This window comes from Solanum tuberosum, unplaced genomic scaffold, assembly GCF_000226075.1.
Source record: "Solanum tuberosum cultivar DM 1-3 516 R44 unplaced genomic scaffold, SolTub_3.0 scf00201, whole genome shotgun sequence".
In the NCBI taxonomy this organism is placed as follows: domain Eukaryota; kingdom Viridiplantae; phylum Streptophyta; class Magnoliopsida; order Solanales; family Solanaceae; genus Solanum; species Solanum tuberosum.
Genome location: NW_006239126.1, coordinates 882,829 through 954,672, shown reverse-complemented (window position 1 = coordinate 954,672; position 71,844 = coordinate 882,829). Strand labels below are relative to the sequence as shown.

Sequence of the window (71,844 nt, the reverse complement as noted above, 5' to 3'; positions counted from 1 at the left end):
ACAGATTAAAAGTATGTGATCACATGTACAATATCAAAAAAAAAAACCACTAAAGAAAATTGGTGAAATGTTCTCTAATTTCCTTACATTTGTATGTTCTTGAAACTTATAGTATGTGACATAATTATATATTATAATCTTTTTGTTTTTAATAACTAATGTTTTTGATAATTGGAATGCAGGTTTTGATTTTGTGGATCAACAAAAGACATGAATTCTTTTGCACATGTTCCTCCAGGTTTTAGATTCCACCCTACGGATGAAGAATTAGTTGATTATTACCTCAGAAAAAAGATTGCTTCAAAAAGAATTGACCTTGATGTCATTAAGGAAATTGATCTTTATAAAATTGAGCCATGGGATCTTCAAGGTACATAGCTTTGATTTATAACATCATTAATTATCAATGACATATGTTGTAGTATATGTTAATTCTAGATGTTAAAATATGCAAAATTTCAATACATCAACAAAGTATAATTTCATATGTACGATACCTTATCCTACTTTTTTGGGTAGAGAAGCTATATATTTCCGATTAGAGCCTATAACCCTCTTCTACTAATTACCATCTATAACAACATCATTTGTCCGACTATTTTTTGGTTGTTATAGCTAGATGTTGTTACATAAAGCATATAACAGAATACAACATGTAAAATCGGTTTAAAAAATCAAACTTTGATTGTTATAGTGAAATATTGTTATAGATGATGACTGTTATAGAGAGATGTGACTGTACTGATTTTTTGTTTGTTTATATTTTTCAGAATTGTGCAGGATTGGAAGTGAGGAGCAAAATGAATGGTACTTTTTTAGTCATAAAGACAAGAAGTATCCAACAGGGACTAGAACAAATAGAGCTACAAAAGCAGGATTTTGGAAAGCAACTGGAAGAGATAAGGCTATTTATCGTAAGCAATGTTTAGTTGGAATGAGAAAGACATTGGTATTTTATAAAGGTCGAGCACCAAATGGACAAAAATCAGATTATATAATGCATGAGTACAGACTTGAAACCAATGAGAATGCCACTACTATTCAGGCAAGTCTTCTAAACTTAAATAGTAGTACTTGTTATAATTAATAATCTCAAAAATAAGACGAGTTATCTGTTATAGTTGATTGAGCTATCTTGTTATCGTAAGGATTGTAGTTATAATCGATAATTAAGAACTATCTCAAATTAAAGCATTCTTTTTCATGTGAAGATTTCTATACCTTGATATGTTTTGCTAGAGTAGTTATAGAAATGTGTAGTTATCAATTACAATTGCATAGAAAAAAAAATCTAACTTTATCCAAGTCTGATAAACCTAGCTCCTAATTATCTTGATTTGTTGATATATAGTAGATAATTGTTGAGTAAGTTACGTGTTTAGATAGAAGTTCTGGAACGGATTATAACTAGTTAGTATGTTTTATAAGAATGTGTTGACAAACACGTTTTCTATCGAAATAACTGAATTATCCGTAGAGCTTTTTTTAGAAATAAGAATATTACAAATGATGAAAATATAATAGATAGATAATTAAAATTTATAGTAAGGGATAAAATTGTTAGAAGATTGGTCAAATTAAAAGTGTTTATAAGCTGCAAAATTATAAGTTATGATTGACCAGTTTATTACTTTTGACTGATTCTGACTTATAAAAGGATGCTTGACCAACTGATTTTGTTCTTGACAAGCCAAAAAGCGATTACAAAATAGTTCGACCAACGTATAAGTTTAGTCAAATGCTCTTTTATTATTTGCAATTTGATGAGGTTATTACCATATCAATGTTGATACGGAAAAATTACTTAGGTTGATATTTTAGATCGACTTAACCTAATAGTACATACATTACGTTATTTATACCGTCAATGCATAAAACATTATAAATTTTATGTATATTCTAACATTATTCAAATTGATCTAGCAGGAAGAAGGTTGGGCAGTGTGTAGAGTATTCAAGAAAAAACTAGCAACAACAATAAGGAGAGAAGGAGACCAATTATACCAACATGAGTCACTATGTTGGTACAACGATGACCAATTAGTCTCCAATTTCACGCCTAATTTTGACTCTCCACAACGTAACAATTTTCCAAATCCCTATAATGTTACACCTTCATACCATCATCAATTACCCTACAACAATATGCATCAACAGTACCCTCATAATAATGATGCATTATTTCTTCAACTCCCTCAATTAGAGTCTCCAAAAATCCCTCTACCCTATGGATCAATCAACAACTCAATTTACAATAACAACAACAACAACTATGATCAAGTGACCGATTGGCGAGTACTCGATAAACTTGTTGCATCTCAATTAAGTACTCAACAAGATGGCTACAATGTTGCTTGCTCTAGTTCCCCAGCATCTGAAAAAATGAACATGCAGCTTCAAAGTGATACTAAGGGACAAGAAATGAGTTCAGAAATTGCCTCATTATCTGCTTCAAGTTCACAATTTGACAATATATGGAAGTAATCTTTAATGCTCTATATATAATCATAGAAAATATATGATAATGATTGGATTTGATATATGTACTTATAAATTGTCTCAGTTTATGTACATAATAAAACTCAAATATGGTACGTGATGTATTAGAGGTTTAAAAATTTGTATTCATCTATAAGAATGACTGAAACTAGTATTTAAGAAAAAAGGACCCAAATTTTTTTTTACATATAGTGGAGCTCTAATATACGTATATAGTATTATTTCAAGGCTAAAGATCTAACATTTTAAAAACAATTATTTGGATCATTTCTCGATTTGTGCACGACGTTTTATTTTTTTTATATTTTTCCAATTTTATTGGATGTTCTAAGAGACCACTGCGATCTAAAGAAATAATAGGGTGATACTATAGTTTCCAGATTAATTGTATTTATATTAACTAATTTTCTCCAGCTGATAGTATTGAAGTGTTTTTCCGACATTATTTCAAAAATTTAGATGAATATTTCCAGCAGATGGAAGTAGAGAATTTGTATTGAAATGATTATGCTGACCAATAAAACTTCTCATAATTTGGTCTAATCCAAAAAAAAAATGATCCTGAAGACATTAATTTCTAAGTAATTAGCTAAATCTGTCTTCTCGATCTCTAATTACAAAATATTTTTATAACTTGACTTACTATATTTTTTTTGAACTGAATGTCGAAACTTATTTAACCAAAAGAAACTAATTAATTAGACCAAAAAGAAGTGTAAAATTTATTAAACTAATTGCGAAAAAAAACTAATAGGAAGCTAGGAGTTAGGCCTATACTCCTACAATTCAAATTAGGTTCAGCAATAATATAATTGAATTTATAGAATTTAAATTATGTATCCACCTCTTATATGCGCTTAAGTCTCATAATTACATCTAAATTTTATATCCAAACTTGTAAATTTAACAATGCAAAACTATCGTTAGTGTCAACTAAAGAGAAGCATTTCATTTGACATATACTAGTATGTGTGCATATTAATTACCCTTGTGCTAGCTAGTCATATACTATAATACACCACAAACAGTAAAGTGTACGCCAATCTTATTTCTATCTCATAAAGATAGAAAAATTGGTTTTTGAGAACTTTTCGACTTAATTAGTATAATAAATCAAAGTAATTATGAAAAGGAAAAACGGCAGAAAATAAAACATGACAACTAATAAGAAAATTATATAGTATAATAATAAAGTAAATAAATCATAAATGTAATGGAGTTGCAAACGTGATTATTATGCAAAGAATAGCCTTCTCATGGAAGATATCAATAATGCGCGGTTAATTCCACTTTAATAAGAAGCAAAACTGCTTAACACTTCCAAATTACGATAAAGACAATTTATTTAAATATACTTTCTAACATTTTAAAAAAAATTATTTGTACATCAGATGATCACACAATTCAATATATTATCAAAGCAGACAATATTTTAGACTACGACATATTATAAAAAAGAAATTTACACACCAAGTAAAAGAGTAGTGCACCATTGCTATTGTTTTTAATTACCAGGATCGTGAATTAATAAGAAAGTTTCCAACTGCAAGCATAATTAAAACTAAGTAGTTAAAACAAATCCACTAGATTAACCAAAACCACTCAAATTCTTGTTTGCCCTACCTTGAAGTTCAAGAATACCTCATATTAAATAAATTAATTAATACAAATGAATAATGAATCTAAATAACTATATTTAAAACTTAAATTCCCAGTAAGTCATCGCTTCAAGATTCATAATTCAGCTCACCTTAATTTATCTTCGAATATTGAAAGCCATTTTGTTGCTCTGAGGTAGAGGTAAGGTCTAGCCTACACTCCACCCTCCTCAGACCTCAGTATGTGGGACTACACTGGATATATGTTGTTGTCGTGTACGTAGAAGCTCAATACCTAGAGGAGTTTTAATTTGTATATTCTATAGGCTATATATAAGATGGAAGAAGATGGTAGTTGTATATAAAGTGATATATATGTAGGAGTTTTTATATGTAGAAATTCAAATTTTAGTTGGTGTCAAATACTCAAAGAACTTAGCGGATAAGTGAGGGAAAAAAGGACGGAACAATTTGATAACATAATTATGCAATAACAATAAGAAGAAACTAAAAAGTGTTTTTTTTTCTTGTTTACTTTTTGAGGCAGTTAATTATTATAGAACTTAGTAGTAATAATCATGGTTTTTTACTTTGATGTGGTTGAAATTGAACTCAAACTTGACAGTCCCTTTCAAGCAATGCTCAATTTTAGAGTAGACATCATTATTGAGCGTGCTTTGTTGCTCATAATTAACCATTCTAAAGCACTCCGATAGAGAGAGTTACAGGACACGATGATAAAATTAGCTCATAAAAATATAACTCATGTTTAATTTTAGGAGGGGGGGTGATGACCCATGCTTGATTAGTAACAACAAAGGCATGTGATAACGAAAACACAAGACACAAATGGTAGCAACATAAATCACAATACATGAAATTTTGCAAAAATTACTATGTCCTTTTTTGTTTCAATTTATGTAGTTTGATTCATCAATATTACGACCTATAGTACTTTTTATGTAGTTTCAAATTTATAAATTATATTTCAGAAATCTTGAAGATTCCATATCCCAAATTTACGGTCAAACTTAAACTATTTGACTTTCAAAATTCGAATTGTACTATATAAATTGTGGCAGAAGGAATAATATTACTACTGATCCTAAAAGAGAAACATTTACGAGCATGATATACTACCCCAAGCCTAACCCGTTGGAAAGTGAGACAACACTCTCCTACACCCTAACTACTAACATTCTACCATATATAATTTGTGACCTCCAAAATCTTCCTATCTAAAGTCATATACTCGGTGACCTTAGTCCTTTTTTTTTCTTTTTTTTCTTCTTTCTTGAATGGGTAGGGATGGAAAATAAACTAATTCACCATTTGTTTAGTACTAGAAATTAGAAGGGCATTCATGCAAGTCATGTGTGAATCTATTATTAGGATTATTTTTGCACTCTACTTGTGTTGTTTTGAGGACTAAGGAATATTAATAGTAAAATTAGCATTGACCCAATTATTAAAATTCCATGTGATGTCCCATCATTGGTCTTCATCTTTTCACACCCTAGATCCCAGACCATCACTGTCCCAATAAAAACAAATTTGGCCCTCATTCTATCTATTGTCTTAATTAATTAACAACAACTAACATTTTATTTCTGTTAATTAATTATACTAATTTATAATACAATTAGTGCTTATCCTCTGTTTATTTGATGCATTCATAGGATCTTGGAACATGCTTTCTTTGATTCCTCGTATTTCTTTTCTTGAATCCCATATACTTTAAATCTTGTCCTATATAAAGTGTAGAGTTCTGAATAATATTTCTTATTTATTAACTCAGTTTATTTTAATTTGTCGAAGAATACATAACTTAATTACAATTCATCTATTGACTATTATACTATTCATTGGTATTGTTGTAAGCCTTTTGTATTCATTCAACCTTGATTGTAGAGAATGGACCATTCATTTTGCCTCATTATTAAGACAAGAAATAGAGGCAGTCAAAATGATGAGCAAGTGATGCCCAAAAAGGAAACATCAATTTTCTACTTGGTGATTAATGTTCCACTTTAACATTCCTTTAATTTGACAAAAGGCATGCTAATGCACTAATCAAACAAGGAATTAAGTAAAAAACAAGCAAGTCATTTGATCTTTTCTCAATCATTGAACAAGACTTGACCAACAACTTGAAAATTAAGACCACTCGGAGAATCTTAGTAGCTCAATTAAAAAGACCACTGATGTCGGATCCTCCAAAATGCACTACTTTCAAAAAATTCAAAACGTACCTGTGGATATTTTTAAAAAGTTCGAACAAAATATACAGCCTTCTATAACAACTTTCAAAAGACTCAAAATGTGAAGAGTGCAAGATGAACAATCATACTTCCTTCAATGTTATCATTAGTGTCACATTGTATCTTTTTTGTAATATTTCATGTTCATTTTCATCCAAACAATTGGGACCACATCTACATAATCAAGGTAACATGTTTTAATATTGTTCCAATTCCTCTGCCCTAACACAAAAAAACAATTAACAATAACAAACCGATGGCTACAAGAAAAACTAATAAGATTGTTCAAAACAAATATATCATCAAGACATCAACAAATATTGATGTTTCAAGAATTTGTATTCAGATTTTTGCACACATGAAACATAATTGAACCAACAATGCTCAAGATGTAGCTTATGTTTTCTGCCTGAGTAAACTATGCGCACATAATTTGAAGGAGATGCCAGAACTCTTTGCTTTCTTCATATATTTATGTACATGGATGCTTTTTTCAGCTTGCTTCACAGAGGCCAGTGGCTGGATCACAAAATCCATCACGATCGAGCAACTGCTGAGGTGGAGCGCTAAGCAGAGGAGACGATGGACTTCCATATGCATTTCGTCTGCTATTCCCACAGCCTAGACTCTTTCTGGTGCTAACCCCTGTCACAGGGTTAGTCCCACTAGCATACTTGCAAAGTGCCTGAAAATAAGCATGACATATACATAACATGTGGGATTGAGATAATTATAACTAATAGCGAGACGTTGTGGAAGTAAATAACAAAAGAAACTCCTGTTTATCACAATATATAAGACACAAGATCGAGTTAGACTATCTAGCAACATGCTCGGTGTATTTTTAGAGAATTTAGCTCACCAAATGCGATTTCCTCTGTCTAGGAAATTGTAAAACTCTTAAATATTAGCCGATGTCCCAACAGTCGCAAAAGCTATCAATGGGCAACTATTAACCAGGGATTTTCCTTGGTGTGAACTTTCAGCTAACTCTTGGCTTTTCGTTAGTATTGAGTGGTTTAATATGGAACTGAGAATCTCTGCTCGTTAATTAAGACACATTTCTCCGAGACAAGTTACATCTGAAGCGGCTACTAGGATTACCTGTTTCTGCAGGAGGTCTATAACAGCATCACTGAAATCAGCACCTTCAACGATGGCACCCCCAAGGTCACTCCGAGTCAAAACAGATCGAACAAGAACAGCATTAGTGAGATTAGCTTCATTAAGTACCTGCATTAAATGAAAAAACAAAGTTATCTTCACATTCTGAAAGTGAACTCATCATTTCGCAAGAATCTTTAGCCGATGTAATTGTCATGATTAAAAATCGACTTGGATTTAAATCATACGCTACAATGTGCATACCATCCGATCCATCAATGTGTCACTCAAATCTGCACCTATAAAAACCAAAGCAAATAGGAATTAGCAATATCTACGGTCTGAACCACCCTTCATTTTTTTATCAAAAACAGAAAATTTTGCAAGTAATAGTAACAGATCTGCATCAATTGAATCGGATTCAGCATTCAATCATCAAGGAGAAAATATAGTATATTAAACCTCCCAAAATGTTGGTTCAAATGAATGAATTTAATGAACATGAGAGTCTTTGCACACTATGTTGTTTAGACTCTTCAAAAACATTGTCGCACCTGTGTAGAAGTATACTTCTGGAGGATCCGACATGGACCTGTCGACATTTATTTAGAGTCCGGGTAGCATGGCTTGCACTTTAAAGGCTCATGTTTTTGTAGATTTTTCGCTAAGGGTAAATCCCTATAAGTGTAATTAAGTGGGGCACCTCCTAGAAGATTCTTGTTAGTTTTCTAACATCGATCTCTTTTTTCACTCACTATTATTCGCCGAGTTCAAGGATGTTAGTCGTAAATTGTAATCTTCTCTTCATCATGGAGGTTTTGGTTTTGGTTCATGTCCCCGTGACATTGTACTTCTGTATTTTATAATAAACATTGCAGGAGCATATGCCAAATTCCCATCTCCACAGAAATTGAAAGCTTGGGTGGACGGATTTGGTGTAACAGGTGGGAGACGAGGCAGCATTGCACAAAATAATATTTGTACCCCAATAGATTTTCAATTAGATTAAAAAATATCTACTTTTTCAATTCAAATTTACTATCACAATGTGAATATTACAAAAACGTACCCCAATAGTAGCTAAATTATGTGCAATTTGGAGCTACTAAAATACTATTTGTATTAAATAAAATATTAGTAAATAATTAAAATTGAAGAGTTTTATTCAGGATATAGTGATACCTCAGAAAAAATCGGTGAGGTCACCATAAAATCCTCAATGCTACAAAATCCCAAGTAACAATTTCCACAAAACCTTCTAAGAACAGGTAACACTCTTTTCTTTAATTTAAAAAAACAATTGGTACTATTGTTTAATTAATTTGATTTTTTTTAGGTTTCAGATTAAAATTCTAATTTGCTTTGGACTAATTACTTTGCATCTCTTTTTCCCTCTTTAATTTACTATTTTTTCTGAGTGTTTTCTAGGGTTCCCCTTTGTTGATTATTGTTCTCCTCTAGACTCATGGATTACGCTGATGATTTTGTCTTGCTGTTTTTTTTTTATTGTAGTAATAATATTTTGCATTAATTCTGACATTGAGTTTTGAAATAAGCAGTTGAAGATGGAGAATTTGAAATCAGTAGTAGGAGATGCTAAAATTTCTCCTAATTGTTTAATGTCCAAGTTTAAGAGATCAAAGATAGCCGCGGTACGCAGTTTTCCAGAGAGTTTTACGCGATTTGATAATGTTGCGGTTGGAGAAAAGTTAGTATATGGTGAGCCTGTTGTCGTTTGTGAACGAAATGCGGATTCGACATTAGGTTATGAGATTTCAGGGGATAAGAAGGATGGTGAACAAATTGTTCAGATAGGAAGTGTTGATGAGTGTGGAAGTACTGAGCATATAGATATGATGAATGTTGTAGTTACGCTTAAACGGAATTTTCAGGTGGGTGATGGAGATTGTATTGATATGGTGAATGAGTTAAAAACAAGAGAATGTGAGAGGATTAAGCCGAAGAGGCGTATGGTTTCCTCACTTCGTGATTTTCCAAAGGATCTTAGGAGTTATGCAATAGTTGACAAGAAATACCAAGAGCATTGCTTGGGGAAATCTGGTGATGTAGAAACAAATGATGAATGTCACGAACATTTGAAGGTTGATTTTATGTCTCAAGGAGGTTTAGTTGATCCCGTGGTAGGTGCATTCTCGAGTGGAGAAGAATTTGAGAAACAAGAGCCTGTGGTGACGGTCAAACTAGTGGCAGTATTACAATCTGATGTAGATTTGGAGTTCCATGATGAGGCTATCAAGCATAAAGAAGCCATTGGCGAGTTTGAATGTGGGGAGTATGATAATAACAGTTTTCCAATGGTTGAAAATGTTCCAATTGTAGAGAATGCATTAGAAGATGCGGAAAATCCTCATTTGCTAAACAAGCTATGTTCGTTGGTGTACCCTTGTCGGTTTCCAAAAAGACGTAAAGTGTCTGCAGTTCGTGATTTTCCGGATGCATTTAAGATCTTGAAAGCACATAACAAGGCATCAGAGAAAAACCTGAAACACAGAGAAGCGAACAAATTGGCCGGGGCAAACGAAACAACATGTGATTCCCAAGATGATGTAGAACACATTGAAACTGAGATTGAGTCTCAAGAAAGTTCAGCTCCTAATGAGAAGGGCTTATCTCACAGTTTGAGGACATTACTCACTCCTAAGGAAGACACTCTAAATTTTGGTGCAAATACTGTTCACAAACTGACAAGCGTAGGGCATGATGGTACTGGTGCAGATAAACAAGAACTGTCAAATTGTGGAGCTAATTCTACACCGTTAAGCACACAGAGTAGTTCAGAAGTTACTAACTCTAACAAGCGGATTGGAGGAAAGAAAATAGGAGTAAAATGCGAAAACAAAACTATTGTCGAGGATTCAATAGCTACACCAAGATGTCCCAGCATGCCAACCCAACATTACCGATCAGACAGTAAAACTAATCAAGGCAAAGGCAAAGTTCTAAAGAGAAAACAGAATAAAGGATCAGCGCCAATAACTGTTATTCTGGCATTGATGGCTCCTACTAGAGTAAAACCTACAGCAACTAATGTGTAATCTTGGCACAGTTTTCTGATGGAGCGGAAGAGGTAAAGCAGCTAAAGGGAATTTATCAGTATCTTCATATGACATTCTTTGACAATGAATAAAACGTTTGTCCATCAACAAATAACACTTGTTTGTTCATGTATCTAGAGTTCTATCTTGTATATTGTGATGTTTTAGCTATGGAAAAGTACCTGAGAAGTTCGCTTTATACGCAACTGCTTTCTCTAGGTATGCACCATTGAACGTTGAACCACTGAAATCCGATTCCCTCATATCAGCAGATGTGAAATTGGCTCTTCTGTATCAGCAAGTCCAATGGGAACATGAATACTAGTCTGCACTGACAAAACTTCTTGTTCTACAGTTCTTGTTGAATGACTTTACAATTTACATTTTCTGGTTTCAATATTTCAAGCTAAACTACTGGTTATGTAAAACCGACTCCAACAAAATAGAAAAAATGCTCCCTCCATTCCAACTTATAGGTTATTTGACAAAATACTATTACATTTACCATGTCAATTTACTTATTTGGGAATTCAAAATCATTAGTAATGAAATTATGTTCTTTATCAGAGTAATTCACCCTATCGGAAACAGTCTCTCTATCTCTACGAGGTAGGGGTAAGGTCTATGCACACTCTACCCTCTCCAGACTACACTCGTGGGATTACATTAGGTATGTTGTTGTTATCGAATAAACATCTTATCTACACAAGAAAAAAACAGTATCATGCTAGAGCAGAGGAAAGGTTACCTGAAGTTCTCATTTGTATGAACTGTCTTCCTGCAAATCAAAAGAAACAAACAAAAATACTGTTTCAGACACCTCACAAAAACATAAAAATTAAAGCTTGCAATTGAAAAAAAGAACTAACTTTAGGTCAGCAGAACCAAATTGAGCAGCAGAACCAATACCAAATTCACCCCTTGTTTCTGCCTCAAACTTATTCAAGTCAGCCATAGCAGTCATGTTTGAGCTAAATGTAATCACTGCAGCTGCTAATGCAGTGGAAACTATGGCTTTCCACTTCTTTACTTCTCTATTTGAATTTGACTTTTCCACTTGACAAACAATTTTGGAAGATTTTTGAGGAATAAAAACTTTATAATAACAAGTAGATGAGGAAGAGATGTTAATGGATTTTATGGGAAGTAATGAGATGGAATTGAGTGCCATTTTTATTTTTTTTGATTTGTTTCTGTCAAGAACAAAGAGATTTCTAGATGGATTTTTTTTTTTTTCCTTTTGTCCACTTCTTTCAACCACAATTCTTTGAACAAATTGGATAGGCTTTGTAAAGTGTACACATGTACTCTCTCCTGTTTTTTTTTGTTTTTTTTTACATTTCTATTTTGTGAGGAATAGTTAGCTGCTGTGAATCCAATGACAGGTGGTCATTGTTGTTACTCAAATTTTAGACATTAAATAGTGTAGGGGAGGTTCACATAAGAGATTTTTGGACCCGCATGAGATGTGGTGCAGTGGATGAAGTTGTTCCTTCTTTAATCAGAAGTTTTAGGTTCGAGTTTTGGATATGAAAAATGCTTTCCTTCGAATAGGGCCCTATGCAGTGCAAATCCAAAATAGTGAGCTCTAATGTTCGGACACTAGATGGAAAATAAAAAAATATACTTATTTTTGGGATCTTTTACCCAAATAACAATCAGAATCCACTATTTATTATTTCTAGTTATTAAACACAAATTATAAACAAGATGAATTGTTTAGTTTAAGAAGTGGATATACAATTATTTGAGTTAGTTTCGATAGAAGAAAATTGATTTATTACTCTCTCGTAGAATGACATGATATTTTTTAAAATCCTAAGATTTAAATTACATTTTATACTATCCTAGTAAGCAATATTTAATTATTTGAGAGCATCTTCATCCTAAATTATCAAAAGTACCTTACTATTTCACAATTTCTCAACAAATAGATAAAATATCACACTCAAGTAGGCTATTGTGATTCTAAATTTAATTTAAGATGTCTAAATTAAGAGGAGGGAGTACAAATAAAATTGACTTTAAAACAAGGGATAATTGTACAAATGGCAAACTTATAATCTAAAATAAATGGAGTAGCTACTGTTTGATTTAATTGCATCCCGTAGCAAACGTTTGCCAGTCGCCTCTCTCCCTCCAAATTCTCGCTCGTCACTCTCCCTTTCTCGCTCGCTCCCTCTGTGCTCGCCTCTCTCGCTTTATACAACAGAATTGTATAAATTGTGTTTCTGTTTGTATAAAGCGAAAGAAAATTGTATATACACATGCAAATACATATATATTCGTCCTATACACTTATAATTATACAATACAAATATTCCCCTGCCCAGTTTTTTTTTGCCTTTCTCTCTTTCTCGTTTTATACAAACACAGATTATACAAATATATTGTATAATGTATAATTTATGTTTGTATTAAGCGAAAGAGAGAGCGATTTTTTATATACAAATATTTTTGTCAACGATTTATACAAACGAGAGGCTAACAACAATTTATACAAATGGCCTGCCAGTGAAATTATACAAATCTGAAGAGGAGCCAACGAATTATACAATTGTTTCTTTTTGTATATGTGTATAGCGAAATAGACATAGCTATCAATTGTATATGTATAGCGAATTATACATATATATGTTTGCTATGGAGCGCAATTATGCAAACTTTGCTATAGCATACAAATATGATTTTTTTGTTTGCTATATGTGAAAGTTGCTCTTAAAACAAACATAAAGATGGGCCTGTTTTTCACATTTAGCAGTTGAAATGGGCCGATATCGGACAACATAAATAGGCCAATGGGCCAATCTTATTCCTAACAGGCAGGCCCATATAACATAATCTGCTGGACTTGCTTCCAGACCTAAAAATCCATTTTGTTACTTCATGGATCCTAATATACATTGAGAGATATTGATTCAATTTCCCCTTTTGACCAAAGTTTATACTGATCTACTCTAAAAACAAGAAAAAGGGTTATATTATCAAGTGTAATCGATACAATTAAAAGTTGATTGAAAGATTTTCTTCTACGTACCGAAAATTGATAGGAGTGAGCGGAGTTAGAAGGGGATTGAGGAGTTCATATAAATCTTCTTCATAAAAAAATTACAATATGTAAAGAAGTTTTTTTTAAGTACATATATAATGGCTGTTGAACTGTGGACGAAATTCGTATTTGAATCGGAGAGAGAGCATTTATTTTTGCACAAGCTAACTAGGTATACTCATTAATGAAATGGATCATTTATGTGATGTGCAAGGGAGAATGTAGTATTTGCACAACGGGCTAAGCCTTGTGGTGTCATTCTTGCATATATAATGATTGTTCAATTAGTCGAATGTTGGAATTTTTATTAAAAGTTAAAGCAATATTAACTTAATTATTGCCCTTCATAAAATGAGTCTGAATCACTTCATGTATTGATGTGGACTGACAGTATTATAGATTTTTATTAAGGACCTAATAAAGCTTTTGTTGGAGAATCTTAATAGCTTAGTTGGTTGGTTATCTGAACTTTCACCTTATTGGTGAGGGTTTGATTCCCCACATTGTAATCCCTTCCCCATTTCCCTTTATTTAAAAAAAAAATAAAGCTTTTGTATTGCATTAGATTAAATCTTGCCACCTTACATAAGGTTAAATCCATCATACCACACCCACACCGTCTCAATTGTCATCCTTAGGAACTACATAAAAACCTCGTTTTGAAACGAGCTTCAAAGATGTTAGGCTGACAGGCTAAGCCCATATTAACGGCTCTACAATACGGGCTATAGAATTTAATTACTATCCATATAAAGTAATCTTGAAATGATGGTTTTACTAATAGCCCACAGAGGCACAGTAACTTATATAAAGATTCTGAAACATAAAAGAGAGGTGTTTTACTGTTTAAAAAGGACGAATCAATGTAAAGAGAAATGGACCCTAGCTGTGTACAACAAATAATTAGTACACTACCACCATACTTTAGTCCTCTCACCAGCCTAACCTTTGTCTCATTAATTCATCCTTCAAATATCTCATTAAGAGGTCGTTTGGTAGGGTCTAGCGTTTGGTGTATTAAAAACTAATGAAGATATATATGTTTTTTAACTTGACTTTAGCTGATATCTATATTTTTTAGTTTTGGATATGTACAAGTAGACACAAATGTTATATGTGACATAATATATACAGGACACCACATAGGACACAAAATTGTCAAGTAAGACAAATGTGTCTATTCGTTCAATTTTATACAAGTTTAAGGGTCTAGTTATGCACACTCAGCGTTGGAGGGTGTAGATACCAACTACAACAAAGTCAAAGAGTATATTTATGTATTGTGCTTAAAATTAATACATATTGCATAATTTTTATTATTTTTATTTTTACAGATGTACCCTTCGCAAGTCGGTGGAAAAGGTTTTGAGAGGTGGTTGTGACTTTGACTATGCTAATGCATGCGCTAATCAAAACTCCTCGCATTCCTAATATTATGATTTTTTATGTATTAATTATATTTATATCTTAATATCAAATTAAATATATTGTATAACTAATACATAGGTTGAAAAAGTATGTCAAACAAGATATTGATATAATATACAAAGTTAATGAGTGCATTATTTTATGGACAAATTGCTTAACTACACTCTTTTACTTACCTTAATATCCATTTATCCCTACTTATTTCAAAATTTTCAAAAATCCCTTATTTCCCCCAATTAATAAAATCTGTAAGATACATAAAGATTTTCCACCTTTTTTACAGCCAATACCTGTGTATCCCGTGTACAACGCTATGTATCCCGTGCACAACGCTATGTATCCTGCTATGTGGAATGTATCAAACGCTATGTATCCCGTGCACAACGCTATGTATCCTGCTATGTGGAATGTATCAAACGCTATGTATCCCGTGCACAACGCTATGTATCCTGCTATGTGGAATGTATCAAACGCTATGTATCCCGTGCACAACGCTATGTATCCTGCTATGTGGAATGTATCAAACGCTATGTATCCCGTGCACAACGCTATGTATCCTGCTATGTGGAATGTATCAAACGCTATGTATCCCGTGCACAACGCTATGTATTCCGCTATGTGGAATGTATCAAACCTAATGTATCCCGTGCACAATGTTATGTATCCCGCAAACATCATTTTTAAGGGATTTTTGGTAAATAAAAAACTAGAAGGGATAGGATGTTATTTAGTACTTATAATATGTGGTTTCTATAATTTATACTTATTTTATTTTAATGAACTTTACAAAACGACCCCTAAGAGGTCAATATATTTTTCTAATACACGTTATAAGATAAAATGTAAAATCTACATACATTTTATCTATTTAAATTATATTTAATTCTAATACACATTATAAAAAATAAAGATAAAATATGAGTACATTTCATCTATTTGTGTCATATTTATTATTCGGAGTATGTTAATCGTTGAAGAAGTCAATTTATAGCTTATGATTTTAAGGCATAGGCCAACAATCAAGTGCCATCTTTATATAAGAAAAAAAAACGTACCTTTTGTGGGGCTCTCCAATGTCTCTTTGTATTTGTCCACACAAACACAACTCAATGGATATCCTTTGTGGGGTTTTCTCTTTTTTATAACACTTCTAATTTTTAAACACAATCTATCCAGTGGTGTAGCTATGTATAACGTAGTTAATTGGATATTCTTCGTCGAAAAACGATAAATATGTATATAGAAAATCATACAAAATATATAGGTTAGAAATTTATAGATATATATATTCAAATTTAGATATCTTTAACAACATTTCTCACTTCGCCACTAAATCAATCACCTCAAAAACAGTATATAGAGCGATATTTATGGATGTGGAAAGCAAAAAAGAATGGGAAGAGAAGCCTCACTTTTTTTTCTGAACTTAATTACATATAAACATGAAAAAAGGATCGTCAAATAAACGGGTCACTTGCATTTTTGCCCTAAGTTTGTCTTGCTAATATATTTATGCTCTTAATAACCAATAATTTTTTCATGTAGCATAAATTTATATTTTAATATTATAATATCTCATAAATTATGTCCAAATACAACTTCGGTTAATAAATAGGGCCATATCCACCAAAATTTAGTTGAGTCAAGATAAGATAAAATGATGAGTAATAGTCCAATTTGTAAGAACTGTTATTAAATTTAATTTTTTTTGTGTAATTTTCAAACAAAACTAGTTCATATAAAAGAAATTATTATGATATATAACACATCAAATAGTAAAATACAACAAATATTTTAATAAAAAAATTTGAATTAATTTAAACTATATATTTGACTAAACTTTAGATGAACTGAATTTGAAAATATCACACTTTTATGTATTAATATATGCATTAATTCTTTCAACCTCTAGACTAGTCCCCTACACATTCTTGCAATTGTCTTTTGTGTTAGGCTCGAATATCGACAGCCCCTCCTCTATTTATGCTATGGTTATTCATAAAATTCTACTTACTCTAAGGGCACTAACCAAAAAATAAATAAAAAATAGTCACGCATTCAAGAAAAAAATAAGAGTAGGATATTAGTTTTTTTAGAAAAATACCCGTTTTAATTAGAATTTTCTTTACATCCTTAAATTTTATAACCAACTAAACTAACGCCAAATAATATACTCCATTCATTTTAAAAAGAATGATATTTTTTTAACAATATTTTCATTTCAATTTTTCACATAACATGTTAAAAGCTATAAAATTAAATAATATTTTAATAAATTTAACATAACTTTAGTTTAAAATTACGATACTAAAAAATCTTCTGCCACATTAAATTAAATGAAATTATTCTTTTTTAAAATGGAGAAAGTATATCTATGATCGATCACATGGATGATTTGATGGATCTTGGGAGCTACTATAATAGATATTGTAGAGTGGAGGAAGCTAGTCGGTGATACCTCTAGAATCTTCTCTTTTTGGGTTATATGATCAATTCAATATATTTAATTTGAGTCGAGAGTCGGTTAGAAATAGAGTTATAAAATTTACGCATATTTTATTTTTTTAAAATATTATTTATAAAATTACAATACTAGATATGTTATTGTTATTGTATCATCAATTTTATGACGTAGAGCACGTGTTAATTTGTTGATGACATATAGTGAATAAGCTTTAAGTGGTGATTTTTTTAATTATAGATATAAACATTTGCAAGTCGGTTTCAATTCGAATATTAGATATTAAGTGAAAAAATAAAAATTAAATACAGTAAAATCTCACTAAATTAATATTCAATAAAATAATAATTTATTTAAGATAATATTTTTCTCCGGTCTCAACTTGGATCAATGGAAAAAATCATTTATTTTGATAATATAATAAGATAATATAATTTTAGAATATCCCTACATAAATATATGGTCCTATTAATATTATAAATTAATAATTCTTTAAAATTACAAATATATCTAAGACAATTTAGTGAAATGTGATTCTATTGTTTTTGTTTGTTGTTAAAATTTAAATCTAATTAAAGTTCATCTCTAACTTTTTTACTGCATCCTAAAGTTCTGGTGTTGTCTTTTCGAACTACACCATAAAATTGCAAAGAGATCGAGCACGTAACTGGTTTCAAAGGTATTGTATTGTCTTCAACTTCATCATCAACATTGATTTTTCGGTGTTATCTACAATTTCTTCTAAACTCTGGACCTCTGAACATGAATCTCAAAATATTATTTTAATTAATTTGATATTAATTTATCCATTAAATAATACCTCTACAGAATAATAATATTTCATTGTCCTACTTATATTAATTTAGTGAGGTTATATTGTAGTTATCTATTTGAATAAAAGTATTGAAATTGCTTAATAAATAGTTGATGTTCAGTGAAATATATCTGATAAGTTTTTCATTTGTTAAAATGACTAATTGCCCTTAAATTTTGTGATTTTTTTTGTATAAATTTGTAATATCCGTGTAAGCAAGAGAGGAAATGATGATTATGGATTTAGGAAGTTAGAAGTTTTTAAAAAAAATGATACTTAATGTTAGAAAAAAAAATTAAAGATAGAATAGTACGTAAAATAGTTGATCAAATTTTGAATGATATGAGTTTTAACTGATTTTGACTTCAATTTACTTATAAACAATTTGATGTTTACCAAACATTTAAAATGCTTCTACATCAGATTGTCCAACTAATAAATTTAGCTAACACTGTCTAACTCTTTAGCAAATAACCACTCTAATGATTATTGTTTTCCACTTAAATAAGAGTTGTTTTGACTCAAAATAAAAAACGTTACACCTAATTCCTAACCAGTTGATTGTATTTAGACTTCTTTTATTTTCACTTAATTAATAAGCATTTAATAATTCCTAACAATGATTGAAGAAAACTTAAAAATAAGAGTGATGGAAATGGATGATCCTTAAAATGGGAAAATCAGTCAACAATGCAAGAAATAGCAAGTATCTTTTCGAAGCAACATTAGGGTTCTTCTAAGTGAATATAAATAAGTAGGAAAAATTATTTCCCTAGCAAATATATGTCTTGTATTTATTCAAATTAGAATTTTATGTCGATTTGCTTTGTATCCGTATATCAATTCACTTTGTGTCTATTCTCTCGGATACATTGACCCGGTCATACTTTAGTATCACATTGTAGACCCCTATTCCAACGCTATCTTCCTTATTAGTGAACCGGAACATAGTACATAGGTACTCTTCGATGTAGCGAGGATGTGATACATTGACACAGACCGAACAAATATAAAGTGAATCAATACACTAATATAGAGCTAGCAAATCAATACAATGTGGCACGAGTTTTTGTAATTAAACTATTATAACGTTTGGTTATCGATCAATCTATCGATGTGATTGTTAATTAGAACTCAAAGTATCGCTATTTCTAAAATTTCATGTAATAATAGGGAAAATATGTGAAAAAGAAGTGTGTGGGGATTTGTGCAAAATAAGTGAATGGATCTAAAAGAAGTTTAGACAAAAAAGAAAGTAAAAAAAATAAAGGAAAGGACAAAATAGGACGGTAAAAGTATTGACACAACTGAGATGTTTTAATTTTTCACTGACTTGAATTCATTTTTTCTGCAAAGTGAGAAGAGAATGAATGGTCAAATCATCAAAAGTAATGTTTTAGCTAGTCCTTTGTACTGTTTACATATTATCACATAATCATGGCTATATAATTAGTATGTTTATTAGAGTAATTAAAAAAACACCATCATTATTCAATTATTTATATTTTCAAAACCCTAGGGAGGCGGAGACGAAAGGGGGATAGTAGGGTTCTTGGATGGATATATTAATATTTGGAATTTGGAATTAATGTGGATATGGCTTATTGTCCTGGGGTCACAAGAAAGTTCTTCAAAAGGCTTTTTCTAGGGTTTTGTGTTTTTCTATTTTTATCTTTTCAATAGTTATTACTTGTATAAGGTTATGGGTGGTAAAGTATTACAACATGAATGTATTTTGACATGTTTTAGTTGTTAGATCAAACATATTCTTATTTATTTAATTATGCATTTGATACGATCTGATAACATGTGAGTCTTATTTATCTTTATTCATATCTAAAATTCATTTTTGATGATAGGTGGAGAGATCGAGTCAAACTTGGGATCTCTATATGCTCTAATGTTACATTGAAATGTATTATTATTGCATCTAATAGCTAGTTTAAGTGGTAAGAGATAGTACCCTTTATCTCTTGTTGAATGTATAATAAGTAAATAAAAGTATACATTTGCTTTCGAATTATAGTGTAAGTTTTTAGATGAGACAATGATATCATAATAATCATTATTTCGGTTCAATGTTAAGCTTCGATATTTTGTTGTTCGTGCTTCAGTTGGCAAACTTAAGCGTATGGGGTGTTTAATTGTTTCATACCGGTGGGATATGCAATATTTGGCCTCTCTACATATTCCTAGTCAATCTCCATATCATGAGCTAGTTTTCGGCAACACATTATAATAAAAATTTTAAAATAAAATGATCATACACTTCAACATTACTTTTACTCATTTACTTGCTATTATGTGTTGAGTGTTTCTAAGAATATATATACTACTCTCTTCATCTCAATTTATCTGTCACCATTAAATTTAACACTATTTTTTAGAAAGAAAGAAGTGTGCCTATAAATCATTTCGTTAAGAATAAAATAAAATTTTAATATTCTTTTTTAAACCAGACTAAAAAAAAAAAAGTATCACATAAACTGAGAGTAATTGCGATGAAAAAGGTTAAAGCATACAATCTAAAACTACAAACAATGAAAATAACAAGTGAATGGGTGTATTTGGGAGCTTTATAACGCCCCATGCAAAGGTCGTTTTCTAGCTCCTCTCCCCCACATCTGCCGCATTCTGCCTTTCAATTCACACACAACATTGGGAATGCCAACCACACAACATATGTTTCATCTTTTCTCTCTTGATTAATTCATAAACTTTTAAAATCATATTATAAAAATAAAATAAAATATACATACACATTCATGCATGTGCATTGTCCACTATGCATAACATCCATACATACATAACATCCATCACCAATCTATAATAAACAAGACCAAGACATTAAGTAGAGTGCTAATAGTGAGGGAGAAAAAAAAAAGGGGGTTTTGCCTTCTCTGACTCTATCTTCTTTCCTCAAACTCATATCATCATAAGATACAAGGAAGTGTCAAAAGACATCAATCAATCAAATCAAATCAATCACAAAAGCAGCAGGAACCAATCAAGTTTGGAAAAGAATAAGAGAAATAATATAATGTCCTCTTCAAATAGCTTGTCATTGGACCACCTTCCTCCTCCTCCTCCGCCTCCACCTCCTTCCGAGCAGCTCTGCTATGTCCATTGCAACGTTTGTGACACCGTCCTCGCGGTATATATATATATATATATACTAGTTTTTGAATCAAGAATTACATATGTATATATTATGTTTTCTTATTAGGGTTTCTTGTGATTTTCAACTTGAGTTTTTTCTTTTAGGTCGTTTGGTTCAAAACAAGGTTATCCCAAGATTATAATCTTGATTTAATCTCATCTTCTATATAATAATAATCCCATCACGGATTTTGTGTAAGCTTTATTATAGTTTTTATTTACTATTAGTTAATATCCTTAATCAAATACTCAAATAATTTCCTAATCCTCTAATTTACTAGAGTGGTTTTTTCACTCTTTTTTTTTTCAAAGAAATTTTTTTCCCGATTATTAAAGGAGTTAAATTCCAAAAGAAAGAATACAAGAGGGGGGTTTGACCTTATCTCGAAATACAACAAGAGGATAAATAACTCGATAAAAGGAGGGTTAGGAGATTAATATCTACAAACTAAACCCCTCAAATATCAAATTAATCTATATTAGCCAACAAAAAAGTTGTGGTTCTAACAATTTGTGTTTTTTTTTTTTGTTTATGATTGTATTTTAGGTAAGTGTACCGTGCACAAGTTTGTTCAAAACTGTGACGGTTCGATGTGGACACTGCACTAATCTTTTGCCTGGATGGCTTTTGCCTTCCACTAATCATCATCATCATTTTGGTCACACTTACTTCTCTCCTTCCCACAATCTTCTGGTATGTACTAACTCTCTCGCTATATATATACATCTCTCTCGTTTGGCTACAACTTTTGAAGTTATAATTTGAAAATGTAAGTTTTTAAAGTTGTGTGAGTAGAAGTCCCAAAAACTGGCTCACAGTTGATTTACTGTGAGCGAGTTTTTGAGAACTTGAAAATATTTGAAGAATACATTTTCAAAATCTATGGTCAAACCCTAGAAAAGAGTATACTTTTTTTGAATTTGTCAGAAAAATTTGATAAATTACAATTGTTTTTAATTTGCAGGAAGAAATAAGCAATGCAACCCCAAATTTCTTGATGAATCAGAGTAACTCAGCTCATGAATTTGTGCAGCTGCCTGCTCGACCTGGATTTGATGATCTTCCTAGACCGCCACCCGTTATTAACAGACGTGAGAAATCTTAACAAATTATCTTATATTAAGAGTTTAAGTTATATGTACTGACACGATAAAATGCTAAAATTTTACCCTAAATTCAAAGAAAGACTGATTTTTTGCGATGCTTCTTATTAAATAAAGTACATCTTTTTTTTTTCTTTAACATATACCAACTCTGAGTTTTTTTTCTAAATTTCCCTGACTTTACTTTGTGATGAAAGATGAAACTAAAAGATATCAAGTATTTTGTGTATGTAAGTAGAAAGACTGTTTGCGATAAATGTAACTGAAGTTATTTTTAAATTTTGGCTCTCTTGTATGTACAGCTCCTGAGAAGAGACAGCGAGTCCCTTCTGCTTACAACCGATTCATCAAGTAAGACTCATAAGTTACTGTCTTTCAATTTGTTTGTCTTATTCTGATTTGATACGAATTTAAGAAAGTGAAGAAAACTTTGAAATTTTGTGGTCATATATTAAAGATATATCAAATGTACTAAAATGCACTTTAACTTTTAAACATGTCATGTAAAAAAATTAGAACTAAAGAGTTGCTAAAAAGGAAAAAAAAAATCTTTTTGATACGAATTAAAAAGAAAAGTTGGACAAACAAATTAAAAATCTTGAAATGAAGGGAGTATAGTGCACACATTCAGACATCTTTTTCTATAATTAAAATACAATTACAAATATCTTATGAAGGTATTTATTAAGTATATATTTATATTTTCATATGAAATTAGACTATATATTAGTGTTTACAATTTTGTGCAGGGAAGAAATCCAACGCATAAAAGCAGGGAATCCTGATATTAGCCACAGAGAAGCCTTCAGCGCCGCTGCAAAAAATGTATGAGTATGATCTTAATTAGGGTTTCTTTTAACTTTCATTTACAAACGTGTAGGGGTCATTTGGTTCGCAGACTAAATTTTCTCGAACTTATAGTTATGAAATTATAATCTTTGGACTAATTTATTCCACTTGAATGGTACGATAAAATAACACCTAAATTTGATGGGATAAGCTGGAATGGTCATGGTTAAGTTTGGAATTAAATTATAGTACTTTATTTAGTTGAAGATATAAATTTAACTTAAATTTAATCATGAGATATTTCATCTTATCCCACGAACCAAACGACTAAAATATTTCCGTGTGCGACAACAAAATCTTGATAACTGAGAACTAATAGGGTTTATACCATATGTTTTTATTTAAAGCTAAGTTTCGTACGTGATACTTTTTTTCTTTTTGTTGATGACACAGTGGGCCCACTTTCCACACATTCAATTTGGTCTCATGCCTGATCAGACTGTTAAGAGGACTAATGTGCGTCAGCAGGTACATTCGAGTCTCACTGTTATCCATTATTAAAAAAGAAAATCATGTGTTAAACCGTTGAATAGAAATCAAGTCGGCATGCATGTGAGGGACATTTTGATGTGTGCTCTTTATAACAGTTTAAATTTTTTGATAAGATGATCACACGTTTAAGATGTTTTTGTTTTGTTGGTAGGATGGAGAAGATGTTCTTATGAAAGATGGTTTGTTTAATACATCAGCCAATGTTAGTGTGTCTCCTTACTGATGATGGGATGAGAATCAAAAGTGAACAAGTTTTGAGATGGATGCAGAAGCTATATTAGTAGCTAAATGTCTAAGTGTCTAACCAATTAATGTGACTCTTTCTAGCATGTTGAATGTGTAATTTTCTTTCTTTTTATCTTTGTGTTGAAGTGTACTTTTGGCCTCAATGTTTCAACTTTTGCTTGAACAATATTCACTTTTTGCTTTTTAGCACTACATTTTCATGGCCTATAATTTGTAGTTTTGTACTACTACTACTACTACTATATTGTGTTGTATTAAAAGTTAACCACAGATGAAACAATAAAGATAGGTAAATACTAGTGGTTATATAGAATTACCCTTAGCGTCAATATATATGTTGTTGGTGGGAGGTAACAAGAATTCTGTAGAATTAATCGAGGTGGGTGCGTGTAAGGTTCACCTTGACACCATGATTATTTGAAACCCTATCTATAGGTTGATATCTTAAGTTAATTACAACAATATTACAAAAACTCTTCAATTTAAGTAAAAGACTTTGCAATTGAAACTCTAAGACGAATAGACAATGTACTAGATCAGTTCGAGACTTCACAAGTACTATCCTACTGGCAAGGTACGCCCAAGGTTTCATTCAAATCTTCTTTGGCGGAAAATTAATTATAATATTTATATATAGTAATATTGTTTTTTATGTATATATATATACATTAAATGTTAAACCTTTTTTTTAACTTTTTCGTGTGTTTGCTTCTTCATATTTTAAATCCCTAAATGAAAATTTTGGCTCCACCACTACTGACCACAAGTCAACTTTTATCAGTAAGATTCCAAGACAATGTCATAGAATTTGAAATATCTACATTTAAAATTTCAGCACAATGTCTGAAGTTGTACTATTTGACAGAGGTAAAAACACTAAGGCAAAATTAAACATTGCATTTTGGATTTGGTGTGTACTTGTGCGTGTGTGGGGTGGGTGGGGTGGGGGGGCTATAAAATTATAATAGCATTTAAAAACAATATGAATTTCCTAATCCGATAAATTTCCGCTATACAATTAAATCATGATATCAATATGCAAATACAACTCAAAAATTGAGAGGAAGTGATTATTTTTATCAAAGGGAAGAATATTGAACTTTGTTATTATCTCATCTAAAAGCTTAAGTAGTTAGAAAGAACACACTTTATTAGTTAATTGTATTCCCAACGCGCCTCGACACGTGCTTAAACTAGAGAAAGCACACTTAATTTGTTAATCGTATTCTCAACAAAGAAAAGTCCTTTTAAGCTTAAATTAATGTGATGTTAAAGTCATAATTTTTCAAGTATATTCAATTAGTGGTTATAAATTAAAGGGGAAATTACACGGATAAATAAACATATACTAGTTAATAAGCTAGCATAGCTACAGTTTGAATTGATTGTTACTTACAACCTCTTTTTAGCTATAATTACGCGTGCCTCTCTTCCTTTCTCTCGCCTCTCTCATCTCTCATACATATACAAATACAAATTATACATATACATATACAATTATATGACAAATATACAAATACAATTTGCCTCTCTGCCCTTTCTCCTCCCTCTCCCAATCTCGCTCGCCTCTCTCCTCCCTCTCCCATTCTCGCTTGCCTCTCTCCTCCCTCTCCCATTCTCGCTTGCCAGATATACAAATACATATATATATATATATATATATATATATATCAATTACTTATATACAATTATCTAACAGATATTCATATACAATTCGATAGATATACAAATACAATTCACTTCTCTCAACTCTTTGCCCTCTCTCGCTCGCCTCTCTCCTCCCTCTAACATGTAGTTACGAATCATAATTAGCAAACTATAGATATGGAGTCTAATTAAGTTATTTTTAGTGGCTATTTGTGAAATTTCCTCTAAATTAAATATTGGCCCAAGTGTTTGGCAGGCCCAAGTCAATCTTTTACCAAATTTTGAGTAAATCGACTACATTGTAGGACCAAATCTCTGGGCCCAAAGCAGTCTAAGAGCCTGTTTAGTGTTTGGACATCAAATCATGAATTGAAACTAGGCGTTATTTGAAATTGAAATTTTGTTTGAACATGTCATTAGAGTTTTTAAAATTATAAGTTTTCTCCTAAACATGAAGTATTTAATGCCTCTTTTACATTTTCCTTTCATTAGTTAGTTTCATAATGACATTCAGGAGACATGAAGAAGAAGAAGAAAAGAAATGTGGACCATTTATATGATTGTGTTATACATTTCAACAATTAATATAATATAATGTTCAAACAAAAGTCATGTGATTTGCTATTAATTAGTTCAACTTATTCTCTTTACTGTTCAATATATCTTTTCATTGTGTCATAGAAGTGACTGGTTTATGATTCTATTGGTTGTTGCCTTAACAGAAATGGAAAAAGAAGGAGCTGATCCCCACAACAAAATAATGTGCCATAAGTAAAACAAATCCTAAGAATAATAATAATAATAATAGTAATAATATTATACCAAATTTATCTTTATAGTAAGGAATGAAGTTTGAACTTTTAATCATGCCACATTGTATTCGACAGTGAAGTCAATATACATATAACAAAATATATAAATAAGCCAAGACAATTCAACGTATAATTAACGGTCTTTGATAAATGTGGCTCTTGATTTTACTCTCTCTGGTTTTAAAATATTCGATGTTTCGAAAAAGCTTCGTGTTCGTTGAGTGTTAATTAAGTGACAATGTTTGGAGAAGGAAAAGGTAATTTAGATAAATATTAGTATTTAATTAAAATTATTGAATATTAAGTCTTATTGAGAGTACAAATACATTTATGAACCAAAGAGAGTAGTAACTAGTAAGTTCTTTAAATTATTTTATTTTAGTTTGCAATTATATCAAAAATAGATATTTTTATTTTACTTATCTATTTTAGATTATTATTTTTTATCCTAGCCTTAGACCTTAATATTGAATTACATAGTTAAATTTAGAATTTCAAAACACTATTTATAAAGTTAATTTGATAAAATGGATGGAGTACTATATTATTTGTATTTCATTTATGAGTTATGACAACCTAGGCACCTCACGTGAATTCATGTGACGGTTTTGGCCCAAAGTTTGACTACGATTAGACAAAGAGTATTATTATTATTATTATTATTTTTCCTTTTTTTGGCAAAAATTCAAAGGCTAATATAACTCTTTTTCGATGTTATAAAATTGTGACGGGATGGATAAAATTTATCAAAATAAACTAGTAGGAACTTTTTCTTTTTGAACGAACCTTTTGCGGCACGGGTGAATATCCTCCATCGAGTGGAAGACCAAAAAATATAGTTTTGAGTAAAATGTAAGTAGAAAAAACAGAAAAAATTATAATCATATATCATTCGAAAATCTACTTTACAAAATATGTACATAGTTTATACACTACATATACAATCAAAATATATCTGATGATGTATATTTCATCCATGTTGATAAACTAGATGACCGAAGAGTACATTTATCAACCCAAAGTAATCAGCAGGGTTATAGGAGTAAAAATAACAAGAAAGGAGATGCATTTTATATTTGCTTAATTAGCTGTAAAGAATCAATGCAAATTTGATTTGATTCGTGACTGCAAAATAAGTCCAGGCTGGTACTTTGAAATCAAATATTCTGAATTTCGGACCACTTATTATTATCCAGAGAAGCATATATGCTACCTTATAATAAATCCAAACTTTTTATTAAATTTTAGTCTCAAGACAAAATTTCTCAACTATTTGGCTGGTTTTGTTTCCCCAATATCTTTTCTTGTGAAAGTAATTTAGCTCAATTCAGAATATAATTGGCAAAATGTTTTAAATGTAACCCTGCTAAGTATGGATTAACAATTGCCAAACCTTTTTAAAAGGAAATTTTGAAGAAAAAAAAACAAGCACCTTTCTTAGTTAGGTAGCTTCTTTGTTTCTACAACGCGATAACTTTGTTTATCATTTCATGGTTTGACACAAAAATACCTTCGAGTAGCTCAAAAATACCCTCTTTAGTCTCCACTAACGTTTACTCCAACTCAAATGAAAAATAACCAATTTTATCTTGTGTGTGGCCATCTCAACAAACTTATATTCTCATGTGCAGGTCTGATTCTTTTTTCATGGATCAAGCACGTGAAAAATCTTTTTGATATAGGTGGCAAAGAAATTCGATCTCAAGACTCTACCCGTTCTGATATCATATTGAAGTGTGCAACCATATCATCTAAAAGTTATTAAAAAGAACACATTTTATTATTTAATTGCATTCTCAACCTCCATTATTGTTCAATCAATAACATTCCCAAAAATGCGAAACCGATGAAATTAGACCTCTTAAGTAGATTATAAATCATTCTTAACAACAAAAACAATCATTTATTTTGTAATTAAGTAATGAAAGGTACAAAATGGAATGTAGAAATAAAATGAATGAATAGTAGCCATTACATAAGATTATAGAAAGAATGTGTAGAATTACCAATAAATTAAACAAGCAACATATCCGGGGGAGCATTTATAACACAACCGGAAATAATAATGAAAATTACAAGTCAAAAACAAGGGAGTAATAATAATAATGGCCTTCTTCTTCTTGATATCAACATAACTACAACTAAGACAACCTACATCTTACAAATTAAATCAACAGACAGACCTCACAAAGTCAGGCTCCCGCAATTTTTAACACAAAAACAAAGCATTCACTGGAAAAGGTTTCTACTGGAACACAACGAATATCGCGGATACCAGCATGATAATCATGAAGGAGAATTTCGATCCGTTGCCTCTCATGGATGTTGCATATGATATATCTTGTGGCCTGAATAGTAATGAACTATGTTAGACAAATAACAATTTTTAAACAGTTAGGTGTGAAGATATTTGTTGTCTACTTACTTTTGTAGTTTGCCAAGTTGACCACAGAAGAGAGTATTGTCTGGCATTGGCAACTCTGTCTTGTTAGTAGGCTCGGAGTTAACAACCCTGATGTATGTTTCTTGTCCTAGAAACCACGAGTCGAGGTTTTCTGTCCTCAGGTTCCAAACTCCAACATTGTCAAGGGAGACCAAGATTGCTGTCCATGCCCCGGGGAAAACCTGCGAGCAGCATAGGAAATATTAGGCAACAGCAAATGTTTCTCAATCATCATTTCGAATAAAGTTGGTAAAAGGAATTTGTTCATTGGCATATATAACATGTTGAACAAGCTTAGTATGCGTTCAATAGTTTACATTTGAGAGGCAAACTACAAGCAAACTGAGTTTTGAGTTCTTGTTTAAGGTAAACAGTGATATTAAGTAAGGCAAACAACTTATGACTGACATATACAAGTAAGAACAGAATTGAACTCATCGAGTTGTAAGTGGTGTCATTGATACATACTTCATATATTTACTATCAACCTTATTTCACCGTTCTAATAGACTTCTCATTACTTTCTTGGCACAAAAATGAAAGTGCATGCTGGCCTGGTTCTGGAGCAATATCAGGGTTGTAAACAGATATCGCAGACTAATGGCTATATTAAATTAAGGATTGTAAGTATGTACTAGTCACGAATCTTGAGAAATTCACAAGATAAACAGATATCGCAGACTAATTGGCTATATTAAATTAAGGATTGTAAGCATGTACTAGTCACGAATCTTGAGAAATTCACAAGATATAACAAGGATTACCTGTGTTGTGGTGCGAGCTATTCCATCCCATTTGTTGTAAGTACCCCTACTATTATTTGACCACACGCCAAAATCCATCCTGCAAGTTTGCATTAGTGAAAAAGTCAGGTTCAGAGAAATGAGTTTTCAGTTTCATGTTTGAATATGATGAACATTGAGACTTGAGAGGACACCAGATCATACCCGACCACAAAAACGGCATATCCACTCATATGGTATGTGTGCATTTTGGTATCATTATTCTGTAATATTATTTCCATAAATCCCCTGTAGGTACCATTGATAATAGAGGTTTCCATCTTAGGAGGTCCGGTTAGTGGTGCCGTAGGGAAATCTAGTTTATATACACCCTTTAATTTGTACTGGTCAGCAAGTCTGATTGGTGTTTTAGGATTAACAAATGAAATCCCATTAAGTGTTGTTCTCCTTTTTCCATCTACCATCTGTGGCGGCGTATTTTGGACCACGTATATCTCTGTCACATTAATTGAGCCATATCTGAAAGAACCTTGAGGATTTGGGCGAGCTCCGCTGGCAGTTACATTCCACCTACATAGCATACACCATAACACCAAATGATAAGAGGCAGAAAAACTTTACAGTCTGATAAATTTGTTCCCAACTACCTACATCTTTCAGATACAATTTGATAAGTGCATAGGGGAGAGAAACAAACCTAATAGATCTCGCCTGGTTCATGGAGAAAGTTTTGTCGAATTCATCTTGTGGTGGTTCAGGAAGAGGGCCGTGTGCCTTTCCTTTCGAGTTTGTATATTTCAAAATGCCTACACCAGTGACTCTTTGCCATTGTGATTGGTTCACAAATCTGGCACTTGCCACAATGTAGTAATCAGAACTTGCATTCTGATCCATGGATACCAAAAAAGAGTAAGATTGTCCAACATGTATATCTAAGCTAGTATAATTTTGCTGCACAGTGTATGATCCCTCTGCTTCTGCCAAAAGTAAGTTATGATTCTGAATTCTGAAGTTCAAGCTGGTTGATATTCCTACATTGCTTACACGAATTCGATAGGTTTTGCCTGCAGAATCATAATTTTAACATTATAAAACAACCAAGAAGAGAAGTGTATCACATTTTAGATAATTAGCAAGACAAAGTAACAGCCTTAATGAGAACTTTGGATGCATTATTTCGGAGAACCTTTTTCCTTCTTGATACTAATGAAACACAAAAGCATAAACATTCACAAGAAGGTGGAATCAAACTCTAAAGTTTCTAGAGAAAGTTTTATAGATGTCTAAACAGCAATAATGGGAATTTTCATAAGATTTGTGTTGTTTGATTAGAGAAAGTGCAACAAATAGCATGAATTAATCCAATCGCTAACGACTACATAAATCTTACTCCTTTCAAACAATGAGTCCACTTCTAGCACAATGTAGTTTACCTGGATGGACAGTGATTGTTTCATAGTCAATGCCATCAGGCACAATAGTATCATTATATCTGTAAGGACCTTTTCCATTAATTAAAACACCATCTGGTTTTCCTAGATCTTTGCCAGCAAGAAGAGTGCTCCTCAAAGACTACATCCAACAACAAGCAAGCAAAGGTACACATTACACACTTATACTACAACAAAAGCTTTAAACAATATACTTATCATGTCATCGAGCATAGAGACTAACCGTGTGATTTCTGGTGTACCAATCACCAATCATAATAGTTATATCATCATATGGTAAATCAAAAGGAATTGGGATTTCCTCCCTGTTATTAATAGTAATTCCACCAAAACCCCCTGATGCTCTCTGAAAATGCAGAGAAGGGAAATAAAAGAAACTTCCAATTTGGTCCTTGACCTGAAATTGGTAAGTCCAGTTCCACTTTGGAGGAATAGGACAGTTTGTTCCTGGTAGACCATCTTGCCAGGTACTCCTCTTCTGCTGAACCCCAGACCTATATTACCACAAAAATCAGCTCAAATGCACCAAAAATAGAAAGAACAAAAACCCATTATGTACTCAGCAGCTATGTTGCTCAGACTCTTCAAAAATGTCAGATTTCTAGTAGTGTGACATCGAAAGTGAAGAGTCTGCACAACTTAGCTCAACAGGAAGTATCTTACCAATGTAAGAGAAGTTCTTCATCTAATTTGTTCCTCACATTAACAACAACATTGTCATTAGTAGTTACATTCATAGTTGGTCCAGGAAACTTTCCATTAATAGCAATAACCTGAAAAAAGATTTATAAGCTAAAAATGTAACTCAAGAAACCACAAATACACTAACACTATAAGCTTAAAGTTCAAAACTTTAACATCAATATCCCATAGATCTGAAACCAAACACTATACAAAACATCAAACACTTGCCCTGCTACTTAGGAAGCAACAATGTAAGGTAAAAAACAAAGAGATCTGAAGAAACATACCTGTTGAGACACCCCAAGTGGAGAAGCATCAATGTAAGAGACCTCAAAGTTAAAAAACTTAAATGGATCTCCAGCAAAACTTAACCCCATAAACAAGAAAATGCAGATAAGGGTAATTAAGAAAGACCAAGTAGAAGTAGAAGAAGAAGAAGAAGAAGCCATTGAAGTACAAAGTAAGTAAAGATCAAAACTTTGAAGATGTTTTTACAATAAAGATTCAAGAAAATGTTCTTTTTTTGTGTGCAATTACATTATATGGATAGAACAAAGAAAAAAATGAGGTGAAAAGAGAGCAAGAAAGCAAAAAACAGAGAAAGCAGCTAAGAGAGAAAGATGCAAGTAGTAGTTCTAGTAGTTTATTTTACATATTAATAGTATAATAGGAAAGTGGGCAACGGTTCAATTTACTTTATTTGGGGTACAGATTTGTTGGCCATAGGCTTATAGTGGTGAGAGAGAAAGAAGAGGAATGGTGGTGCTAGCTTGGAATTTAGAGGGTGCTTAGCTCAAAGTTTTGTCGGTCCAAATGGTTATCACACACTATTTCGTAGAGACAGAGAAGTTATTTTTGAAATATTAGATGACTTATACTAATAAAAAAGGTAATATAATAAATTACTATTATTTTTAATGAATATGTCGAGTCAAATATTGGCAAACGAAATAATAAATATAAAAGCTAGCATAATTATTAGGGTGCACATGAACAAGAGTAATGCATGGAGAGCTTTGGATTGAGGGAAAAACAGAGTGTATTCAAGAAAAAGGAAAGCGTGTATTCGTGTGTAATGTGTGTGTGAGAGAGAGATGATAGACCAGAAATTAGCCAATGACAGATAAGATATATTGGAGAAAAATATTAAAATATATATATATATATATATAAAAAAACTTTCACAAGGGAATGAAATTACAAAAATGAAACTATAGGGTACATGTGCATCGGTCAAAAACTTTTTTTATTTTGTACGAATATTTGTAACGGTTACAACAAAATATGTTATAAAACCTGTAATATAATATAATATGAAAATTAGTTTCAAAAATTTTATGATCATTATAATAAATTTATTATTAGAAAAAAGTTTAAACATATATATCATAGGTTATATTTGAAGAAAGTAAGGATTTTATAACCTTGTTTGATTTATACGTGGAATGCACCATAATGAATTTTTTTCAACTAGTGGCTGAGCCTCCTCGGTTCGACAATCGAAGGGTATTAATTTTAAATTTTTATTAGAAAATTATTTTGTTATATATAAGTAAAAGAATCATATATTATATATTTCGTATTATATGTTAAATTTCTCTAATTTTTTGCTAATGTTTATTTATTTTATGTATTTTGGATCCTATGAAAGCTCTAGCTCAGTCATTAATTTCAGCTTGATATACTTGTTAGTGTACCTCAACAAATACAACATACGTACCAATCAATAATACAAATAGATTATTTTTTTTATTCTCATTCTCATTCGATATTCGATATTCGATATTCGTATTAGAGCCCCAATTATTTCAGATTCGCATCGTGTAGGACCCCGAAAGAAAGTGTTTCCTACCAAAGATTTTTTCATATACAAAATTCGAACTCGAAACCTTTAGGCTTAAGAGTAGCTCCGTCCAACACAAACACTTGTAAACGATGACTTGTGATTTTTCCTCCTATAAATGAAAATATTAAAACAATACAAAAAGTTGTCTTTAGAAGAGAAAGAAATACGGATTAAAGTTTGGACCCAAAAAAAATATGGACCAAAAAGAAAAACAATACGGATTAAAGGTACTAGCTAGAACCCCACAATTTCCAGTAATATGGATGTACCACAAATTATTTAAACATTTCCTTAATAATATCATCACTTTTGTGAGTTTTGTCTAATAACGTATATATATTTTTCAAAAAGGAGGAAAGGTCTAATTGATTAGCATTAAATTAAATATTTTCAGTTTAGTTAACATTTTAGTGTCTACTGTCTAGGATGTCCTATTGGAAATAAAAGTTATTTCATAAAGAGAGTTCTAAAAATTATTAGGGTAAATATAATACTTTTTGTTTTTACGGTCAACTCTACTTTATATTTATTGTATGTATATATAGTATACGATTTGGAAAGATAATGTTACAAAGTGTGATGGATTAGGTTAAAGTGAGGAGCTTGATGTCGAGATAGGTTATTTTTTGTTTGTGAACTGAATATCTCACCTGATGACTATGAACTTGAGCTTCAGAACCACAATCATTCAACTGGATCCGAAATGTCATGGCTTGAAGACATTTAGAATATGAAACACTACTTTAATTTTAAGTTGCTCGTGGTATTAAAGTTACTCGATAGAAACAAGCATACTCTATGGAGATACAAAGAATATTTGAAAGTACTTTTAAACTTTCACACGGATTCAGAAAACAAAATGAAAAGGAGAAAAACGATTCAACCATTATTCATATTTTTTTCTCAACTTCATTAAAATTTAGCTCGTGGTATAAAAGGCTCAACCGATACACCATAAAGACCGTTGTAAATTAGTGATTATTGTCGTGCTTCGATCAATTTCAATCTTCTACAAACACAAAAACCTTGTAAATTTTTTCGTTTTACCATTTACGCGCTATCTATTTAGTATATCTAGATTCATGTGCCCCAACATATTCTATTTGCAAAAAGTTGTACCCTATTGAGTAATTTTTCAAAAACATAATAAAAAAATGTGATTTTTTATTTTTTTTTGAGGTGGGGTAAGGGGGTGGGTATGACAGCCAATGGACAGTTCAGAGTGAGGCATATAGTAGCATACAAAATAACCCACACGCCTACTCATCCTTTAAAATTGAGAACCAATTTTTGTCCTCCACCAACCTCAATTATTCTTCTTTCACCCTTTTTTTTCCTTTGATTTGGTGTTCAATAGTCGTATTAGAACTTAATTAATTGAATTTGTGTTGTATAGAGCTCCATTCAGGGAAAGTGATCCCTACTAAGAATTTTTGCATATTCAAGGCTCAAATTTGAGACCTTTAATTAAGGAATGAGCCGCCAATCCATCTGTTATACTTCATCTGTATCATGTCTTGTGTTATTATTTTTACCAAGGAAAGAAATTATAGATCCTTCTAGAGCCTACTATTAATTAGTACTACATTTATGATTAATCTACTTCTAAATATGCACTTATTTTTGTTGTTAATTCTAAGTGAATCCAAAATAACATCTCTTAATTGCTTGCATCTATTTGTAGGAGAGTTGTAATAAATTACAACTATAGCTTAACTTCAAATTATCGCATCTCAAACTATAAATTTGGTCAGAAAAAGCTCACATTGCGCTTTGTCTACTAGCAATAATATAAATACTTCGAAGCCAAAAATTTACAAGTTTATGAGTTTTGAATCATAATTTATATATATTTTTTATATATATTAAATAAAATATTTGATCAAATTTATAAAATCTGAACGAAAATTGTAATTTACATGATTCTGTTGAATTTGTAATTATCATTATGGCTCCGCGCCTAAATTCCTTCGATATCAAGTAAATGAAATGCTAGCAACTTCTTATATTTTTCATTAGTATTGAAATTAATTTTAGTAATTAGCTAGCTAGTACCTTTTCCCTTTTTATTTTCTTCTATATACAATTAGATTGCGTCTTTAATTAGTTGATTCTTTATTACTTCTCCTGATAATCAAACATTACTTAATTTCACTAAAAACAAAAGTTTTTAGAACAATCGTAAAGTATACTCTTTCTGTTTTAATTTGTATTAATACTATTTTCTATTCTAACTCTCCAGATGATTAACCCCATTTAAATATTCTAACCAGCTTTATTTCTTTCAAATTTTAGGATTAAATTAATTAACTATTTAGGTATTTTATATATCATACTAATATAATATAATACAGTACAAATAAAATTGGTATTTTCAAGTTTGTATTCAATCGAAAACATTATATATACCAACATGAATGACAACTTGTAGAGAAGCAATACTATTATTTTATTTTCTTGAAAAACTACGGCTCTATTTTAAATAAGATTACTAAAAATGATTATTGGAGTAGATTGAATCAAATTAATAAATTTCAATTTGTGAAAAATAAAATAATTTAAAAAAGGAAAAAAATGTCAATATAATAAAAATGTCCACATGATTGCCAGCAGTTTATCAAGGCAACGTGTGGGGCTTTTTTCGGTGGATTCAGCCATTAATGACTATAGTTGGTCCTATTTGCGGCTCTTTCTATTTTCTACTTTCTCAACCGTATGTAAAGTCTGTATCGAGATTAGTTAATTGATATTAGATTTAATATTTTAATGGTATTTAAAGTCTATAGCTTACGTAAATGATCAAATCAAATAGTTTTTTCTTCAATTTCTTTTATGGAATTTAAAAAGAAGTTACTATAACAAATAAAACTTTTAACGACTGATTAATTATTGCTAAAAATTATTTTCTAGAATGTAATCTTCAGCTCTTAGTCATACCCCATGTGATCTTTTTTTTTTTTTAAAAAGGAAGTCACAGCCCATTGTTCCCGCGAAATGATTTATGTCTTATTTGGAAAGTTCTTTTTCTTTTTTCTTATAATTATTATTTAAAGACAAGGTTTTTTGTGACAAAACGACAGTACAATATGGTATTCCATTAAATTGTTATTAAAAAATGAGGAAGTCATTTTAACTTGAACGGCTCATCATCATTAAGAAACAAGTTACTACTATGTTAATGTGTATAAGAAATGATTACTTAGTTGATCTAATGACACATTTGCCAACATAGCTTTTACTACTGAAAACTAGGAATTTAGAGTACTCTGTTCGTTCACTTTGACTTGTTATATTTTAACTTGACACATCCATTAAGAAAATAATTATTGATATAAATATTTTATCAAACTATCTACTATTAAATGATGTCTTGGAAAGTAAGTAAGAATTTAATGCTGAGGGTAAAACATGGAAAAAAATTATTATCTCTTCTTAATATATAAAAAATTACAAGAAAAAATGAAAATTTATTTTATAAATAAATGACAAATAAAAATGAACGTCGAAAGTATCTTTTATTTATTTTACGTAGACTCAGAAATTTCTGGTGAATTAAAGTGAGGACATTTTATTAGTTAATGAAAAAGAGACAAAGAAAAAGTAGAAGCTATTACTACTGTAATAAACAAGTCTCTAGACAGTCCAATAATGTTATACTAAATGGCTAGTTACGGTAATTGTGCCGCTCAATTCTATTTTAGGTTACACGTAAAATAAAAAGGACTTACCAACTAGAAGTGCTTTATAAATTAAAAATTCAACTTTCGTTCTCCTATATTTTAACTAAATTCCAACACTCTCTTGTCCATTTTCTTTATTCAAAATGCTATAATCGATGTTAATTTTACTTATTCGACTTAATACTTAAGAGATAATTTATTAATTTATATATATTTTATTCTTATTATTAAGTATTACTCTGTTCATTCACTTTTACTTAATATTACTACACTAATTTCAATCATTTATTATTTTCAAATATCTACATGACCACTTATGAAAAGTCATACGTATACCACTAACTATAGTAGATGAAATTACACTAATAACTTATATTATTAGCTTAACAATCCAATAGTGATTTGTGCATGTGAGGGCATGCAGAAGATAATAGTCAAAGTCAATGAACTTGTGGGAACATGCTTCAAACAAACAGTTTCATCCTCAAGAAAAACACTAATTTATGTTTAACTCCTCCACCCCATGATTAGGTGAAGGGACGTGGTTTAATGCACATTCTTCGCTAAAAAATTATGTAATGTATTAATGTTAAACAATAACTATTGCAAGTGTATTTTAATTTTGTATATTCTTTTAACACAATTTAAAAAGAGATTTTAACGTCCTTTGCTTGAATTTCTGACTCCGTCAATCCTCCAACCCACCACACAGCGTCCAAAAATAGAAAAAAAAACAAAAGGATTATAGTAGTAAAAAGTTGGATAGTGGGATTTAAAACACTGTATTGTAATGCAAGCAGCAGTGCAGAAATTGACCATACATGAAACCCAACGGATAAAAGTTAGACCATGATGCACATTGTATAGTGTAGTGGTCCATTGTTAACCTGGGATTTTAATTTTGTTTATATTAGGGGTGACAAAATGAGCTGACGAAAATTTGATATGTTCAACTCGTTTAAATTTGAGTCGACTATTGATCCACTTATTTATAAGTTCAATCTATAAAAGTTAAGTTGATATATTATTCAGATTGACACACGAGAAATTTTGTCAAAAAATATTTTTAATTTTTTTTTTTTTCATATGTAATATTTATGTGTAGTAAAAAAATAATTTTACTAGATACTAAAAAAAAATTATATGATCCAACCACTCATATTACATACGAGTCCAAAGTATATGGTTGGTTACATTTTGTTATGGAGTAATTTGTCATTAATTGCACAATGCAATATATCCAGCTACATTTTGTTATGGAGTAATTATTTTCACAACAATATTATTAATTATTACTATAAATTTCACTGACCTTTGTTTGCACAAAATAAAAAAATAGACGAATAGAGAAAACATACTCTTCACTGATTTCTTCATTATTTCCATTACATAAATGGAGAGAAGAATAGGAAAATTGGGAAAAAATAAAAATTACAAAAAATAAAAGAATGACACAAAACAATACATGCTTATAAATCAAAAAATGTAATCTAGGTACATTAAATTTAATTAGATTTTATATTTGCAGAATTCATTTGCCAAATCTTGATTGTTGCAGTAACGCTAATATCTGTTGCATTATTGAATAAATAGATCTTAGCATTTTCATATATTGCTTTTGTCGGATATACCCTTGATGTTATTGCTGTCCTTCCATTTTGTGCAAAACTTTCTACTATCGAATGATCAACCTGTTAATTACGCAATTAATTAATTATTCTTTACAAAAAAATAATTAAGAAAATGATTAAGGAAAATTAATATTAATTACCAGTGTCCTTAGAGAAAGTTTTTCTCCTTGGAGAACTGGAACTGTGCTTCCATAGATTAATTTGCGTACATCTGTTGCTTCAGATGACCTATAAACATTAAAAAAAAAAATCTTAGAATCGCCATTATTTTACTTACTTAACAATAATTTCACCGTCTCAGTTTTTATGACATAATTTGACACGGCACAAGTTAAAGAAAAACATATTATTGGAGTTAGAAAGGGGTATTTGCGGACCTTAACATTTATAGGAAGTTCAAGTACTCTCTTCGTTTAAAAAAGAGTGACCTAGTTTGACTTGACACAGAGTTTTAGAAATTAAAGAAGACTTTTAAATCTTGTGGTTCTAAATTAAAGTTATGTCAAATGTACTAAACTGTCATTTAATTTTTAACATGTCACGTGGAAAGTTGAAATTAAAATGTTACCAAAAAAGGAAAGAGATCATTCTTTTTGTAACAGACTAAAAAGAATAGGAGTAATTTTTTTTTAAAAAAAGGGACTAATAAGAAAATAACACGATTTTTTTTTAGATGATGAAGCAAGAGGGAGAGAAAATAAGTAGTACCTTGTGAGATCATTGCAGAAAAAAGTGTTGAAATTGCCAGTAAGATCTTTAGCAATGTAGAAATAAATTGGAGTTTGTTCTGATAAGCTATTATCTGTTAGAACTAATAAACCAAATGGTCCTAATGCACCACGTTCACCAGATCCACCACTCTTTATACAATCATATGTAGCATTACTTCCATCTACTTTCTTCAACACATTTTGGTCTATTTCAAATTCAGCCATTATGTCCAACTGTAACAATAATTCAACGATATAAGTATATATATTGTCAATGTATATAAGTTGAATTTAATCGACAAAATGTACTAACCTGAGTGGCAGAACCAACTTCTAGTGGGACAATTGAACCTGGTTTAACTACAACCTTGTTGAATTCATTGTTGTTTGATCTCAAATTCTCTACCTCAGCCACTGGCCATGTAATTATGTTGCTTCCTGTCTTCTTATCATACTTTATAGTTCTTGGAATTGACTGTTTTCGAAATAAAATAATAAAAAATCACACGTTACCAATTTGTTCAATGAATTGTAAAAGTTGTATAAAGTTTTAGTTTTTAGTTCTTAATCATAGGCCGTTCTGTCATTGTCTGATTTTTGATTACTTGTCACACTTCAAATTATGTATCTACTTGCACGACTTTTAAAAATAAGGACAAAATCTAAATGATACGCTAAAAAAGAGATACCTGAAGTGAGGCCCAACCCCTGCAAATATCAGCAGCTTCACTATCAGTTTCTTTAATCCAAGCCCAAAGAACTCTTCTCTTTTTTTCTTGATCATAAAATGTTTTTGATGCATAAAAATTACCATAATCATATCTTAACCCAATACCAACATCAATTATTGGATTATCAGGTACCCATTTTCCTGCCCCTGCATCATAAGTTCCAAGGGCATAATAGTCATTTCGATCATCGTCAAGACTGGACTTCAAAACATGTTTCACTGCAGGCCCATTTTCTGAAGTGTCAAGCCCATTTTCAACAATTTTAGAAACCGGGTAAAAATCCACACATTCCCACATACCCGTACCCGGTACACCATGTAACGCACCCTTCAACAATTCAAATTTTTTAAAATCAATTGTGTCATAGACCAATGAGATTCCGGTTTTATTAATCTTTGAACCAATAGTAATACGCCATTTGCCTTCCGGTGTGGTCCACGCGGTGGTGGGGTCACGGAAGTCCTTGAGCCCAATTCCGGGTGGTGGGATGAGAACCGGGTTGCCCTCATACTTGATCCATTTTTTTAATAGAGGGTCCGATGGGTCGGCCGGGTACGCGAGATTTTGGACTTGGACCAATTCGTTGGTTGACCCGGTATATAACATGATAAGGTCACCATTAGGTAAAAAAGTAGCGGATCCAGTCCAGACACCGTTAATGTCATACCATTGGTCCGCTACCATAGCCACTGGCAGATGCTGCCAGTGGATTAGGTCTTTTGAGACTGCATGGCCCCATACAATATTTCCCCATACAGCTGCCTCTGGATTGTATTGATAGAACAAATGATACCATCCTTTGTAGTATAATGGACCTAAAAAGATTTTTTTTAAAAATGGAGTTAGAACAAAGTAGAAAAATACATATTTTATTCATTCAAATGGAATATACCATAGCAAATACAATTAACAGATAATGTAGTATTAGGTGAAATAGGATTCTAGCTAGAATCGAATCCTGATTTGTCGGGTGGTTGCTTTAGCTTGTATCAGTGGCACAGGGTACTCCTATGTTTCTCATGGGGTGCATTGTTAATTATATGCTAATTTTTGCCAGTTTCTCATGATAGATATACATAATATACTTGTTTTTTTTTCCAAAGTTAACCGATGACTCACCTATATACATATGAGTCCGCCTCTATTTATGTATTTGTTGTATTCTCTGATTCATTATATCAATTTCAAATTTGAAATAGAGAATTAAGATATTTTACATCTTATATAAAGAGTGACAACATTTTATAAATGTTCCAACTCAACTCGAAAGAACTAATAAAAGGCATTTACATTTTTTATAGGCGTTTTTAACTTAAAAATGTATGAATAAACTAAGGTCAAATATAATTAAATAAGTTATCCACCCTTGATTGAAGCAAAAAAAAAAAAAAAGAACAAGAAAAGGTTGTATATGGACAGACATGATGGGAAGTTTGTGTTTGCTCCTAGAAAATTCACATGCAATTGTCTAAAGACAACTGTCTTTCATCATTTTGACAAAATTCGTCTACTTAAACATTACTACTGTATTATATTCTAATCAGGTCATGATTTCATCAATAATTTTCAATATATCAAAACATGAAGAACGACAATATATTTCGTAAAACTCCGTAAAGAAAGTTCTGAAGAGAATACAATGTATACACAGACGTTATTACTATTTCTTAAATGCAGACACAAATAAGTAGTACTAGTAAAATATGAGCTTACCATTAGGATCTGAGGAACAAAATCAAGCAATTTCCGTGATCAACGCAATCCAAGTCAAAGAATCCAACACATGCCAAAATAAGAACAAATCATTAATAAAGAAATAATATTGTCCTATAATTCTTTAAATGGGGAGAAAGGCCTAAGATGCTTGAATTGGTACAAAACTATCCTTTGTCCACCTTTCGGTCATGAAAAGAACAAGCTCAAAAAATCAGGATCACGATTCATTATTTACAATAATCTAGAATGATTACTAACCATTCATCCAATTCTTCTTAGGTTGAAAATGAAACGACGTTCTTTGCCAAGCCAACATTTTTTGGGTCCACGGAAACGGCCGTGCACCCAAAAAATGTCCGCGTGACTTGGCAGAAACACCTTCCGTCACGCCACGCGCCAACGTCCTCATGGTGGTTAACGGCATTAGATTCGAACCGAGCATGTTGCACACCGTCTGTTCCGGTGGTACCGGTCCCGGATTTACATCATCACTATCGTCGTTGTTCCCGTATTTCACTGCCACAAAAAATAACAAAAATGCCACTAAACCGGTTAATATCATGAACGTCGATTTTTTGGGTCTCCGGCAAGATGATGCCGGAGTATTACCGGAGTCGTTATCCGACTCCGGTAATTGAGTGTACGGAACGCCGTTGTTTGATTCTGAATTAGGGATCGACATTTTTAGTTTTGATTTTGCATGGTAGACACTATCTACTTTTACGACCTTTTATAGCACTACAAAAAACTAACCCTATTTTCCTTTTCTTTTTTTTAAAAATAATTTACTTCGGAAAAATTGACGGTGGGAAATAAAATCTGTTTTTAAAGTTTTTTCTTTTTTAAGATTTGCTTAATTTTGTTGTAATATTGGATTTCCTTTTTTGCTACTAAGAATAGGAGTGGTTTGGTTAAAAGGTTGACAAGGTAATTTAGGAAATAAAATTATTAAAAATGATTTATTTTTTTAATATAGGAGGTTTCTTTGAAAGATAAAATTTCAAATTATTTACTTTAATATATTGGTGTTTTAAAATGAGTTGAAAATTTCAAAGAGCCGTCGTCATAGATATTTAATGACTGCTTTTAATTTTGGAAATTTCAACGTTCAAAAAACGCTAATTATCGAGTTTCCGTAATTATCTTTGTTTTTTCTAGGAATACCAAGACCTTTAATATAATGATTATTAAACAAACTATGATTAAAAAGGAGTTTTTTAATATTAAGTTGATGAATATAATAATTCATAACTCTAGAACAATTATGTTATACTTTTAATTTAAATGAAAATGATTGAGGAAAACTATTACTTGTTGTTCATTTACATTTCAAGTCACACTCTTAAAAAACAGTAAATAAAATGACGATTTTTACTATATCATTTCTAATTATTATAAGTCATCTAAATAATCAAAATCAATCAAACATACTCTAAATGTTGTGCAACTAACTAACAATAAGGGTAAAATTAGTCATACTGAACAAGTAAAAATGAATATTTATTTTTAGATAGTGAATACGTAAAACTGAACAGAGAGAATAACTAATTAACAATGGCGACATAATGATGCTTCAAGATTCAAACTGCCATCAGTGTGTTATTGGACTACAAACCCATAGGCAATTCATTCTTTTAAAAAAAAAAAAATCATTTTTCTTACATTGGTATCAAGCATATCTCCACATTGTGAAATAATACAACAAAAATTAAAAAATAAAAGGATCCAATTGCATCTTCTCCTAATGAAATTGGGCCAAGTGTACAAAAAATACATCCTGGAACAACAACAAAAATCAGAAAAAAAACATGTGCTTGACCACATGTAATGAGTTGCAACAAGGTTCCATAGGCTAATGTTAATAATGCTGTTTTGTCTGATGGACCATATCTTAAAATCAATCATATTTGTGTGTGTTGGCCAATAGCTATAGGAGAGATTGAAAAAAACATGAAAATTTCAATACATTGGATACATTGAATTGATTAATTATAATAATGTAATTGTCCATGCTTCCACATGAAACCAATTTGGAATTATTTACCAAGTTCACATGGTGACAATGAGATTTTTCACATGCATTTACTGCAATAAAATTGGATTCACATCGATTTGGTGTTTGGTTCTTAATTTAGATCAATATTCCAGTGGATGATAATTATTTTAATTTTTCTTTTGTATGTTCTATGATTTGTTTTACTCATGAGATTGATACCGAATTTGTAAAATGGATATAATTAACTCGATTAATTATTATATTTGTGAGAATGTCTAGGTTCAAATTTCACCAAAAGCAAAATCTGCAATCAACCTGCTTTCTTGCATTCCTTCTATCTTTCTTTATATGTAGTTCTTTTTTCTGTCGATATAGATTTTCGATTTAAAAAAATTATTTGATCTTCTTGTTATTAGGACACATCCATATGGGCTTTTTAATGATCTGATATGAATTATGATCATAGTTTGGAATCTCAATTATTATGGACATTGATCCATATGATATCAATCATTATGGAAACAACAGTAGGTGGATTATGGGAGTTGAAGGTTGTGGCTCATGGTTACAATTTCATTCCTGCACTTCTAGTGTTGTTGGATCTAGATTTCACCAAGGTGAAGCTCTAGGTTCATCCTTTTAAAAAAAAAATAAGTTAGAAAAATCCTCTAGTTAATTTATGCAACCATGATTGATTTGATGTAAATATTTGATGAGGGTAAATTTTTTTACCCAATTTCTTGTAGTCTTTTCTTTGCCCTTTAATGTAAGCATAAACCAAGATTCCTCCAATACTTGTTTTCCTGTTGCTAAGTAGAAATTCGAAACTTGGTATTTTGGGAACTAATTACATGAATACTTGGAAGACTGTTTCAAAAATAAGGTGATTTTCCAATGAATATATGAAAATGCCAAAACTATTAAACATCAAAGTAGTACTTGGCCACTATTCAAACATTAATATTGGAAGAGAAACAAGAAAAGGAACCCCAAAAGCTAGATGCTTGAGTTCTTAAAAAATTATTTTTATTACATTAGGGAATCAGTGACGATGCCGGAAGGACAGTGAGAGGTAAACCCACATATTGTGTATGAAACTCTCACTTAAGCCTTGATGCTAGGTGGGTTCAAGACTCCGAGTTCAAGGTTTAAAACTAAGAAAAGTTAGCATATATCATTTAACGAAAACACGAACATTGTGCAGTTGCATGTTGCGCTTTTCATACATTTGGTGGTGGCCATATCTTGCCAAACAATTCTTCAACCCGCTTAGCCTGATTAGTATACCCATCCATTCCAATAGTGAGGAGCTCCACCGATGCAGGACCCATAGCCGAGGAAAAGCTATACTGATCCCACTTTTGAAGCTGAAATAGAATAGCATATCAGCAACTGAAGATCATATCATGAGTGTATTCAAACAACAGTGTACTGAGAGTTAAAAATTTCTTAGAAGTTGCAGAGAAGAAGCAGATACAACTTCAAATAAAACAATGTTAAGAGCCCAAAATATTTTATGAAACATTCATCCTCAACCCTTCTGTTTTTTCTTTAAACTATAGGGCAAGAGAGTTATGTTTGGTAACCACAATATTTGCCTCCCCAACCAAAGCATCATTTTCCAATACGCACTAAGGCCCTTTCATAGTGCCTACTTGCTGTCAAGCAGCTTATCAAAGAGGAAGACATAGTCTCGCTCTCTTAGGGCTATTATTGAAGATTGTAGGTATCTGATGGCGAACAATAGAGCTACCATTACTCATATTTGGAGGGAGGCGAATCAATGTGCAGATCTCTTAGCAAATGAAGGAAATAAGCATGAAGAAGATATGATAATCTGGGAAGCACCACTCAAAGAAATGTTCTTTCTTTCTCCTTGCTATTCCACCCATGTTGCTTTTGAAAGATTTTAAGTAGTTTATGTAGTTTTTTTTTTCCATTGAACCGAAAAATCTAAGGCCCTTTCTTGCCCCTTGTTCGAATCCCCACATCTCTCACACCCAACTTCTTCTTTCTCTTTCTCCTCTTCTTCTCACCTATCTTGAGTTAATTGTCCTTCAAATTTAAATATCACTTTCTTTCCATGGTTTTTCTTATTATATAAATAGGATGGTACCAAACACATTTGTAAGTTTTAAATTCCAATATTCCCATTTTACTCTTAATGACACTCCCTTATAAGAACATGTCATTTTTAAACCACAAGAATCAAATTTGGTACGACACCTTCAAATTAGACTAAGATTCCAAAGTTTTCTTTATATTCCTCCATGCTCAGCCAAACTAGACACATAAAAAGATAAAATGAAACAGATCTAGTAATTTTAAAATTTCACAGGCAGCAAAGAGTCAAAGACCATTCTGCAGCTTATTTCTCTTTGGGAGATAACCTCAACAAATTTCATAACATGATTTATATCAGATCCATTTGCTTTCTTGTCAAATAATGTGCCATAATTTTCTTTTGTCAATTGGAAATAGATTCATGAGAATGGAAGATACGAGATGGATATGAGACCAAACCTCATCTTGAGTGAAATTGAAGGTAGCAGCGGATTGTGGGGATAACCTTCTAGTAAATGAGTACTTCTCATCAGGTAGGGTCACTGATTCTTTAAGAGATTGCAATACCTTCAGTGGGGTAATAATGTAATCCACCCTGAAGTTGTTAACATAGTTATAAGCACCACATATGGACCAGATCAGGCGCAACAAAACATTTACATTTTCGAAGAACAGTCAAAATTACCCCAAAAGGTTGAAGACATCCTGCTTGTTCCGTACTGCTGCAGCCATCAACTTTGTCTTGTGCCCATACTTGTGGATGTAATTATAAGCTTTTGTTACCTGAAAAGGTGCAAAGAACACTCAGCAGTTAAGTGATTTGGTTGCAAGATGTCCAGGGAAAAGTCATACAAGGAAAGGCTCATAATATCTCAGTTCCACGATTGTTGTTCAAAGATGGGAGAATCCAATGACAACATGGCACAATAACATCAAAAATACAATTGATCAATACAAAACAAAATCCAAGGAGGCATTCAGATATTCATGAGAAGCAAAACAGAGAGGTATCTAGCTTGGGTTCTACAGTTGCTATGGTAAAAGAACATACATGTCCATATTTTGTGATGGTTACGAGATCCTAGGTTTTATCTAAAAATATGTTATTCTCAAACCATCTCGATTTGAAAACTAGTCAAATTTAGTAAAAGCGTCCAAGTCCCCTGTAATATTTAAATCCCAGAGGAATAATCATGCATTTGGGGAAAAAATAAGAGGAAGAAGGTGGTAAAACTGACCAAAGCCAACCCTGGGTCTTCTCCTCTTCTAAGAGCACTTTCAACTTCAGAGTCACCAGTGTGATTGCGAGACCAATCCTGAAAATAGAGATAAATATTATGCCAACAGTATTAATCCAAACAACACAACTTCTTATAAGACAAAAGAATTTACCCTCAGGCGACCAACAAAAATCTGAATGACAGAAGCACCAGCTTGAGCAGCAGCAGCAGCTTGACAAAAGCTAAGAAGTCATGACAAAAGTTTCTTATAGATTTAGATAAGAAAAGAAAATTTCAAGCACTCACCTACATTATATATTGCATGTTGACTTTGAATGGAGGAGAAACTATTTTAAGATTTATGTCTATATTACAGAAAGAATGAGGGAGCAGTATATCAAAACAACATACTTGGTAAAGCTTAGGCATGCATCAGCACTTGAACCAATTTTCCTTTTTCTCATGTAAACTCAAGATCACAACAAAGTATATGCTACATGAACTAGAACAAAGTGGAAACCAACAATTATAAAGAGTTTGCCTAAAAATAAAATCTAAATAACTGGAAGAGTATATAGAGCACACATGAGAATTATCTCAATTCACAGCTCTACAGAATTAATGACCAGCACAAAACTATCACCAATAATGAATTAAATGAAATGCTAACAAAGGAGTATGCACAATGCAAACCAAAATAATTATAGGGTTTCACTGTCCATAAAGAATAATGTATGGTCTAATTTGATAGACATGCTATGGAAGGAGGAGGTGGCAGATGAAGAAGGTGATGAAAAATTAGTGCCATACACGGAATATGAACATGAGCTCTAGTCAATCTGTGTGTGAAAGTTTATACCTGTAAACAAAAGTTAAATGTGTCTGTATACCCTCAGCTTCGAGCACCCTTGATGCCTCAATTCCCTAAAAGAAAGATAAAACCAGACAAATGAGAAAGGATAACCCTTCAGAAGAATCAGAATCCAGAACTTTCAGAGACAGTTAGATTCAACATGAGTTGATCTACATGAGACTGAAACAATTATATTTGTCTTATGGCACTCACTTGCCAAGTTGCAGGAATTTTGAACAGCAATCTTTCTGGAGGCACTTCAATTTCGGTATAGGCTTTCAAAAGGTCATGCACCTGCAAAGTTAAGTTGAACCCGCTCAAATACTATCCCAAAAAAATAGGAAATGCCACAAGAAAGGTAAAGAATGTGATATGGTGGTGACAGGATGCGATTTTACATTTCAAAAACATTAAATGACATTTTATAGCTAACCATTTAGACAATTCCCCACAAACGGGCATGTATATGCAGCCATTGGGTGATTCTGATCTTTTGGTATTTAAAGATTAAAACCTCAAGCTGAGGTTAAAGCTGAATAAGAGTGGCTCCAATTCTGATTGTCTGAAAATTGGGTTGATTTTTCTTGAAAAGGAAGCCTTTTTCACTACACTCTTCAATATCTTTTGCAAAAAAAAGAAGAGAGAAATTCAGAAGCCGCATTTTCCTTGAGAAAAAAACAATATTGAAAAGGTCAACTTTATTGAGGAACCATTTATATCAAACACAACAAACTTTAACTACTATCTTAATAACTATGCTCAAATAAAAAGAGGGAACTTAAAATCGATAGTTTGATACATTTACTGGATAAAAAAAAACATAAAAAATAAAAATAAGACGACACTAGTACTGCAACATATAGATAGTGAGAGAGAGAGAACTACCCCGGGATTTAGTATATTTTACAACTTCCCACTAACAAGGAAAGTTCTAAGCTAAAGAGAGGGAAATAAGAGTTATCATATTTCTCAAACAACCACCAACTTGCAGGTTAGCCAGCAGTAAAATGATTGATTCAATTTTTCATGTTTACCATCGATGTTTCGGATATTCCAAGCACTCTACACCAGTAAAAAGTAGAATACAATCCTACCACCATCAATGGGATGGAGAGAATAGTAGTTTCCAATTTCTAAACCATCAATGATATAGATATAAATATTAAATAAATCAACGTCTGAGAAAAATGTTGTTGATTCTCTATCAATGACCAAGTCAAACAATGTGGAATCAAGGGCCATCTCATAGCTAACAAATTTTCCAACAAGTAATGTTTTTCATTATTTTCCAGCTACTGTAAAGCTCACCCTGTCCGCAAAGTCCCTCTAACAAGCAGCCAATAGTGGCTGCTCCCACATTTTCTCCCTTGGTGACATGTACCCTCAACCTTATAGTTGAAGGCGGAGGATCCTTGCCATTTCTTCCATTAATTTATCAGTTTCGATCAAGTCATCTCTTTCAACTTCACAATTTTATGCTCTTAGAACCCAAAAACTGAGAGCTTCTTTTGAAAAAAATCCCTCCATATAGAAGTTTGTCAACAAAAATCAGAAACTGAAACTTTGTTCAAGAGTCTTATGAATGCATATTTCGTTGTATTATGATACAGACAAAAGGAAACACTAATATGAACTGTTATAATTACATACTGCGTTAAATATGTACAAAATTCTCATTATTTGATTGACTATTGAAGAGGTCAATGCCAGGGAAAAGACTAGCCCAGACAGATGAATCCTAATGCAGAGGCAGATCAAAAATTTATACTTGATGGGTTCAACCTTTTATAGTCTTAGTACTGAACGCATTGGACTTTCGATATTATGTGTTTAGGTTCATTTGAACCCATTGAACATAGGTTCCATCAGCCCCTCCTAATGAATACTGAATTACTTGATACTGATTTTCACTACTACCTTTCGCACAATGCCATGTGTGTCGTATGCGAGGCGAGCATCCACTTCAGTAGAAACTCGACCAGGCACAAGCTTTGCTAGATCACCACCAACGTGTGCTAAAGCCTATTATCACAACAAACAATAGTTAACACAATCATTGACTACAAACACACTATAGTACACACTTAGCTAACATAATAAAGGCACCAACCTTGTTGAAAAAACAAGACATCTGAAGATCAGAACTTTCCAATCCATAACACTCAGAATCTGATAAAGCTCTGTCTACAGCACTCTACATCCAATATATGCACTTCGGTCAGCACAACATCAAATCAAATCAGCATCTATTCGGATCATATTCTTAATTTTTCACTCTGTCTTTGCATGATATCTACTTGATTTATAAGTATAAAAAAGTGTACACTTCGTAGTATTTCAAATAGTTATAACTCCTAATAATTACCTTAAATTTTGTATCAGGAAGACCGCATATGCCTAAGAGCAGAGAAGAGCTTACAGTACCAGCAGTTGGAGGAAATCTATAAATCCGAAAAGCAACAAATAAATATACACATCAAATGAATATCGCTCAAATAAGATTAAACAAAGCAATTCAAAAAGCACACAACTAACTTCTCGAAATCATCGAAAATGACTGTATCTGGAACGATCTCACTATGACTTGCTACAGCATCCAATTCAGTACTCAAACCTAAAATCATTACAAAAAACTCACCGATTTCACTGATTTCTCATCCAATCAATATAAATTTACTGAAAAATTCACCAATTTGATTATACAAATTGAAAAATCATGCAGTACCTGTATCGAGAGATGAAGAGAAGCCAGCGGAAGCTCGGATTAGAGGAAACGATCGGCGAGGCTTGAAAATCAAATTCGGCTTCGCAAAATTAACTGCATTTATCAGCTTTCTGTCCTGTTTGATTACATAAACAAATCATTGAACATTCAAATATGAACATTACACACATATAGAGAGAGAAAGAGAGAGCGATACCTGGAGAGCCGAGGAAGATGAGAGAGAGGAGTATAGCGGAGAATGCAAAGAGGATGACATTTTCAACTGAGAGAGAGTGTGTGAGTGAGTGATGATTGAATTGAGGGAAAGTGAATCAATCCGAGCTTTATATATTGAAAATGGCGAATGTCCAAATGGAGAGAAACTGAGGATGTACAACTGTTTATGCGCAACGTATAGTTCAATGTGGGAAATTGACTATTGTCTCGGTACAACGAAATGGATAAAGCCATAAAGGAATATTAATAACATTAGAATTTTAATGTGATATATTCGTGGATAATATTAGGACACATGTTTACTCTGTCTTAATTTATACTATTAGGGGTCGTTTGGTGTGAAGGATAACTTAAAATAGTTTTGGGATTAAATTATAGTGTCACTTAATTTGTTGTTTGGTTGGCAAGTCAGGGATAACTTATCTCGGGATTAATAATTAATACCGGGATAAGTTATCCCTTTCCATGGGTAGTATAGTAATCCCGGGATAAAATGACAAAAATGTCCCTTTAAACACTTTTTATACATTACTTTTCACATTTATGAAAGGTATTTTTGTAAACTTATATATTGTTCTTAAGATTTATTATTTGAATACAACAAACCAAACACTCAATAAAAAATAATCTTAGCATAACTTATCCCATCATAATTTGATACAGAATTTATCAAATAAAATAACAGTTGGATATATCTAACAACTTATCCTTATTAAAACTACTTTAGTACTAACTTTTAGTTTAATAAGTTATCCTTACTAAAGATGGTGTCATTAATATGACATTCTTATTTGGAAAAAAATGAAAAGGAAATATCGAGACACTAAAGAATTTATTTTGCAAACAAATGTTGCAATCAAAGCACCATCACCATACAATTCCCTAAATCAATTATCTCAATTTCGAGTTTATGAAAATCATAGTATAGAAAGTGTTTCTCAAACATGAATCTTACGTGACATGAAACTAAACTATTCCGTTTTTTTTTTTTAGAATTAACTGAAATATTGAAATAGAAATAGGAATATATTGTGAACATCGAAAGGATAATATAATATAGACTACCAGACAAGTATGGTGATGAAAGTGATGGTTTTCCTTGCATTCTCCGCCTAGCTACTTCACTACTTGTATTGTCTGATTTTAATACTTACCAAAATTTCACTAAAGCAGCAAATATATGACTGATACAAAGTAGACCAATTGTTGTGAATGGGCCTGGATCAGTACTGACAAAACAGCCCAACACTGAATCTAAGGGTGTGTTCGATATGATGGAAATTGTATTTCATAGAAAATATTTTCATTTCTTACTTATTTCCCTGTGTTCAGGATGAAAGCAATTTATTTTTTTTATCATATAAGCATTGTATATAACATAGACAAATATTATGAGAACGGAAGGAGGAGGGTAGAGGAGGTGAGGTGATGAGGACATGGGAATATGGGATGGAAGTGAAGATGAGGTGTGTTGAAAAGTGGAAACGACAGTGTCAATGAGAAGTTATTTTCCTCATTTTTATAAGGAACATGATGTTTTTGAAAAATATTGACCAACCAGACATGAGAAATTCAAAATTTTGTTTACTTGAAGAAGGGGAGATGACTTCACTTTGTCAATGCAAATTCACACTAAAAATCACATAGAAAGTCACACAAATAACAAAATGTGTTCATGAGAAATACATAATGGGCAACCTATTGAACTAGTTACTACTACCAACTCAAGAGAGAAGAAGGTCCTCCTTTGAAGACCTTCCATTTCCAAAATAGGATAAAAACTAAAGAATATAAAACCAAAGTAACAAAAGAATGGAACTTTGCAAAATTTGAACCTTCAACAAAACAGTAAACAAAGATTGAGAGATAGATGACTTTGGCTTATTCATAAATAAAAAAAATCTTGAAACCTAGTACCCATTTTCTATAAACCTAACACTATTTCCATTTAGCTCTCCTCATGCTTTTTATATCTCATCAACTTCCATCGTTTTCGCAAGACATTCCAAGAACTTCTTCACCTGCATATATTCGAGTTTCATGACTTTAGATTATACGATTTATCAGAGAGAAAAGACGTTTTTTAACATCCAAAAACGAAAAGTTGGCCAGACCTGTGAAGTATCCTTGAGAGAAAAGGATGCGTTACTCTCTTTTGGGGTAGTTGAAACAAGAATTCCATACCCTTTATATTTCCCCCTCAATACCTGGGGAAAAAAATGCAGTCAGCAAATTATGATAACAAACAGAAAAGCAGTTTCTTCGTTATCGGAAACAGGCGCAAAATCACCTTGAATGCGTCTTCGTCTGTTCTATCATCTCCAATATATATCGGGAGCACGTCTCTGGGGGTACTAAAACCTGCATCGTTCCGTATGAATTTGTTTAACAAATGCACAAATCTGAAAAGGACAGTCTGAGAACACCCTGACTTTGCTAATTCTATGTTCACCGCAGCTATTTACTTTAGTCTCTTAGGGGTTCGGTGAGGGATGAGAGGGAAAGAACTACATACCTAGTGATTGCAGCAGAAATTCAACTGCTTTTCCTTTGTCCCAGTCAATATCAGGACGGACCTCTAAAACCTATTCAAGAAAGAAAAAACATAAGGTGGTATAGCATCGATTTAATCATCAACATAATGTTGCAATCACAAAGATTTGAAACGGAAACTTCAGTAGGGACACCAAGTTAGTTACCTTTCTCCCATGAGTTAGCCGTAGCCGAGGGTAGTCTTTCAAGACATCATGGACATATTGTGCAATGAGAGACCAATTCTGTGATCAAAATGAAGATCATTAAACATTTGTTCTGTTTTTAACATAGGCAACCTCAGCATTCAATATAGAACAACAGTAGATAAAGCTGGCACTCACATTCTCATCTACATTACGGTAATGTACAGAGGCACAAAACTTATGGTGCTCAACTTTTGCACCCTTAATGTCTTTAGTTTTCTCGACAAGGGTTTTAAAAACCTGCAAAGTAGTCAAGCAAGTTAACATCTGCAAAATAACTTAACCTTTTCTAGCCAAACCAAGAAGTCATCTACTGGTTAAAAATGCTTTTAGAGAGAACTTTTACAGCACCTCATCAATCATTGATAAAAATTTACGAGCAGGCTGGAACAGATTGACTTCCTTGCCCTGCTCACAAAAAAAAGGGTTGACAGAAATAGTTATAAGAAGTCGACCAAGATACAACGTTTACAAATAATGAATGAAAGGAGAATCTCATAAAGCAGGCAGCTAGTGTAATACCTGCTGGTCAGTATCTTTGATACAATTTGAATCGTTAGCAGACAACGTATTCTTGATTGGCAGCATGATGTCCATACCATGGCTACCGGCATAATAAAGTTCTGTTAGACCTACCAACTCATAAACCTGTAACAATAAGAACATAAGTCACTTCTGCAAATGAAGAGCGAGATCTAAAATGTACATTGATAACAACTTGAATTACTAATTAAGCTAAAAGTTACCTTATCACGTCTTCTCCCACTGATGATTGTTGTTGGGAAATACTTTGCAACATTACTGACAACAGAGCGCATCTGCAGAATATATGTTTTTATGTGAACATCTACAGATAAGCATTGTATTCGCATATGAAAGTTCGATGTACCTCATTGGACATAAAAGCACGGTCAGGGTCATCAACGATAGGAGAAAGAGTCCCATCATAATCTAAGAAAATCACTATCTGTTTATTCCTTGCTTGCCTCATAATTTGCTGAAAGCAGTTGAGAGCTGATGGATACTTTATCTGGAAAAAGGAAGTACGAAGCTTTGGTGAAAACAGAAATAAATAGGCCAAGTGTGCATTTGGTAAAAGTTTTAACATACCATCCAAGAAAGGTAAGTAACATCAGCATCATCAGAAGAAACATCAATGTTTACATCCTTCAGAATCTTCTTCCTAGGAGGTGAAGACGACTTCATTGCGTCAAGCCAACCATTGGATCGAACATCATCAAGCTTCGCTGGCTTCTTTCTAGGAATTGATAGCACGCTAGTGGAGAATGAAGGCCCAGATTGTGAATAAGGAAATAAACTAGAATGGATTCCCAATCTGGACTTGTTCAACGGTGAAGGATCAGTAAGAACTGGAGAAGCTTGTGCCGAATTCAAGTCCATTGCAACACTATGGATTCGGCAGATTTTGACTATGCAATTGATAGGTATGCAGTTGACACTTTATAGTAGTGGATGTTTGGGAGTAGCGAATCTTTAACCAACCCTTTTATCAATGAAAAACCACCTCTTCAAAGTTTTCTTATCACTACTACTGGGAATGGATTCCATTAAGTACGGGCTTCCTGCAATCTGGAGAAATCGCAAAATGTCAAGCAATGTGACTCTGAAATTAGTTGTCTGATATTAGACGGACAGAAATTCATTGAGCAGTACCTCATCTCCTGAGCCACACTGCATTTACACTACGAAACAGGACATTTTGGCTCGAAATTAGTTGAGTCTACCGTGTCTTCCTACCTGGAAAAACAAGTTAGCTATGTGTCTGAACAAACATTATACGACCTCTTATAAAAATTATCACCATCACAGAGCAAACAAAGAAAATGGAATCATTTCATGTTAACAGGAAAAAAGGCAAAAAATAGAAACTTGAATCTTTACTAAATGCATTTCCATTTGAAGAAACAGAAGACTCGAAAACTGAGGTAACACCTTATTCTGCTCTAGTATAACAATCCATTTCATGCTAAAATGTTGGACAATAGCTGTTCTACATAAAGATTAAGCTGTTCTCTTTTTTGCAGAAACCAAAATCAACCAGGACTCATCTTTGAAGTTCCTCTCCAAGTATCTTGATCTCGACAATGCTTTTGGAAGAAAACAGTGAAAACAACTGTGAACAGAAAGGTATCCATTTAGCTAGAGACGAATATGTGGGGATAAGTCGGTGTGGGTGGCTGAGTGCACAGTTGTCTTCAACTGATGAAAATGTACACGTGTACATTTTTGAACTACACGTGTGCATTTTCAACTATGTGTGTACATTTTCAATCTCGACGTTGCTTTGCAAAAAAGCAGTGAAAACCACTGTGAACAGGAAGGTATCCATTTTGCCAGAGATGGATATGTGGGAATAAGTTGGTGTGGATGCACACTTGTCTTCAACTCATGAAAATGTACACGTATAGTTGAAAAAGTACACGTGTAGTTGAAAATTTTCAAATTTGTCTTTTTAAATTATCAAGTTTGTATAGTGGGCAAAGTGGTAATCTATATCTATCAACTTGAAAATCCAATATCCACATTAATAGTACAAAATCAAGATCCATATTTTCCTCTTGGAAGGATAAAGGAGTACACATTAAAGGGCCTACAGTTTCAGTTGGGAGAAATGGTTTTCTAGCCCTTTACAAACAAAAATTAATTTTATGTCCTTTTATCAGAGATCTTTACTATTACACATAAGAAATCTAAAAAGGTCATTTTCTTCTAATCAAATTGTAAGAGGGCAAGAAATCTCATTTCCTCGTTTCAGCCAAGTTAAGGTTAATATGGAAGATGAGCAGCTACGCTAAACTCGTGAAAATGTACACATGTACATTATTCAATTACATGTGTACATTATTCAACTATGCATGTACATTTTCAACTATACGTGTACATTTTCATGAGTTAAAGACAATTGTGCACCTACACCAACTTATCCCCACATATAAATTTAGCCAAAGACGGATATGTAGGGACAAGTCAGTGTGGGTGCACAGTTATTTTTAACTCATAAAAATGTACCCGTATAGTTGAAAATAAACACATCTAGTTGAAAATGTACACGTGTAGTTACAAATGTACACGTGTAGTAGAAAATTTCCAAAATTTGTCTTTTTGATTATTAAGTTTGCATAGTGGGGAAAGTGGAAATCTCAATCTACTAACTTTAAAATCCCATATCGACCACCGCATTTGGGTATTTAATTATACAAAATCCAGATCCATATTTTCCTCTAGGAAGAATATAGGAGTACACACCAAAGGACCTACTGCTTCACCAGGGAGAAATGATTTCCTAGCCTTTCATAATTTATTATTGTTATGTCTTTTCTACTAGCTATCTTCATGTTTACACGTAAGAAATTTGAAAATGTCATTTTGTTCTATTCAAATTGTAAGAGGGCAAGAGATCTCATTTCTTCGTTTCAACCTAAGTTAAGGTTAATACGGAAGAGGACCAGGTGCACTAAACTTTTTAAGCTTACAGCTCACGTACAGAACAAACAAAAATTTCCAACTTTCCTATTGTACCTCATGGAAAGCGACCGAATGAAAACTACCAAAGTTATTAATTCACTCTTTTCCAACAGCTAGAAGATGGATTTCTTTTACTTCCCTGTCACTATTCAGTTCAAAATAAATGCTAAGATATACAGAAAACGCATCAAGAAGATCAGATCTTGTCACACTGACTATATTTGGAATCCCGCCACGAAACAATACTATGGTCTGGTTTAATTATGAAGACATCACTAAGCTTAAAGTTGTTTCTCATCAATTGAATCCCCTTCACCATAAAATTGTACAGTGCAAATAAAGCAAAAACGATTTTTTTGCCATGTATAAGTTGTTAAATCGCCTCAACATAATCGAAGATTCTAGTACAATAGTAAGGGGGGTTCAAAATTTTGCTTCTGGTCATAGTTTCATATCCCAATTGTGATATACTAGTACTACTTCCGTTCCAATTTCTTTGTCTTACTATCTTTTTAAGTTCGCTTAAAACAATGTCTCAATCCTATTTCCATAACTCTTTAATTCTAACTTTTCTAGTGTCGTTGAAGAGGTAAATACTTCTAAGGAGTAAGATACAAAGGTGACGAAATCAGTGAATAGTTTATGGAATACCACCAAACTTTTGTTTTTTGGTTGCCATCAAAGCAGAAAAGAACAAAAGCCTTTTATCAGCAACAGTACATTTCAAAAGTAATCAATGTCAAGCTGAAAGACTTGACATCTCAACTTACCCTACATGATTTTTTACTTTTTCCAACTAAAAACTCAGATCTGAAAGCCAAACCAAAATTAAATGTAAAAAGGAAAAAACATTACTATTGATTCAAGTAATGCCATTTTGTACTTGAAATGATATGACTTCCCAACCTACTTTAACCCCACCATTAAAGTGAAAAAAAGAAAGGAAAACTTCAATGCTAATGAGCTTATTGAACTTAATTAAATCTCTGTTAAGACATATTTAAACCAATTCTTGATCAAAAACTAATAACTCCCAATTACACTATATAAACATTAGATCAGAGAGCAAGTTTAACCTCACAAGACAATGAAATTATAAATAAAAGAAGGAAAAAAATGCCAACCTCCGTCCCAATTTATGTAGCAACACTTTTCGTTTTTTGAGATTCTAAAACATAATAAAAACCGTAACTTCTAGTACTTTTTGACTATCTAAATTTTAATTTTAATATAATGAGTCGATCTAAACTAATTTAGATTCGAAAAGTAGTCGAATTGACTCTCTCTCGATAACCAAAAAGTGTCACGTAGATCGAGATGAATGAGTAGTAGTTTTTAGGACTGTTCATAAGTTGGCCTAAAGGACCTCAAAAAGCAATATTCACTTGAATCAAAAACAAGAAAAAAATGTCAGTAAAAGGCAGTGACCAGTTAGTAATTCAAACGAGGCTGTGTATTAATTACTTAACTAAAGAATCATAAGATGACTTATAATTAAAAAATGTTATGCTTAATTACTGCTTAGTTCCATTTTCCGCGGGTAAACCATGAAAAAACTGATAATGACGCATAATCAATATTTCAACATCATACAGCAACCGACAAAAAATAAAATAATTTAAATTACACGACAAAAAACTAATTAAGTATACCATCTTCACTATTTGGTGCTGTCAAATCCATTATTATTAACCCATAAAAGCAAACAACTAAATTTATGATTGTACAGAACTGCAAATCACTCAAACAATTATAACATACACAGTGAAATAATAACATACACAGTGAAATCTCACGTGGAGCTTGTTTACGCAAAGAAACTCGGCTCAAGTGCAGCGAATCAAATCACTCAAAAAAAAAAAAGGAGAGAACTCTGCAGAAAGCCAGAAATAAAACACCTTTCATGGCCAAAAGAAAATTTTACACCAAAAAGGTTAAAAACAGAGTTTGTTTTTTTTCCTTTTGCAGAAAAGCCACAATAAAAAATGGCTAAAGTTTTCACCTTTTGCATGCCCAACTATGGAAAACATCCATAGAATCAAACAGGGTACCCATAAAAAGTACTAAAAACATATAAAATTCAAACAGCATTGCATGATGAGCTAAAAAAATGTAATCTTGAATCAAGAAAATAAACCCCACAAGTTAAAAATGTAAACTTTAATCAAGAAAATAAACCCCACAAGTAAAAATGTAATCTTGAATCAAGAAAATAAACCCCACAAGTTAAAAATGTAATCTTTAACCAAGAAAATAAACCCCACAAGTAAAAAAAGGTGTAATAAAATACCTGTTAATTATATCATGCCCCTTTGAATCAGAAAGAATCAATCTTGAAAATCCAATTCTCAGATGCCTAAAAAAGAGAGTTCAATTCAGTTCACATCAGATTCGAAAAAATAAAGAAAGAAAAGAAAAATAAAAGGGAAAAAGATTCTACCTTTAAAAAGAAACGGCAGCAGGAGGTGAAGAGAAAATTAAAAGAGAAAAACCCTAAGAAAATAAAATGTAATAGAAAATAGAGAGAGAAAATAAAAGAAATGAAAGGAAAAAAAAGAAGAAGAAGGAAAATTAAGGTGGAGAAACCTAAGTATATATAGAGTTTTGAATTTGATAAACCCAAAAAAAAGACGTGCCAAACAAGAAAACCTTTTTCTTTCAGCAAAATTAGTAGACAAAGTAACTTTTTATCTTGAATTTTATTTACGATAATACATTAATATCGGATCAACTAATATTTAGTATTAGATCTTGTAAAATAATACGATGAATAAGCAAGTTATAAAGGTAAAACATGGGGAAAATATTGTCGGAGTAAAACATTTGGCTCACTTTTTCGCCAATAATACGAAGAATAAGGAGATACTGAAAAATCCCCTTATTTCTCTTTAAAATGTGATTTGATGAGTTAATCATATCCCTTCTTTTAGTTAAAGATGATTTGATTTTGTTGTAGTTTAAAATCTATATACAATGAATGTAGTTGTTCGTTGAATGGTTAAAATGCGGGACTGAGATATAAATACGATTGTTTGTCGGAGAGGTTGAATCATGTAATAAAATTATTTATTTTTGTTTGACTTTTATAGTCGAAATACATGAATATAGTTATTTGTTAGAGGTTTGAGTAAAGAATATGTAGTTTAGCTTTTTGTTAACTTTTAAAAATAAATAAATTTGACTTTATCGTTGAGAAATACAAATATAGTTACTCGTTAGAGGGTTGAGACGTTGAGTCATGAATATTTAATTTAATTTTTTGTTAATTTTATTTGACTCTTATCGTTGAAAGATACGAATACAAATGTTTATTAGAAGGTGTAACCATGAATATCTAGTTTGAGAATTACAAATATAATTATCGTTAAATATTCTTGTTTACTTTTATCATTGAGAATTACAAATATAGATGTTCGCTAGAGGGTTGGGTCGTGAATAACTAACTTGATTATTTGAATTGTTATTTGACTTTTGTCGTCAAGAGATACAAATACAGTTGTTCATGAGAAGGTTGAGTCATGAATATCTACTTTGAGGGTTTCTTAAAAATCTATTTTAATTTTATCGTCAAGAGATACAAATACAGTTGTTCGTTAGAGGATTGAGTAATGAATATCTAGCTTGATTTCTTATTAATTTTTATTAGACTTTTATCGTCCGAAGATCCAAATATAATTATTCGTTAGAGGGTTTAGTCATGAATATGTAGTTTTATTTTTGGTTACTTCTTTTTTTACTTTTATCATCGAGAGATACAAATACAGTTATTCGTTAGAGGATTAAATTATGAATATCTAGGTCGATCTTTGTTAATTCTTATTTGATTTTATCATCGAGAAATACAAATATAATTGTTCGTTAGAGGATTGCGTTATGAATATCTAGCTTAATGTTTTGTTGAATTTTTCCAAAATTACCGTGTAAAGATAGTGAATGCGGCTGTTCATCGAACGGCTGAGTTCTTGAACTTATATTTAATTTTTAGTTTAATAAGATGATTAAATATATAAACTTGATTAAGCCGATTTAATTATTGACGAAATTTTACTTTCTAGAATAATGATCTATATAATTTTTTGAAGGGTTAACTTCCTGAACTTATATTATGTTTTGATTTGAATAGAAGAAATGCATATTAATCGAAATTTGTTAAATTTTGATTCAAATATCCTCTCCTAGTTTTCAAACTCGTAGCTCTAATGAATTTTTCACATTTTAATACATTTAGCAAATTCTCTAATACAAAATCATAAAGTATAGACAGTTAAACAAATTTAATATCTTGAATATAAATGTTTACTATATACTACTAATATTTTTAAACTGTTTTTTCTTATTGCTCATGAAATTATATTGAATATGTTGTATGCGGAGTCGTATTTTCTTTGTAGCATCTTATACATTATTAACTCTAACGTACGTAATTCATACGTGGATTCTTCTTTTTTAATCATTTTGGAAAAAGAAAAAACATAAAGACAATAATAAAAGATGTTTTTTTAATTAAAAAAAGTAGTTAAATAAATGAATGTATTTTTAAAAAAGTGAAAACAATTTTAATACATATGCAAATACGTCGACATACGATCACAACAACAGCGTGCTTGCGAATGGCCAAATGAGACGCAGTGCCACGTGGACAGTTGTCAACGACACCTGGCAATCCAGTACTGCACGTATGACACGTGGTAATTGATGATGTGGCGCTTCGTGAGATTTCACTACTTTTGATAATAGTAATTGATATTCTTTTCCCATATTTTGGCTTGATTAGCAACAAAAAAAAACATAAAAAAAATTAAAAAAAGGAAAAAGGTATGCTACTTTACACGTGTGATTGTCACGTGTCATCCAAATTCAAGTCTCTTTTTAGTGTATTTTTGTTTTAAAATATTTCCAAGTTGCTAATGTTTCTATTTAGCATTAATTAATTTTATTTTATATGTTTGTAGCAACTAGTCCGTTGTCTACCTACTTTTGAGTTTGTGGTTATAGTTTGTTTCAATTATACTTGAAATTATCAATTTTTTTCTTTATATATCTTAAAATGAATCTATATTGTCTAACTAAAATAAATAAATTATTATTTGATCCTCGTACATGAATAGTCTTTGATCAATTTCATTATTTTTTGGACAAAAATATTTTCTTTCAATTTTCGTCTCTGATTTTTTTTGTGGTACGATCCGAACTTGGACGAAAATATTTAATTGAACTCAACAATCATACGACCACTTCGAGACCTCGTTCATCGAAACCCCAAAGAATGAAGTTTGTAATTTTTTCATCTAAAACAAAAGGAGTTATTATTATATCTCCGATTTCAATTTAGTCACATATTGTATTTTGATGAGTGTGTTGATAATGAAAATAGTAATTAAGATCTGTTTGAAAGGCGTAGTCGATAGACAATATATGGGATGAGCAGATTTTAGTTTTTACCCCATTCAAACATCTAAAGCCTCTTGCCATGTTTTAACTACTAAATACTACTTCCTCCGTTAAACAATAGTTATATACTCTCTTTGTCTTAATTTATGTGACTTATTTTTCTTTTCAGTTAATTTAAAAAAGAATGACACATTTCTATATTACGTAACAATTTAACTATAAAATGTCTATTTTACCTTTAATGAAATGATTTACAGTCACACAAATTTCTATCATTCATTTTGGATCACAAGTTTTTCTTTCTTTCTGAAACTTCGTGCCGAGTCAAATTACCTCACATAAATTAAAACGAAGGGAGTATTATTTTAGGATGTCGAACAATACTTATTTATTTTATAAACGGAGGGAGTATAAAATTACAAGTATATTGTCTAAAAGGTAGATATTGGGGCCATAAAGAGTAGCGGGTTTACCGAGAATCACGTGGAATCTTCTATGATCAGAAAGAAGTTTGTTTTTAACGGCGAATGCTTGACTTGCGGGGAGCAATACCGCCTCCGTTTCTAACGCCGTTTCTTCTTTTACTTTTCCCATGCAAAAGTCAAGAACGTTACAAACGAGGGCTATCATTATTTAATTTTATGGAGTTTTGGTTCCATCAATTTCAGTTACTCATTTAATTAAATACACTTTTTAAGAAAGGTTTCAAAGTCGAGGATTAAAGGAGTAGTAAGTAGTTGAATGTTGTCGTATTTGTGTTTCAAAGTAGCAAGCGACTCATATATATATACTCTATGTTCAACAATACATATTTAAAAGCTATAAATAGAAGAATAATTTTACTATATCATATTTTGAATATAATAAATAAAATGTCTTGAAAATTGTAATGGAGAAATGACTATAATCAATGATAATAGTAAATTAGGAACTATATGTAAAATTATTCATTGATTTCATAAAATGAACAAGTATTGTTGGACATCCCAAAATACTAGAGTGAACAACTATTATTGAATGAAGGAAGTAATTACAATTTTCTCATTAATAGTTACGATATAACAAAATCCTTTATTGTTAATTCCTACCTAAGCGATTCCCGCATTATATATAGTCTCTTTATAACAATTATATGAACCAAATAACCCTTAATTCCTAAGTTTATAAGCTAACAATAAGGTTACTTACATAACTATGTCTTATTTTTTTTTTGGATGGTTAACAACAATATTGCCAGTTTATTATCATACTTTTTAATTGTTGCATAAGACAACACAAACTGTTCCCACAACCACTCATGATAAGATATCTACAGGAACAACAGACCACCACTTTTACTAGATATAGGTCCACACAACCTAAGAGCCGTCACTAGAATCCAACGAGGTTTTAAGATGTGAAAAGGTAGACTCTGAATTCTAACATGTGAAAAGGTAGACTCTGAATTCTAACATATGCTACATTATTTGATTCATAACCACAAGATCCAAAACCCAAAATAGTATAATACAGTTCTTTTTCTCAATCTTTGAACTATCTTTGGAAATTGGCATGCATTAGTAACTTAACCTAATTAATTTGTAGCATATATAACATTTGATTGGTCAGAATAGATCGTGAGTGACCAGGGGCGGACCTAGAGTCTGCCAAGAGGTTCACCCGAACCCCCTCGGCAAAAAATTACGTTGTATATTTAAGGTATTTTAAGAATTTTTATGTTTATATATTGATTTTGAACTTCTTGAATATAAGATTAGAGGTTGGCTTAGTGGTTGAGGGGTTCAAACCTCAAATCTTAAGTACTACTCTTTTTTTTTTCAAAACCCTTTAATGGAAATCCTGAATCCGCCACCGATCGTGACATGCGACGAAATTAAAAAGAGTTTAGTACTATACAGTATGGCTTGCCAGTTTCCAAATTGGTGGCCAAAACCTAAATTGCCAATTCATTAAGTTTAGAGGGGTCCCCACCATATATATATAATAGTACTAGTACTTTAATTAGTTACATAACAACAATAATAATAATAATAATTATTATTATTATAATAAGGGGTACAACAAAATTATAATTAGAAAGGAGGTTTAGGTATGAAAACTGGGAACCTTACAGCAACTTACGACTAATTAAAAGCTTCACACATGACTATGAATAGTTGCAAACTGATTCTTTTTTGGTATTAAATTTGATTTTGTTTAATTGATTGGTTCCTGGACCACCTCTTTAGGGCACAAAGCAACACACAACTTTTATTAATTTTTCCACCACTTGTCTAATCGTTCAAATTACCTTTTTTGACTTCTCGACTAACAAAGATTTTGCAAGCCTGAGCTATGTGCATTACAAAATTGTAGCCATGTGTTGTGTTAATTCAGTGATCAGGATTGAGAGGTTGACTGTCATGCATGTAGAGGTAGAGTTAGGTCGAAAAACTATTGAGATAATGTGATTAGACAGGATATGATATAATTTTAATTACTGAAGATATATCAACCCTAAATAAAAAGATATGAAGGTCGAAAATTAGGGTAGAAGGTTACTAGGTAGCCGAGCTTATCTACCCTATCTGTCTCATCTGTTATCATTACTGACATACTATCTTGCTCTAAAATTTCTTTAAGTATATGCTGTTTCTTTCTCCGGTTATTGTATTAAGTATTTTTGTTACTATTTTCTTCTACATTATTGTATTTTTGTCCTTTCATTTTCATACGTGATTTTATTATAGCTTATTTGAGCCGTGGATCTAATAGAAACAATTTCTCTATCTTCACAAAACTACTAACGCACCATTCTCTCCAAACCTCACTTGTGAAAATTTTATCGTAAGTTATATTCATTTCCTTTCAAGTTTTGATGATAATTATTTGAGAAGATTGTCACTTTGTGGCGATGTTACTCTTTTACAGTACGAATAGTTTGATATTTGTTGTATCTATTAAAGTTTTAACAGTAGCCTACCAACCAATTATTTAACGTAAATAGCATACCAACGAAAGTTTAATAGATACCATAATAATGCTTATTCCTACCTAAATTTATTTCTAAATTTCGCATTCTGAATCTTATTTTTCTTTAATTATTATAATTTTCTTATAGTGGTGAGTTTGACGTTTTGGTAGTTAAAAAGACACCAACTTTTTATTTATTTATTTGTTCTTTTTTATATGACTAGTGTATTTATGTGATTGTGACTTGCAAGCTACAACCGAAAAGATACTAGAACATATTTATATTTTGATGTAAATTAAACAACTTGTTAACATTTTCCATGTTTGTCATAAAATAGTACTTGCCAACCACCAATCCAGCTCGAAATGTTGAAATATTTAGAAACAGAAAAAAGATTGGCCACGAGCTCAATATGGTTGTAATTAATCGATCTGCTTGACGCGCATTCGAAAATAAGAAAAATAAATAAATCTATGATACCTATTGTTACATGATTGAAATATTCCAGATCTTGATCTCTTTATGAATATCCAAAGTTAAAGATATTCAAGATTTTGATCTGTTTGTGACTACCTAATTATTTAATTATAGATATTTGAGATATTTCTTAAAGGAAATATATGTCAATTTTTATAAGTGTGAGCTAGAGTACTTTAAGGGTAAATGAGCCTCTTAGAAACCCTAAAGGAGTAAAGGACCTTAAAATTAGAAGATGGACTATATATACTCATCTTGTACCGTCTTTATTTTAATTCCAATTAAATTTCAATGTCTACAAAGACGCCTTCCTAATTAGAGTTCTTGGATGAACGATGGTTATATGATTGGCGGAATCCGCCAAACGAAAACTCCCTCTATACTCTAGATTAATTAGACTATCAATGTCGTATGAAAAAATCGATATAGAGATCACAATGAGCAATTCAGAAAGCTTGTTTCCACTTTCCAATAAAAACAATATACATTCAATATAGTCTTAATAATTAATGAATATAATTATTACCGAAAGACAATAAGATATCAAACATTCAATCAAGCAAATTCACAAACAAGAGGAAACACATGTTGTGCATTTCAAAATCCAATTAAATTTATTAGTTAGTTGGGACCATTTCCTAATACTTGTAACACAAAAGGACTATTAATTTCTTGGTGGCTAAGAAATATATTATTGCAACTCCGGTTCACGTTGGAAATAAAAATTAAAAAAACTCCGGTTCATTTAGCCACCTCGGATACACGAGGTAAAACGTTGTCATTTATGTGTAGGACAAAATAAAATCATTTTGATTGATTGACGTGGACTAACCCAACTTAGTGGACCCCATTTAAGTTTTCAACAAACTGCCAAGTTAGTGACGTGGCAGTGACACATACCCGCCGTGTGCTGACTCACTGCTGATGCGGTGGTTATCGGCGAAACAAACCGCCGTAAAAGACGTTTCCCGCGACGGTGCAATGGAAGAGATAACTGCTCCCTTTGTCGGCGTTGAGGCGGTGATTATCGGCGATACATCTCTATTTCAACTTATATATTATATACATTTTATATAATATGATTTCGGATACATCGTTCAACTTCCCAATACATCGCGTCTTAATTTCGGATACATCACTCAATGTCCCGATACATTGCGTACGTCCCGATACATCTCATAAAGTGATATATCTGAGAATAAGAGAGAGTATAATTTTTTGTAAATTTTTTAAATGATAGAAATTTTTTAATAAATATGATAAAAATAAGTTGTGTGTTTAGATAATTTTTCCTATAATTATAAAGCTGCTGAAATTGGCGGGTGTTTGGCAGGTGTATTTGTATAGTAGCCCTAGTTTATAGAACAAAGAGAAATTAAATGAATTATCTATGATCTCATTAGTCAGTTCTTGCAAGCCAAGCTTTATAGTTTCTTGTTAATGTGAAAATGTATACTTTTCTGGGCTACATGCATATAGCATGTTGCTTTTGAGAGAAAGTCACTTAATTAGTTGTCATTTTATATAATAATACCTTTCTGTTAAGAATGCCTATTAGCTAAGGGATTGTTTGGTTAGGAATAAATTATACTGAAATAAGTTATTTCAATATGTATATGAGATAATTTATTCCATCAATAAAGGGTCGTTTAGTTGGAAACAAGTTATCCCAGGATTAATTATCCTAGGATTGGATATCATGGGATATAGCATGTATATGAGATAATTTATCCCATCACTATGTTATAAATGACGGGATAAATTTTCCCAAATATGGCAACCAAACAAGACACCAAAATTTTATCTCAAATTTTTTTATTCTCATCCCTCACACCAAACGACCCCTAAGGTATAAATAGTGGGACAAATAATCCAGGACTGCCTAATAACACTAAATCAAAAATGATATTTAGTGGAATTAATTAACAGCAATAGCTTAATTGCCGCTAAAACATAACACTCTTCATATATGTCTCTAAAAGTTTTAGCGACATTGAATATAATGACACTTAACTAATGCCGGTAAAGACTTTAGTCCTTTTTATTAATGTGTATATTAATTGTCGCTAAAAATTATTTTTGTTGTAGTGTAAGTAATACATACCTAATACCTCCAACCAAATGTAGGATAAAATAATCCAACATTTTATGCCGGAGACTATTATAACTTATACCTCATACCAAACGACTCCTAACAGAATTGGTCAATTAATCGGCGCGTAGTAAATATTTTGGTTAATTAGATGGACTTTATCCTCCTTTTATTAGTTGTCTACAGACTACACATATATTGTTTATTAAGTTGGTTTGATTTTCAACATTTCAAGGGGAATAATAGTACTATTGTTTTCAAGTTCATCAATTATTTATGAAGGAAAAAGTTGACATAAAGATGATTAAATGGACTTGAAATTTTCCTTCTTTTAGGTTTTGTTTGCTTGACTCTCCATTGTTCCATTGAATCGGGTAAATGTCTTGCTCACTACTACACTTCATCGAGTATTTTATAATATAAAAAGGATAACTTTAATTAACGCATTTAGAGTCGTTTGATAGAGTGTATAAAAATAGTACTATTGAAGAAAATGTATTAGTAATATAATGTTGGAGTTAGTTATGTTGAGACTATTATTTACTCATAATTATTCATGTATTAATTGTCCATGCATTGCTAGTACGGTAATATCATGGTTTATTTTATATTAATTATACATTTATAATACTAAATATGATATATAACTAATATATGTATTAATTATATATAAACCCAAAATTCTACCCTAACAAAATATCAAATAATATTATAGCTAATACATCCTACCAAATAACTCCTTACGTTTTAACTGATAAAAAAAAATTCACAAAACATTTTAGAAACCAAGTCATTTCTTGGTGTTTGGTTGCCACATTTATTTAATTTTTTAAGAAGAAAAGTGTTACTATTTTAATCCTTCTCAATAATCTCACTTCTTAATTTAAAGTCACTTTACTGCTTTAACTAACACTTACAAAACTTATCATATCACTATCACATATATTTGTGATGAAATTTTTTAATTTGAGTATAAAAGATTGGTAATAGTGTGATATATTTTTATGGTAATAAATATGTTCATTAACAGAGTGCTAAAATTTATCGATATCAATTAAATGTCATCGGATTTAATATTACTAAGGTTTATGGACATTTACAAAAAATGTTAATTGCCTCTATGAAAATATAATTAAAAATAATTAAGTTATTACTGTTAATTAATTACTCATTTTTTATAGTGTGTGGATCTGTTCTAGAAAAATCGATAATATCCTATTATGTTCAAAGTATTCTTTAACTAACTTGCCTCATAATTGATCCTTCAATATTAAGACTAAAAAAATAATATGATTAATAAGTAAATTTAAAAACATTTGATATAGACAGTACAAGTGGTTGATCATGGCTTTTAATTAGTTGTGACCTTTTTAACTACTCCTAATATATTCTAGTTTCTCTTTTGTCCGCCACTCTACAACTTGTCATTTTCTTTTCTTTTTATTTGATATCTGATATTAGTATTAAAGTTTAACTAAATTAAAATTTGTATATATTGGAGCGTTTATTTCTAGAGGCGAATCCTACAACGCTCTCAACATAAATTTTCCATTGGTGGTATTTCAAATCCGAATATCGATCTCAATCATCTTATCACAATTCATGTTGATTCGGTAATTGATTAATTGCTCATGCGAGTATCACGGACATTAACAATTATTATAAATTAGTTTAAGCCTCTCGTGCAACATGTTCTTGTTCCCTAACAAACAGAACAACCACGCACAAATAATTAATTAGACATCAATGAACTTCTCTCTCAATTTTGTTTGTTTAAGCTTCCTTCAATTAATGAAAATTCTTAACAAATTGGGTAATTAAGTTTTACTATAACCTACCCTCAGCGTAAATCGCCGAAAAATTATATTGCATAGGTCAAATTTTGATTGTATACTTGACGCCTCTTGACATACGGTAAAGAGTTAACACATCATGAGTTGAGGGATTGCAAAAACTATCAACGGTCTAGTACTGCTTGATCCCAACTCATTTTTTTACTTCAACATTATTATTTTTCATTTTTAGACAACTGATTATGTTATCTAATTTTGACACTCCTTAATAAAAGTTCTGTCTTCATCACTACCTACAATTATTAAATTATTAATTTACTCATTTACATTTATATTTCAATCTTTTTTGCGATATATCATAATTCGAGTCCATTACATTTTGCACCCCTAAGTCTTTGTTTGAATCTTCACCTGCAAACTAGCTCCCTGCACCTTCCTCCCCACTTTCTTCCCCTCTTGTTGGCCAACTTGAACCATCAGTAAATAGCTTGCCTGCTGATTCAAGACCTGCAATTGAAACACCAGTCAACACACACCCTATGCTAACAAGATCCAAAGTTGGAATTTACAAACCTAAGGCTTACAACATTGACCTCACTTCAGTTGAGCATGTCTCCATCCATGAAGCAATGCTAAATGATAAGTGGACAGAAGCAATTTATGTTGAGCTTCAAGCTTTGATCAACAATGGAACTTGGAGTCTGGTTCCTCTCCCTTCATCTCGAAAAGCTATAGGCTGCAAATGGTTGTTTAGACTCAAGAAAAATCCTGATGGGACTATTTCTAGGTACAAAGCGCGACTGGTTGCAAAAGGGTACTCTCAAACCTTTGGATATGACTGTCTTGATACATTTAGTCCAGTTGCATCAAGGATTACAGTTCGCATAATTATTTCAACTTCAGTCACAAACAACTGGCAGATTCGGCAAGTTGATATAAACAATGTTTTTCTCAACGGAGACCTTAAGGAAGAGGTGTTTATGAAACAACCTCCTGGATTTGAGCAAACGGATTCTGAAGGACGACCATTGGTATGTAAACTTCACAAAGCACTTTATGGTCTTAAGCAAGCCCCTCGTGCTTGGTTTGAAAAGCTCCGTGATTTTCTTATTGATAAATTGGGCTTCAAAGAATCTGTGGCTGACCCAGCTCTGTTCTACTTGAACTCTCCTTCCAATGTCACATATCTAGTGGTCTGTGTTGATGACATCATAATCACAGGCAACAATGACTGCTTTATTGAAGAACTCATTGATCATCTTCATTTGAAGTTCTCACTTAAGGGTCTAGGATTACTTTCCTTTTTTCTAGGAATCGAAATCCACAGAATTGGCAACCAACTTCTTCTAAATCAAAAGAAATATATCACTGAGATCCTACTCAAGGCAAACATGTTTGGGTCACACTCCACTTCTACACCAATGGTTGGACATCCACCACTGTCTCTTACTGATGGGGTTGCTCATGAGCACACGAAAGAATATCGAAGCATTGTTGGAGCTCTTCAGTATGTCGGCTTCACCCGACCAGATATTGCATTTAGTGTCAACAAGGTCAGTCAGTTCTTACAAAATCCTCTTGACAAACACTGGAAAGCTGTTAAACGAATCTTACGCTACCTCAGAG

General features: G+C 31.7%; 7 protein-coding genes across 9 annotated transcripts in view; 2 read left to right on the top strand and 5 right to left on the bottom strand.

Moving 5' to 3' along the window:
- LOC102592824 (NAC domain-containing protein 7-like) overlaps positions 1-2,604 on the top strand; it is a 4,333-nt gene extending 1,729 nt beyond the window's left edge. For both annotated transcript variants that reach the window (XM_015312400.1, XM_006355460.2), the window contains 3 exons: positions 183-370; positions 771-1,045; positions 1,927-2,604. In XM_015312400.1, the coding sequence (XP_015167886.1) occupies positions 211-370; positions 771-1,045; positions 1,927-2,484 (993 nt within the window). In that variant the 5' untranslated portion in view covers positions 183-210 and the 3' untranslated portion in view covers positions 2,485-2,604. The remainder of the gene's footprint in view (positions 1-182; positions 371-770; positions 1,046-1,926) is intronic.
- Positions 2,605-6,615: 4,011 nt separating this feature from the next.
- Positions 6,616-11,847, bottom strand: LOC102582546 (thylakoid lumenal protein TL20.3, chloroplastic). The gene is made up of 6 exons (XM_006355431.2): positions 11,388-11,847; positions 11,267-11,296; positions 10,701-10,807; positions 7,727-7,761; positions 7,463-7,591; positions 6,616-7,043 (listed from the first exon to the last, which is right to left on the bottom strand). Exons 1-6 carry the CDS (start codon positions 11,687-11,689, stop codon positions 6,852-6,854), a joined length of 795 nt encoding a protein of 264 aa, XP_006355493.1. The 5' UTR covers positions 11,690-11,847; the 3' UTR covers positions 6,616-6,851.
- Positions 11,848-21,117: 9,270 nt separating this feature from the next.
- Positions 21,118-24,327, top strand: LOC102577797 (protein YABBY 4). The gene is made up of 7 exons (XM_006355430.2): positions 21,118-21,424; positions 21,977-22,123; positions 22,395-22,521; positions 22,836-22,884; positions 23,283-23,358; positions 23,776-23,850; positions 24,026-24,327. Exons 1-7 carry the CDS (start codon positions 21,311-21,313, stop codon positions 24,095-24,097), a joined length of 660 nt encoding a protein of 219 aa, XP_006355492.1. The 5' UTR covers positions 21,118-21,310; the 3' UTR covers positions 24,098-24,327.
- Positions 24,328-28,515: 4,188 nt separating this feature from the next.
- Positions 28,516-32,705, bottom strand: LOC102581894 (monocopper oxidase-like protein SKU5). The gene is made up of 9 exons (XM_006355429.2): positions 32,188-32,705; positions 31,880-31,989; positions 31,440-31,710; positions 31,199-31,337; positions 30,463-30,829; positions 29,970-30,335; positions 29,787-29,865; positions 29,005-29,204; positions 28,516-28,927 (listed from the first exon to the last, which is right to left on the bottom strand). Exons 1-9 carry the CDS (start codon positions 32,347-32,349, stop codon positions 28,825-28,827), a joined length of 1,797 nt encoding a protein of 598 aa, XP_006355491.1. The 5' UTR covers positions 32,350-32,705; the 3' UTR covers positions 28,516-28,824.
- A 6,063-nt stretch (positions 32,706-38,768) lies between these two features.
- LOC102581558 (acid beta-fructofuranosidase) lies at positions 38,769-42,908 on the bottom strand. Its single transcript, XM_006355428.2, has 7 exons — positions 42,473-42,908; positions 42,212-42,220; positions 40,457-41,313; positions 40,081-40,242; positions 39,766-40,001; positions 39,198-39,285; positions 38,769-39,117 (listed from the first exon to the last, which is right to left on the bottom strand). The coding sequence occupies exons 1-7, from the start codon at positions 42,894-42,896 to the stop codon at positions 38,932-38,934; spliced, it is 1,962 nt and encodes a 653-aa protein (XP_006355490.1). The 5' UTR covers positions 42,897-42,908; the 3' UTR covers positions 38,769-38,931.
- Positions 42,909-45,111: 2,203 nt separating this feature from the next.
- On the bottom strand, positions 45,112-51,488 carry LOC102581220 (transaldolase). Its single transcript, XM_006355427.2, has 13 exons — positions 51,269-51,488; positions 51,073-51,187; positions 50,883-50,961; positions 50,713-50,788; positions 50,458-50,541; positions 50,265-50,369; positions 48,561-48,641; positions 48,354-48,418; positions 47,667-47,736; positions 47,513-47,590; positions 46,960-47,057; positions 46,734-46,869; positions 45,112-45,577 (listed from the first exon to the last, which is right to left on the bottom strand). Exons 1-13 carry the CDS (start codon positions 51,326-51,328, stop codon positions 45,431-45,433), a joined length of 1,194 nt encoding a protein of 397 aa, XP_006355489.1. The 5' UTR covers positions 51,329-51,488; the 3' UTR covers positions 45,112-45,430.
- A 1,412-nt stretch (positions 51,489-52,900) lies between these two features.
- Positions 52,901-60,050, bottom strand: LOC102580647 (probable trehalose-phosphate phosphatase F). Of its 2 annotated transcripts, XM_006355425.2 has the most exons (14): positions 59,953-60,050; positions 59,803-59,868; positions 55,701-55,784; positions 55,137-55,616; positions 54,916-55,056; positions 54,773-54,844; positions 54,549-54,674; positions 54,378-54,434; positions 54,165-54,266; positions 53,988-54,065; positions 53,804-53,873; positions 53,579-53,649; positions 53,403-53,495; positions 52,901-53,309 (listed from the first exon to the last, which is right to left on the bottom strand). In XM_006355425.2, exons 4-14 carry the CDS (start codon positions 55,425-55,427, stop codon positions 53,256-53,258), a joined length of 1,155 nt encoding a protein of 384 aa, XP_006355487.1. In that variant the 5' UTR covers positions 55,428-55,616; positions 55,701-55,784; positions 59,803-59,868; positions 59,953-60,050; the 3' UTR covers positions 52,901-53,255. The 2 variants fall into 2 exon arrangements, with proteins under 2 accessions (XP_006355487.1, XP_015167885.1); XM_015312399.1 differs by lacking the exons at positions 59,803-59,868; positions 59,953-60,050 and adding an exon at positions 55,980-56,164.
- Between the last annotated feature and the right edge of the window lie 11,794 nt (positions 60,051-71,844).

Excerpts from the sequence above, each read along its gene's own strand:
- LOC102582546 (XM_006355431.2), bottom strand. The coding sequence starts at position 11,689 with ATGGCACTCAATTCCATCTCATTACTTCCCATAAAATCCATTAACATC. Across the intron at positions 7,762-10,700 it reads GTATAAAGCGAACTTCTCAG|GTGCAGATTTGAGTGACACA; the intron begins GTACTTTTCCAT and ends TGGTTTTTATAG. Across the intron at positions 7,044-7,462 it reads TAGACCTCCTGCAGAAACAG|GCACTTTGCAAGTATGCTAG; the intron begins GTAATCCTAGTA and ends GCTTATTTTCAG.
- LOC102577797 (XM_006355430.2), top strand. The coding sequence starts at position 21,311 with ATGTCCTCTTCAAATAGCTTGTCATTGGACCACCTTCCTCCTCCTCCT. Across the intron at positions 21,425-21,976 it reads TTTGTGACACCGTCCTCGCG|GTAAGTGTACCGTGCACAAG; the intron begins GTATATATATAT and ends ATTGTATTTTAG. Across the intron at positions 22,124-22,394 it reads CTCCTTCCCACAATCTTCTG|GAAGAAATAAGCAATGCAAC; the intron begins GTATGTACTAAC and ends TTTAATTTGCAG.
- LOC102581894 (XM_006355429.2), bottom strand. The coding sequence starts at position 32,349 with ATGGCTTCTTCTTCTTCTTCTTCTACTTCTACTTGGTCTTTCTTAATT. Across the intron at positions 31,990-32,187 it reads CACTTGGGGTGTCTCAACAG|GTTATTGCTATTAATGGAAA; the intron begins GTATGTTTCTTC and ends ATCTTTTTTCAG. Across the intron at positions 30,336-30,462 it reads AACCAGGCGAGATCTATTAG|GTGGAATGTAACTGCCAGCG; the intron begins GTTTGTTTCTCT and ends TATGCTATGTAG.
- LOC102581558 (XM_006355428.2), bottom strand. The coding sequence starts at position 42,896 with ATGTCGATCCCTAATTCAGAATCAAACAACGGCGTTCCGTACACTCAA. Across the intron at positions 40,243-40,456 it reads GGGGTTGGGCCTCACTTCAG|TCAATTCCAAGAACTATAAA; the intron begins GTATCTCTTTTT and ends TTTCGAAAACAG. Across the intron at positions 39,118-39,197 it reads AACTTTCTCTAAGGACACTG|GTTGATCATTCGATAGTAGA; the intron begins GTAATTAATATT and ends CGTAATTAACAG.
- LOC102581220 (XM_006355427.2), bottom strand. The coding sequence starts at position 51,328 with ATGTCATCCTCTTTGCATTCTCCGCTATACTCCTCTCTCTCATCTTCC. Across the intron at positions 47,591-47,666 it reads TTTTTGTTGGTCGCCTGAGG|GATTGGTCTCGCAATCACAC; the intron begins GTAAATTCTTTT and ends CTCTATTTTCAG. Across the intron at positions 45,578-46,733 it reads TCAATTTCACTCAAGATGAG|CTTCAAAAGTGGGATCAGTA; the intron begins GTTTGGTCTCAT and ends ATTCTATTTCAG.
- LOC102580647 (XM_006355425.2), bottom strand. The coding sequence starts at position 55,427 with ATGGACTTGAATTCGGCACAAGCTTCTCCAGTTCTTACTGATCCTTCA. Across the intron at positions 54,845-54,915 it reads GTGCTTTTATGTCCAATGAG|ATGCGCTCTGTTGTCAGTAA; the intron begins GTACATCGAACT and ends TATATTCTGCAG. Across the intron at positions 53,496-53,578 it reads CAGACGAAGACGCATTCAAG|GTATTGAGGGGGAAATATAA; the intron begins GTGATTTTGCGC and ends TTTTTTCCCCAG.